This window comes from Salvelinus fontinalis, unplaced genomic scaffold (assembly GCF_029448725.1).
Source record: "Salvelinus fontinalis isolate EN_2023a unplaced genomic scaffold, ASM2944872v1 scaffold_0103, whole genome shotgun sequence".
NCBI classification, from domain to species: Eukaryota; Metazoa; Chordata; class Actinopteri; order Salmoniformes; family Salmonidae; genus Salvelinus; species Salvelinus fontinalis.
The window spans coordinates 45,001-97,500 of NW_026600312.1; the positions used below are offsets into that span (position 1 = coordinate 45,001).

At 42.8% G+C, this 52,500-nt stretch overlaps 2 protein-coding genes across 3 annotated transcripts; both read right to left on the reverse strand.

Moving 5' to 3' along the window:
- Window positions 1-6,925: 6,925 nt before the first annotated feature.
- Window positions 6,926-21,693, reverse strand: LOC129843270 (CD209 antigen-like protein C). 2 transcript variants are annotated; one of them, XM_055911889.1, is made up of 6 exons: window positions 21,083-21,693; window positions 10,210-10,311; window positions 9,651-9,956; window positions 9,333-9,469; window positions 8,817-8,926; window positions 6,926-7,508 (listed from the first exon to the last, which is right to left on the reverse strand). In XM_055911889.1, the coding sequence occupies exons 1-6, from the start codon at window positions 21,162-21,164 to the stop codon at window positions 7,376-7,378; spliced, it is 870 nt and encodes a 289-aa protein (XP_055767864.1). In that variant the 5' UTR covers window positions 21,165-21,693; the 3' UTR covers window positions 6,926-7,375. The 2 variants fall into 2 exon arrangements, with proteins under 2 accessions (XP_055767864.1, XP_055767865.1); XM_055911890.1 differs by lacking the exon at window positions 6,926-7,508 and adding an exon at window positions 7,515-8,722.
- A 15,469-nt stretch (window positions 21,694-37,162) lies between these two features.
- LOC129843269 (C-type lectin domain family 4 member M-like) lies at window positions 37,163-43,717 on the reverse strand. The gene is made up of 6 exons (XM_055911888.1): window positions 43,063-43,717; window positions 40,411-40,512; window positions 38,807-40,162; window positions 38,471-38,607; window positions 38,268-38,377; window positions 37,163-37,740 (listed from the first exon to the last, which is right to left on the reverse strand). Exons 1-6 carry the CDS (start codon window positions 43,208-43,210, stop codon window positions 37,608-37,610), a joined length of 1,986 nt encoding a protein of 661 aa, XP_055767863.1. The 5' UTR covers window positions 43,211-43,717; the 3' UTR covers window positions 37,163-37,607.
- Window positions 43,718-52,500: the final 8,783 nt, after the last annotated feature.

Genomic DNA, 52,500 nt, shown 5'->3' on the forward strand with positions numbered 1-52,500 from the left:
CTGTATAGTGCACTACTTTAGACCAGGGTCCTTAGGCATCATATTCCCTGTATAGTGCACTACTTTAGACCAGAGCCCTATGGCATCATATTCCCTGTATAGTGCACTACTTTAGACCAGGGCCCTTAGGCATCCTATTCCCTGTATAGTGCACTACTTTAGACCAGGGTCCTTAGGCATCATATTCCTTGTATAGTGCACTACTTTAGACCAGAGCTGGCACCCTATTCCCTTACATAGTGCACTACTTTAGACCAGAGCTGGCACCCTATTCCCTTACATAGTGCACTACTTTTGACCAGGGCCCTTAGGCATCATATTCCCTGTATAGTGCACTACTTTAGACCAGGGCCTATGCCATCATATTCACTGTATAGTGCACTACTTTAGACCAGGGCCCTATGGCATCATATTCCCTGTATAGTGCACTACTTTAGACCAGAGCCCTATGGCATCATATTCCCTGTATAGTGCACTACTTTAGACCAGGGCCCTATGGCATCATATTCCCTGTATAGTGCACTACTTTAGACCAGAGCCCTATGGCACCCTATTCCCTTACATAGTGCACTACTTTAGACCAGAGCCCTATGGCACCCTATTCCCTGTATAGTGCACTACTTTAGACCAGGGTCCTTAGGCATCATATTCCCTGTATAGTGCACTACTTTTGACCAGAGCTGGCACAATATTCCCTGTATAGTGCACTACTTTAGACCAGGGCCCTTAGGCATCATATTCCCTGTATAGTGCACTACTTTTGACCAGAGCTGGCACCCTATTCCCTGTATAGTGCACTACTTTTGACCAGGGCCCTATGGCATCATATTCCCTGTATAGTGCACTACTATTGACCAGAGCTAGCACCCTATTTCCTGTATAGTGCACTACTTTAGACCAGGACCCTTAGGCATCCTATTCCCTGTATAGTGCACTACTTTAGACCAGGGCCCTATGGCATCATATTCCCTGTATAGTGCACTACTTTAGACCAGGGTCCTTAGGCATCATATTCCCTGTATAGTGCACTACTTTTGACCAGAGCTGGCACAATATTCCCTGTATAGTGCACTACTTTAGACCAGGGCCCTTAGGCATCATATTCCCTGTATAGTGCACTACTTTTGACCAGAGCTGGCACCCTATTCCCTGTATAGTGCACTACTTTTGACCAGGGCCCTATGGCATCATATTCCCTGTATAGTGCACTACTATTGACCAGAGCTAGCACCCTATTTCCTGTATAGTGCACTACTTTAGACCAGGACCCTTAGGCATCCTATTCCCTGTATAGTGCACTACTTTAGACCAGGGCCCTATGGCATCATATTCCCTGTATAGTGCACTACTTTAGACCAGAGCCCTATGGCACCCTATTCCCTGTATAGTGCACTACTTTTGACCAGGGCCCTATGGCATCATATTCCCTGTATAGTGCACTACTATTGACCAGAGCTAGCACCCTATTCCCTGTATAGTGCACTACTTTAGACCAGGGCCCTTAGGCATCATATTCCCTGTATAGTGCACTACTTTAGACCAGGGCCCTATGGCATCATATTCCCTGTATAGTGCACTACTTTAGACCAGGGCCCTTAGGCATCATATTCCCTGTATAGTGCACTACTTTGGACCAGAGCTGGCACCCTATTCCCTGTATAGTGCACTACTTTAGACCAGGGTCCTTAGGCATCATATTCCCTGTATAGTGCACTACTTTAGACCAGAGCCCTATGGCATCATATTCCCTGTATAGTGCACTACTTTAGACCAGGGCCCTTAGGCATCCTATTCCCTGTATAGTGCACTACTTTAGACCAGGGTCCTTAGGCATCATATTCCCTGTATAGTGCACTACTTTAGACCAGAGCTGGCGCCCTATTCCCTTACATAGTGCACTACTTTAGACCAGAGCTGGCACCCTATTCCCTTACATAGTGCACTACTTTAGACCAGAGCTGGCACCCTATTCCCTTACATAGTGCACTACTTTTGACCAGGGCCCTTAGGCATCATATTCCCTGTATAGTGCACTACTTTAGACCAGGGCCTATGCCATCATATTCACTGTATAGTGCACTACTTTAGACCAGGGCCCTTAGGCATCATATTCCCTGTATAGTGCACTACTTTAGACCAGAGCCCTATGGCATCATATTCCCTGTATAGTGCACTACTTTAGACCAGGGCCCTATGGCATCATATTCCCTGTATAGTGCACTACTTTAGACCAGAGCCCTATGGCACCCTATTCCCTTACATAGTGCACTACTTTAGACCAGAGCCCCTAGGCATCATATTCCCTGTATAGTGCACTACTTTTGACCAGAGCTGGCACAATATTCCCTGTATAGTGCACTACTTTAGACCAGGGCCCTTAGGCATCATATTCCCTGTATAGTGCACTACTTTTGACCAGAGCTGGCACCCTATTCCCTGTATGGTGCACTACTTTTGACCAGGGCCCTATGGCATCATATTCCCTGTATAGTGCACTACTATTGACCAGAGCTGGCACCCTATTTCCTGTATAGTGCACTACTTTTGACCAGGGCCCTATGGCACCCTATTCCCTTACATAGTGCACTACTTTAGACCAGAGCCCCTAGGCATCATATTCCCTGTATAGTGCACTACTTTTGACCAGAGCTGGCACCCTATTCCCTGTATAGTGCACTACTTTAGACCAGGGCCCTTAGGCATCATATTCCCTGTATAGTGCACTACTTTAGACCAGAGCTGGCACCCTATTCCCTGTATAGTGCACTACTTTAGACCAGGGCCCTTAGGCATCATATTCCCTGTATAGTGCACTACTATTGACCAGAGCTGGCACCCTATTCCCTGTATAGTGCACTACTTTTGACCCGGGCCCTTAGGCACCCTATTCCCTTACATAGTGCACTACTTTTGACCAGGGCCCTATGGCATCATATTCCCTGTATAGTGCACTACTTTAGACCAGAGCTGGCACCCTATTCCCTGTATAGTGCACTACTTTAGACCAGGACCCTTAGGCATCCTATTCCCTGTATAGTGCACTACTTTTGACCAGAGCCCTTAGGCATCATATTCCCTGTATAGTGCACTACTTTAGACCAGTATACTCCTATTATATGATACTAGCTACTATACTGTATACTCCTGTTATATGATATTAGCTACTATATTAGATACTCCGGTTATAAGATACTAGCTACTATATTTGATACTCCTGTTATATGATACTAGCTACTATACTGTATACTCCTGTTATATAATACTAGCTACTATATTAGATACTCCGGTTATAAGATACTAGCTACTATATTAGATACTCCGGTTATAAGATACTAGCTACTATACTGTATACTCCTGTTATATGATACTAGCTACTATACTATATGCTCATGTTATATGAAACTAGCTACTATATTAGATACTCCGGTTATATGATACTAGCTACTATATTAGATACTCCTGTTATAAGATACTAGCTACTATACGATATACTCCTGTTATATGATACTAGCTACTATACTGTATACTCCTGTTATATGATACTAGCTACTATACTGTATACTCCGGTTATAAGATACTAGCTACTATACTATATACTCATGTTATATGATACTAGCTACTATACTGTATACTCCGGTTATAAGATACTAGCTACTATACTATATACTCATGTTATATGATACTAGCTACTATACTGTATGCTCCGGTTATAAGATACTAGGTACTATACTAGATACTCCTGTTATATGATACTAGCTACTATACTAGATACTCCTGTTATATGATACTAGCTACTATACTGTATACTCCTGTTATATGAAACTAGCTACTATACTATATACTCCTGTTATATGATACTAGCTACTATACTAGATACTCATTGTTGGGTTGGGTTTGTGTGGGGGGTCTGTGGGTGGCATTTGACCATTTCTTTGGAATCTTCATGTCTTACTCATTCTTTAAAATACAGTTTGGTGCAAATGGGATGTTAGGTATATTTATTAAATATTATATGAATCCTATTAATTCAAATGGGCAATTTTGGTGCAGTCAATTACTTGCTCAGAGATTGAAATTTAACTTTATTTAAAATAATATTACGGGTTTTTTAATCTTCTCTGTTTCTAACTACAGAAACAAGTTCAGAGCCATCTGAGATGGTGGGAGTCATGGCTGGACTGGCCTGGATGGACCCTCCGGACAACATGTCCGACTCCTACATTCAGTACGACTGGGACATGAGCTGCCAGCACTGAGATGGTGGGCGTCATGGCTGAACTGGCCTGGAACGACCCTCCGGACAACATGTCCGACTCCTACATTCAGTACGACTGGGACATGAGCTGCCAGCACTGAGATGGTGGGCGTCATGGCTGAACTGGCCTGGATGGACCCTCCGGACAACATGTCTGACTCCCACATTCAGTACGACTGGGACATGAGCTGCCAGTAGTGACAGTAGGAGTGCCTTGACAGCTAGTCTGTGTTGGAAGCTGACAGTGAGTGTCTCCCTGGCCCCCTCCACACCAAACCCACCACAGCCATATTGTCTGTCCTGACACCATGTGACTGTTTCCAATGAAGGGCAGAAAGTGTATCAATGCATGAAACACTGTCAGCAGTGGGAGGTAATTTATATGAGCGTGGCGGAGCTGCTCTTCCCTCGTGAACACCGCCCCCACCGTGTGAGTGGTGTTGTCACCACCTTCCTTAATGACACTAGGGGAGTTCCTGAAACCAAGATAGAGGGTTAGCTTTAGGGGTTAGGGGGTTAGGGGGTTAGGGGGTTAGGGTTAAGGGTTAGGGTTAAGGGTTAGGGTTAAGGGTTAGGGTTAAGGGTTAAGGGTTAGGGTTAGGTGAACAAAGCAGGCAATTGTCTGTGAGAGAAACTCTCAGCGGTTCTAGAACCACCTTCCCACACTTGAACATACAGGGAGCTAAGGCTAGCACGAAGGGAAAAGCAAGGTATCTTGAAATGTGTATATATATATATTCTTAGGGGGTATTTGTTGGCTGTACCTTGAAAGACAAACCTGAGAAACCTCCCTGTGTGCTGGCAGAATGCTTATGTGAAAATGAGCGTCCTGCAGGTGGACTGAAGTGAACCGGTCACCTCGACGAATAGAAGCGAGACATTGAGTGTAAACATGAGGTGTAGCTGTGGAGGAGCCGTAGGTCCAGACTGGCCCCCCCTCCTTTAGGAATCAGGAAGTCCCAGGAGTAGAAGCCTCAGTGTCTCTCTGCTGCTGGTGTTACTATGAGAGAGAGCAGAGGTCCTTCGTCTCTATTCGTTAATAAAATCAGAACTCCACTGAAAACGGGTGGCAGTGCAGTGCAGTGCAGTGCAGACAAACGGGCAGTGGTAAAACAACAGGACTTGGAGACGGTGCTTGGTGGCGACTGGAAGTAGGTCTTCCTGTCTCAGTTTCTCGTGAAAAGTGCTGAGGGGAGAGCTTTGGCATTGGGGTCCGTGCTCCGTCCGTCTTCCCTAGAGAGTGGATACATTGAAATGAGGGGTCCGTGCTCCATCCGTCTTCCCTAGAGAGTGGATACATTGAAATGAGGGGTCCGTGCTCCATCCGACTTCCCTAGAGAGTGGATACATTGAAATGAGGGGTCCGTGCTCCGTCCGTCTCCCCTAGAGAGGGGGTACATTGAAATGAGGGGTCCGTGCTCCGTCCGTCTTCCCTAGAGAGTGGGTACATTGAAATGAGGGGTCCGTGCTCCGTCCGTCTCCCCTAGAGAGTGGGTACATTGAAATGAGCCACTGCACGAGGGGCAGGGTTTCAGGATCACAGATGTACCTTTCCCCCATAGTGGTTGGGGGGGAAGTCTGTGCTCCACCCGAGAGGATGCAGGCCAGGACACAGTGTGAACTCTACCGATTTCTATGGCCTTGCGAGGACGGAGGGCACTTGTGGCAGGTGTGCCTTCTATATAACTCTATGGCAAGGTATTTATACGGACAGGTTCAAGGGCGCCTCTTTTCAAACCGGTTCCTTCACCCAGACAGAGCTGAGTAGTTGAGCATGTCAAACAACAACCAGTCATTGAAAAGTGAATATAAGCCTTTTCTCTTCTAAAAGACGATGAGAAGAGGATTTACTAACCTTTGTTTGTTTTGTAGTGGCCGTGAAATGGTAATGGCGCAGTCAAAAAGACAGGGAGTCTACTGATCTGTTCTCTTTGGTACTTGTAGTGTTAATGGACACGAATCTGATACATGTTAAATTCACATTTTCAGACTTAAAGTGTCAGAGATTATATTAAATTATACAGTAGAGAGAACAGTGCATCTAGACTCCATGTTAGATCAACTATTATACAGTAGAGAACAGTCCATCATAGACTCCATGTTAGATCAACTATTATACAGTAGAGAACAGTCCATCATAGACTCCATGTTAGATCAACTATTATACAGTAGAGAACAGTCCTTCTAGACTCCATGTTAGATCAACTATTATACAGTAGAGAACAGTCCTTCTAGACTCCATGTTAGATCAACTATTATACAGTAGAGAACAGTCCATCTAGACTCCATGTTAGATCAACTATTATACAGTAGAGAACAGTCCTTCTAGACTCCATGTTAGATCAACTATTATACAGTAGAGAACAGTCCTTCTAGACTCCATGTTAGATCAACTATTATACAGTAGAGTGTGACATTTTCTGTGTGTTTATCCACTCGTATATATAGAATAATGCTGCTTTTCTAATAACCAACTCGGTTGGGTTCATGGGAGTAATCCATACAATCACTGTATAAGCAATTTCCCAGTACTCCCAGAACATTGCTCTGGGAACCAACAGGAGTATCTCAGTTTCAAGGTGAGAAGCCTGGTGTGGTATCAGTCAGTCTCATGCAGGAACCAACCGTGCTTATATGACTTGTTTGTGTCGCAGTATAAAGAGTCTCAAATCAAATCAAATCAAACTTTATTTGTCACATGCTCCGAATACAAGAAGTGTAGACTTTTACAGTGAAATGATGACTTACGAGCCCTTAACTAAAAGTGCAGTTCAAGAAGAGTTAAGAAAAATATTAGTAGACTTAAATAAAAAGTAATAATGTAAAAATTAACATCAATAAACCTCTATGACTGTGATAATAAAGATTGATTCATTTCCTGTGAATTTCAGTCCTTAGTGGTGAATTTCCACGACAACAGAGAGAACAGTCCTTCTGTTATCAATTCATCGTATTGTTATTGCATATGTTCTGTTATTTTTATTATGATCTATTATACATTTGAATTGTTATATATTGTATGTAATTGACAAGGTAAATTGAATGAGCAGAAAATAGTTTACGATTGATAGTAGTTAGCATAATCTTATTTAGCAGTTCAGAGAGTACCGAGGATGAATCCTATTTCTCACAGATCCATCTGTATTTATAGTAACAGTAATAGTCCCACCATGCTCCTGTGTCTGATGACGAGGAGTAGAAATACACACAGTTCTCAGCTCTTCCACCATTAGGCTCTCCACTGTTCCAATACCTGTAGAAGAAACAACACAGAATCAGGCTGTCCACTGTTCCAATACCTGTAGGAGAAACAACACAGAATCAGGCTGTCCACTGATCCAATACCTGTAGAAGAAACAACACATAGAATCAGACTGTCCACTGTTCCAATACCTGTAGGAGAAACAACACAGAATCAGGCTGTCCACTGTTCCAATACCTGTAGGAGAAACAACACATAGAATCAGGCTGTCCACTGTTCCAATACCTGTAGAAGAAACAACACAGAATCAGGCTGTCCACTGTTCCAATACCTGTAGGAGAAACAACACAGAATCAGGCTGTCCACTGTTCCAATACCTGTAGGAGAAACAACACATAGAATCAGGCTGTCCACTGTTCCAATACCTGTAGGAGAAACAACACATAGAATCAGGCTGTCCACTGTTCCAATACCTGTAGAAGAAACAACACAGAATCAGGCTGTCCACTGTTCCAATACCTGTAGAAGAAACAACACATAAAATCAGACTGTCCACTGTTCCAATACCTGTAGGAGAAACAACACACAGAATCAGGCTGTCCACTGTTCCAATACCTGTAGGAGAAACAACACATAGAATCAGGCTGTCCACTGTTCCAATACCTGCAGGAGAAACAACACACAGAATCAGACTGTCCACTGTTCCAATACCTGTAGGAGAAACAAATAGAATCAGGCTGTCCACTGTTCCAATACCTGTAGAAGAAACAACACAGAATCAGGCTGTCCACTGATCCAATACCTGTAGGAGAAACAACACAGAATCAGACTGTCCACTGCTCCAATACCTGTAGGAGAAACACATAGAATCAGGCTGTCCACTGTTCCAATACCTGTAGGAGAAACAACACAGAATCAGACTGTCCGCTGATCCAATACCTGTAGGAGAAACAGCACAGAATCAGGCTGTCCACTGATCCAATACCTGTAGGAGAAACAACACAGAATCAGGCTGTCCACTGTTCCAATACCTGTAGGAGAAACAACACATAGAATCAGGCTGTCCACTGTTCCAATACCTGTAGGAGAAACAACACAGAATCAGACTGTCCGCTGATCCAATACCTGTAGAAGAAACAGCACAGAATCAGGCTGTCCACTGATCCAATACCTGTAGGAGAAACAACACAGAATCAGGCTGTCCACTGTTCCAATACCTGTAGGAGAAACAACACATAGAATCCGACTGTCCACTGTTCCAATACCTGTAGGAGAAACACATAGAATCAGGCTGTCCAATTTGAACCTCCTACTCCACACAGTGATTTCATAGTGACACAGAATTCATTAATGTCTTACGTTGTGGTCAGTGGTGTGTCGTCCACCCATTTCCAGGTCCCCTCAGTAACAGAGTCAGTCAGACCAATCCAGACATAGTCCTTTCGTCCACATAACCAGTTGACTAATGTCTGTAGTTGTGGGAGAGAGACAACATTGTTAATACATAGTTCTCTCTCTCTCTCTCTCTCTCTCTCTCTCTCTCTCTCTCTCTCTCTCTCTCTCTCTCTCTCTCTCTCTCTCTCTCTCTCTCTCTCTCTCTCTCTCTCTCTCTCTCTCTCTCTCTCTCTCTCTCTCTCTCTCTCTCTCTCTCTCTCTCTCTCTCTCTCCTCTCTCTCTCTCTCTCTCTCTCTCTCTCTCTCTCTCTCTCTCTCTCTCTCTCTCTCTCTCTCTCTCTCTCTCTCTCTCTCTCTCTCTCTCTCTCTCTCTCTCTCTTCTCTCCTCTCTCTCTCTCTCCTCTCTCTCTCTCTCTCTCTCTCTCTCTCTCTCTCTCTCTCTCTCTCTCTCTCTCTCTCTCTCTCTCTCTCACTCACACACCTGTTTCTCTTGGCTGTTGATAACCACCAGGTCTGCTCCTCTATTTCTGCAGTCCTGTCTGCTCTCCTCCCAGGATTTGAACTCAGTAGAGACGTAGTAACAACTGCTACCAAGCTTCTTCCATCCTTGAGGACACACTGTAAGTTGAAAATGTCTTGCTTTAGTCTCTTTAATACAACATTGAATTAAGTATCAATCAGACACTCAAGGAAGAAACTAACTAACTATTTAATGTAAGTTGAATTTCCTGTTTGTAAGTGACATGTGAACTGATACAGAGACTGTCAAACAGAACAGTCATGAGACAATTTGACTCACCTTTCTCAACTGTAGATTTTTTCAGACGTACTATCTCTTTCTGTAGCTGGTAGCTCTCTTTGGTCAGGGTGTTGTATCTGGTCTGTAGCTGGTCTCTCTCTGCAGTCAGGTTGTTGTATCGGGTCTGTAGCTGGTCTCTCTCTGCAGTCAGGTTGTTGTATCTGGTCTGTAGCTGGTCTCTCTCTAAGGTCAGGGTGTTGTTGCTAGTCTGTTGCTGGTCTCTCTCTGCAGTCAGGTTGTTGTCGCTTGTCTGTAGCTGGTCCCTCTCTTTGGTCAGGGTGTTGGAGCTGGTCAACTGGTTTCTCTCTGTGAAATAACATGATCATTGAACAAGGTAACAGTGGAAAAGTTAATCAGACATGACCAGGGTTGGGGTCAGTTGCATTTCAATTCCAGTCAATTCAGGAAGTACACTGGAATTCCAATTGATTTCCAATTCCTGGAATTGAAATTTGGTGTACTTTCTGAATGGAATTGACTGGAATGTAAATGTAATTGAACCCCGGTCGTAACACCACTGATGATGAGGAATGTTTGAGTGAGAACAAATCAAACTCACGGTAGAGTAACAGGCCTGTGATCCCAGCCAGTAGGAGAACACACAGCAGCCCCAGACACACTGCAGCTGCTCCAGAGTATCTCTTCCAACACTGACAAGACACTGAAGCACAAACTATTACCACAAGAATTTGCTCCTTAACAGCGTTGTATTAGCGTCTGCTTTTGTGTCCAGTTGCTCTTTGAATCACTGAGGGAAATAGACAAGCTTGACATGGGACAGAACACCAGAACTGAGTTCCAGAACCTCACATATTCTACTGCTTGACTTCCAGAACCTCTAACAGAATATTGGCTTAAACATATTGCAGAGTTCAGGCAGCCAAAATGACTGCCGGCACCTATTTCAATCACAATCAAATCTCATTTGTCATTTGCTTCGTAAACAACAGGTGTATGCTAATAGTGAAATGCTGATTTACGGGTCCTTTTCCAACAATGCTGAGTTGAAGATACAACATTTAAAATAGTGACACAAGAAATAAATACACAGTGAATAACAGAGAAGAATAACAAGTCTAAATTAAATGGCCACAGTGCATTTGGAAAGTTTTCAGACCTCTTGACTTTTTCTACATTTTGTTACGTTACGTATTTGAAATGGATTCAATCGTTTTTTTCCCTCATCCATAAAAATTGTCTTCATCAATCTACACACAGAGCCTTTTTGATACAATGTTCACTATTCGAGCAACAGCCCAACTCTTATGCTCGCGAACGGGTCAACATTTCCTTCCTGACTGGCTTCAGCAACAGCCCAACTCTTATGCTCGCGAACGGGTCAAGATTTCCTTCCTGATTGGCTTCCTCCGTGCAGCTCGGCCGAGCCCGTCTCTCTCTAGAAGAGAGGCAGCGGTGAATCAGCACTAGGAACTGCCTATACGGTGGCCAGGTTGGTCACTTTGTCTCCACTTGTTCCCTGCGTCCAGTAAAAGTGGTGGCTCGGCAGTAGTGGGGGATATACTGTTGAGCCAAATCGCCTGCCCATCTCCCCCCCAGACCCCTGCTTGACGGCGCCCTCGTGTGGCAGAGTCAGGCTTTTCCTCTGCCTGCTATTATCGACTCAGGCGCTGATGAGAGTTTCCTGGACCCTGGTGTCGTTACCCAGTTGGGCTCTGTTCCACTCCATTCACCCCTCGATGCCAACGCTCTCAACGGACAGCTCCTAGCCCGTGTCTGGGAGAGGACCGTCCCTGTCATCCTGCATCTCTCTGGAGACCACCAGGAAAGGACAGCTCCTCGCCCGTGTCTGGGAGAGGTACGTCCCTGTCATCCTGCATCTCTCTGGAGACCACCAGGAAAGGACAGCTCCTCGCCCGTGTCTGGGAGAGGACCGTCCCTGTCATCCTGCATCTCTCTGGAGACCACCAGGAAAGGATCAGTTTCCACATAATCGACTGTCCTCAGTCTCCCCTGGTTCTTGGCCATCCATGGTTAAAGCTGCACAACCCTCAGATCGACTGGACCGCCGGAAGGGTAACCACTTGGAGTTCATTTTGTCACTAGAATTGTCTACATTCTGCCCTTGCCCCTGCCTTGTCTTTGCCCCAGTCCATTCCAGAACCTCCGGACCTGTCATCAGTTCCTCCAGAGTGTCACGATCTAGCTCCTGTGTTCAGGAAGCACCACGCCCTGTCGCTGCCGCCTCATCGGCCGTACGACTGCGCCATCGACCTCCATTCTAGCGCTCCTCTCCCCTGTAGCCGGTTGTATAACCTCTCTCGCCCCGAGCAGCAGGCCATGGAGAGGTACATGATTGGAGAGGTACAGGATTCCCTGATTTCAGGACTTATCAGGCCTTCTTCCTCTCAGGTGGGTGCTGGTGTTTTCTTTGTAAATAAAAAGGATGGGTCACTGAGGCCGTGCATAGACTTCCGTGGGCTGAATAACATCATAGTGAAGAACAAGTTTCCTTTGCCACTCATCAGTTCTGCTTTTGCCCCCCTCCATGGTGTCACAGTGTTCACCAAACTCGACCTCCGGAATGCCTACCACCTTGTCCGCATCAGAGAAGGGTACGAGTGGAAAACTGCGTTTAACTCACCACTTGGCCACTTTGAGTATTTGGTCATGCCTTTTGGTCTTACTAACGCCCCTGCTGTTTTCCAGAACCTGGTCAATGACGTACTGAGGGATGTGATTGGACACTTCGTTATTGTCTATTTCGATGACATTCAGATTTTTTCTAAGGACCCTGAGGCTCACCAGCAACACTTTCTCCAAGTTCTCCAACGAGAATAAGCTTTTTGTCAAAGCTGAGAAATGTGAGTTCCATGCTTCCTCTGTGTCTTTCCTGGGTTATATTATTGGACCCCGCCAAGACATGGCAGTCACAGAGTTGCCTGCGCCCTCTAACCTGAAGCAGCTAAAGCATTTCCTGGGGTTTGCCAATTTTTACAGACGTTTCATCCTCAACTACAACCGTCTGGCAGCACCTCTCACCTCCCCCTCCACTCCGTTCCACTGAACTCCTGAGGCAGAGGCAGCATTCCTGGAACTCAAGCGTCGCTTCACCTCCACTCCGGTCCCTACTCAGCCCGACCCAGAACTCCAGTTCATCATGGAGGTGGACTCCTCTGACACCGGGGTAGGTGCTGTTCTGTCTCAACATTCCCCCTCTGATCAGAAGGTCCACCCATGTGCATTCTTTTCCCGTAAGCTCTCACCTGCAGAGAAGAATTTTGACATCGGTAATCGGGAACTCCTGGCAGTTAAGCTGCCTCTTGAGGCTTGGCGTCTGGGAGTTTGTCTCAGCCTGCTCGGTCTGTGCCCAGAACAAAACCTCCACGAAACCCACTTCCGGTCTGCTTCAACCTCTTCACATACCCAGTCGCCCCTGGTCACACATAGCTCTGGACATAGCTCACTGAGCTCAATCTTGGTTTCATCAGACCAGAGAATCTTGTTTCTCATGGTCTGAGAGTCTTTAGGTGCCTTTTTTGCAAACTCCAAGAGGGCTGACATGTGCCTTTTACTGAGGAGTGGCTTCCGTCTGGCCACTCTACCATAAAGGCCTGATTGGTGGAGTGCTGCAGATATGGTTGTCCTTCTGGAAGGTTCTCCCATCTCCATAGAAGAACTCTAGAGCTCTATCAGAGTGACCATCTGGATCTTGGTCACCTCCCTGACCAAGGACCTTCTACCCTGATTGCTCAGTTTGGCCAGGTGACCAGCACTAGGAAGAGTCTTGGTGGTTCCAAACTTCTTTCACTTAAGAATGATGGAGGCCAATGTGTTCTTCGGGACCTCCAATGCTGAACATTTTTTATGGTACCCTTCCCCAGATCTGTGCCTCGACACAATCCTGTCTCAGGGCACTACGGACAATTCCTTCGACCGCATGGTTTGGTTTTTGCTCTGACATGCACTGTCAACTGTGGGACCTTATATAGACAGTGTGTCTTTTTAAATCATGTTGAATCAATTGAATTTACCACAGGTGGACTCCATTGAAGTTGTAGAAACATCTCAAGGATGATTAATGGAAACAGGATGCACCTGAGCTCAACTTTGAGTCTCATGGTAAAGGGTCTGAATACTTATGTAAATAATGTATTTCTGTTTTTGTTTTTGTAATACATTTGCAAAAATGTCTAAAAACCTGTTCTTGCTTTGTCATTATGGGGTTTTGTGTGTGGATTGATTTTATATGTGGATTTAATACATTTTAGAATAAGGCTGTAAAGTAACAAAATGTGGAAAAGTCAAGGGGTGTGAATACTTTCTGAATGCACTGCATATACAGGGACTACCAGGACCAAGCTGATGTGTAGGGGTACGAGGTAATAGAGGTAGCACCAGGACCAAGCTGATGTGAAAGGGTACGAGGTAATAGAGGTAGCACCAGGACCAAGCTGATGTGAAGGGGTACGAGGTAACAGAGGTAGCTATGTACAGGGAGTATCAGGACCACACTGATGTGAAGGGGTACGAGGTAATAGAGGTAGCACCAGGACCAAGCTGATGTGTAGGGGTACGAGGTAATAGAGGTAGCACCAGGACCACGCTGATGTGAAGGGGTACGAGGTAATTGAGGTAGCACCAGGACCAAGCTGATGTGTAGGGGTACGAGGTAATTGAGGTAGCACCAGGTCCAAGCTGATGTGAAGGGGTACGAGGTAATAGAGGTAGCTATGTACAGGGAGTACCAGGACCAAGCTGATGTGAAGGGGTACGAGGTAATTGAGGTAGCACCAGGACCAAGCTGATGTGTAGGGGTACGAGGTAATTGAGGTAGCACCAGGACCAAGCTGATGTGTATGGGTACGAGGTAATTGAGGTAGCACCAGGACCAAGCTGATGTGAAGGGGTACGAGGTAATTGAGGTAGCACCAGGACCAAGCTGATGTGTAGGGGTACGAGGTAATTGAGGTAGCACCAGGTCCAAGCTGATGTGAAGGGGTACGAGGTAATAGAGGTAGCTATGTACAGGGAGTACCAGGACCAAGCTGATGTGAAGGGGTACGAGGTAATAGAGGTAGCACCAGGACCAAGCTGATGTGAAGGGGTACGAGGTAATTGAGGTAGCTATGTACAGGGAGTACCAGGACCAAGCTGATGTGAAGGGGTACGAGGTAATAGAGGTAGCACCAGGACCAAGCTGATGTGAAGGGGTACGAGGTAATTGAGGTGGCTATGTACAGGGAGTACCAGGACCAAGCTGATGTGAAGGGGTACGAGGTAATAGAGGTAGTACCAGGACCAAGCTGATGTGAAGGGGTACGAGGTAATAGAGGTAGCACCAGGACCAAGCTGATGTGTAGGGGTACGAGGTAATAGAGATAGTACCAGGACCAAGCTGATGTGTAGGGGTACGAGGTAATTGAGATAGTACCAGGACCAAGCTGATGTGTAGGGGTACGAGGTAATTGAGGTAGCACCAGGACCAAGCTGATGTGTAGGGGTACGAGGTAATTGAGGTAGCACCAGGACCAAGCTGATGTGTATGGGTACGAGGTAATTGAGGTAGCACCAGGACCAAGCTGATGTGAAGGGGTACGAGGTAATTGAGGTAGCACCAGGACCAAGCTGATGTGTAGGGGTACGAGGTAATTGAGGTAGCACCAGGTCCAAGCTGATGTGAAGGGGTACGAGGTAATAGAGGTAGTAATGGACCAAGCTGATGTGAAGGGGTACGAGGTAATAGAGGTAGCACCAGGACCAAGCTGATGTGTAGGGGTACGAGGTAATAGAGGTAGTACCAGGACCAAGCTGATGTGTAGGGGTACGAGGTAATAGAGGTAGTACAAGGACCAAGCTGATGTGAAGGGGTACGAGGTAATAGAGGTAGCTATGTACAGGGAGTACCAGGACCAAGCTGATGTGAAGGGGTACGAGGTAATAGAGGTAGCACCAGGACCAAGCTGATGTGAAGGGGTACGACGTAATTGAGGTAGCTATGTACAGGGAGTACCAGGACCAAGCTGATGTGAAGGGGTACGAGGTAATAGAGGTAGTACCAGGACCAAGCTGATGTGAAGGGGTACGAGGTAATAGAGGTAGCACCAGGACCAAGCTGATGTGTAGGGGTACGAGGTAATAGAGATAGTACCAGGACCAAGCTGATGTGTAGGGGTACGAGGTAATTGAGATAGTACCAGGACCAAGCTGATGTGTAGGGGTACGAGGTAATTGAGGTAGCACCAGGACCAAGCTGATGTGTAGGGGTACGAGGTAATTGAGGTAGCACCAGGACCAAGCTGATGTGTATGGGTACGAGGTAATTGAGGTAGCACCAGGACCAAGCTGATGTGAAGGGGTACGAGGTAATTGAGGTAGCACCAGGACCAAGCTGATGTGTAGGGGTACGAGGTAATAGAGGTAGTACCAGGACCAAGCTGATGTGAAGGGGTACGAGGTAATAGAGGTAGCTATGTACAGGGAGTACCAGGACCAAGCTGATGTGAAGGGGTACGAGGCAATAGAGGTAGCACCAGGACCAAGCTGATGTGAAGGGGTACGAGGTAATTGAGGTAGCTATGTACAGGGAGTACCAGGACCAAGCTGATGTGAAGGGGTACGAGGTAATAGAGGTAGTACCAGGACCAAGCTGATGTGAAGGGGTACGAGGTAATAGAGGTAGCACCAGGACCAAGCTGATGTGTAGGGGTACGAAGTAATAGAGATAGTACCAGGACCAAGCTGATGTGTAGGGGTACGAGGTAATTGAGATAGTACCAGGACCAAGCTGATGTGTAGGGGTACGAGGTAATTGAGGTAGCACCAGGACCAAGCAGATGTGTAGGGGTACGAGGTAATTGAGGTAGCTATGTACAGGGAGTACCAGGACCAAGCTGATGTGAAGGGGTACGAGGTAATTGAGGTAGCACCAGGACCAAGCTGATGTGTATGGGTACGAGGTAATTGAGGTAGCACCAGGACCAAGCTGATGTGAAGGGGTACGAGGTAATTGAGGTAGCTATGTACAGTGCCTTCTGAAAACTGCATTTTTCCACATTTTGTTGTTATTGACTGAATTTTAAATTATGTTTTGTCACTGACCTGCACACAATACCCCATATTGTCAAAGATTAATTACGTTTTATATATATATATATATATATATATACAGTTGAAGTCAGAAGTTTAAATACACTTAGGTTGGAGTCATTAAAACTCGTTTTTCAACCACTCCACAAATGTCTTGTTAATTAACAAACTATAGTTTTGGCAAGTCGGTTAGGATATCTACTTTGTGCATGACACAAGTAATTTTTCCAACAAATGTTTACAGACAGATTATTTCACTTATAATTCACTGTATCACACTGTATCACAATTCCAGTGGGTCAGAAGTTTACATACACTAAGTTGACTGTGCCTTTAAACAGCTTGGAAAATTCCCGAAAATGACGTCATGGCTTTAGAAGCTTCTTATAGGCTGATTGACATCATTTGAGTCAATTAGAGGTGTACTTGTGGATGTATTTCAAGGCCTACCTTCAAACTCAGTGCCTCTTTGCTTGACATCATAGGAAAATCCAAAGAAATCAGCCAAGAACTCCGAAAAAAAAATTGTAGACCTCCACAAGTCTGGTTCATCCTTGGGAGCAATTTCCAAACGCCTGAAGGTACCACATTCATCTGTACAAACAATAGTACGCAACTATAAACACCATTGGACCACGCAGCCGTCATACCGCTCAGGAAGGAGATGCATTCTGTCTCCTAGAGATGAACATACTTTGGTGCGAAAAGTGCAAATCAATCCCAGAACAACAGCAAAGGACCTTGTGAAGATGCTGGAGGATTCAGGTACAAAAGTATCTATATCCACAGTAAAACGAGTCCTATATCGACATAACCTGAAAGGCCACTCAGCAAGGAAGAAGCCACTGCTCCAAATCCGCCCCAAAAAAAGCCAGACTACGGTTTGCAACTGCACATGGGGACAAAGATTGTACTTTTTGGAGAAATGTCCTCTGGTCTGATGAAACAAAAATAGAACTGTTTGGCCATAATGACCATTGTTATGTTTGGAGGGAAAAGGGGGAAGCTTGCAAGCTGAAGAACACCATCCCAACCGTGAAGCACGGGGGTGGCAGCATTATGTTGTGGGGGGTGCTTTGCTGCAGGAGGGACTGGTGCACTTCACAAAATAGATGGCATCATGAGGAAGGGAAAATCATTTGGATATTTTGAAGCAACATCTCAAGGAAGTGTCACGCCCTGACCGTAGAGAGCTTTTTATGTCTCTATTTTGGTTTGGTCAGAGTGTGATTTGGGTGGGCATTCTATGTTCTTTTTTCTATGTTTTGTATTTCTTTGTGTTTGGCCGGGTGTGGTTCTCAATCAGAGGCAGCTGTCTATCGTTGTCTCTGATTGAGAATCATACTTAGGCAGCTTTTCCCCACCTGTGTTTTGTGGGTAGTTGTTTTCTGTTTTGTGTCTGCACCAGCCAGAACTGTTTCGTGTTGTTCTATTTTGTTATTTTGTCTCAGTGTAAATAAATAATCATGAACACTTACCACGCTGCGCTTTGGTCCGATCCTTCTTCATCCGACGACCGTTACAGGAAGTTACAGCTTGGTCGCAAATGGGTCTTCTAAATGGACAATGTCCCCAAGCATACTTCCAAAGTTGTGGCAAATTGACTTAAGGACAACAAAGTCAAGATATTGGAGTGGCCATCACAAAGCCATGACCTCATTCCTATAGAAAATTTGTGGGCAGAACTGAAAAAGCGTGTGCGATTTAAAGGCAATGCTACCAAATACTAATTGAGTGTATGTCAACTTCTGACCCACTGGGAATGTGATGAAAGAAATAAAAGCTGAAATAAATCATTCTCTCTACTATTAATCTGACATTTCACGTTCTTAAAATGAAGTGGTGATCCTAACTGACCTAAGACAGGGAATTTTTACAAGGATTAAATGTCAGGAATTGTGAAAAACTGAGTTTAAATGTATTTGGATAAGGTGTATGTAAACTTCCGACTTCAAACTGTGTACATGTTTGTGAACTGAAATGTCTTGATTCAATAAGTATTCAACCACTTCAACCTAAATAAGCTCATGAATCATTTACTTAACAAGTCACATAATAAGTTGCAATGGATCACTCTGGGTAAATTATAGTGTTTAACCCTCTAGAGTCTAAGCCCTGTCTAAACCGGGGGAGGGTCTGAGCCAACATATGGAATTGTTTTAAGATTATTTAACTATTTGATTTACAATTTTAAGACCCATTAAAAGTATAAAAAAATATGTGAAAAAAAGTATTGCATGAAGCATTGAATTTGGCATTTCCGCTATTAGCCAATAGAAACACATTGAATAACAGATGGTCATTAATGCTATTAGCCAATAGAAACACATTGAATAACAGATTCACTACATGGAACAACAGATAGTCATTACTGCTATTAGCCAATAGAAACACATTGAATAACAGATAGTCATTACTGCTATTAGCCAATAGAAACACATTGAATAACAGATAGTCATTACTGCTATTAGCCAATAGAAACACATTGAATAACAGATAGTCATTACTGCTATTAGCCAATAGAAACACATTGAATAACAGATAGTCATTACTGCTATTAGCCAATAGAAACACATTGAATAACAGATAGTCATTACTGCTATTAGCCAATAGAAACACATTGAATAACAGATAGTCATTACTGCTATTAGCCAATAGAAACACATTGAATAACAGATTCACCTCATGGAACAACAGATAGTCATTACTGCTATTAGCCAATAGAAACACATTGAATAACAGATTCACCTCAGGGAACAACAGATAGTCATTACTGATATTAGCCAATAGAAACACATGGATCAACAGATTCACCTAATGGAACAACAGATAGTCATTACTGCTATTAGCCAATAGAAACACATTGAATAACAGATTCACCTCATGGAACAACAGATAGTCATTACTGCTATTAGCCAATAGAAACACATTGAATAACAGATTCACCACATGGAACAACAGATAGTCATTACTGCTATTAGCCAATAGAAACACATTGAATAACAGATTCACCTCAGGGAACAACAGATAGTCATTACTGCTATTAGCCAATAGAAACACATGGAACAACAGATAGTCATTACTGCTATTAGCCAATAGAAACACATTGAATCACAGATTCACCTCAGGGAACAACAGATAGTCATTACTGCTATTAGCCAATAGAAACACATTGAATAACAGATTCACTACATGGAGCAACAGAAAGTCCCCAGAAATATCAAAAGGAAGTTCTGAAGTGTCTGTCCTCTATCTGAGAGTTGTTAAAGATCAGGAGACATGTATTTTTTTAACATGTATTTATCCCCTTATTTTAGGCACTAAACTATCTCCATATATAACAAAAAATAATGTGGCAAAGCAATTCACTTTATGTACTGAATACAGAGGGGCAATCCAACACAACACATTACTGAGTACTTCTCTCAATATGTTAGATCCTAGTGGTGGCTGCATCATGTTATCGTTATGCTTGTAATTGTTAAGGACTGGGTAGTTTTTCAGGATAAAAAAAAATCATAGAATGGAGATAAGCACAGGACAAATCCTAGAAGAAAACCTGGTTCAGTCTGCTTTCCACCAGACAACCTACAACACAAGGCCAAATCTACACTGGAGTTTGCAGAGTTACAGTTGTGATTTAAATCTGCTTGAACGTCTATGGTAAGACTTCAAAATGGTTGCCAAGCAATGATCAACAACCAATTTGACAGAGCTTGAAGAATTTTGAAAAGAATAATGGGCAAATATTGTACAATCCAGGTGTACAACGCTCTTACAGACTTACCCAGAGACTCACAGCTGTAATCACTCTTAGAGACTTACCCAGAGACTCACAGCTGTAATGACTCTTAGAGACTTATCCAGAGCCTCACCGCTGTAATGACTCTTAGAGACTTACCCAGAGACTCACCACTGTAATGACTCTTAGAGACTTACCCAGAGACTCACAGCTGTAATGACTCTTAGAGACTTACCCAGAGACTCACAGCTGTAATGACTCATAGAGACTTACCCAGAGACTCACCGCTGTAATGGCTGCCAAAGGTTATTCTAACATGTATTGACTGAGGGGTGTGAATATTTATGTAAATGAAAAATGTCTGTATTTATGTGTGTGTGGGCACATGTCGTGTGTGGTGTCAGTGTCTGTATTTGTTGAGCGTGTTTGTAGAGTTAGTGTAGGAAAGTTACAGTAGTGCATAAAAGTTTTGCTTGTTGGGGGGGGGGTGTGTGTGTGTGTGTGTGTGTGTGTGTGTGTGTGTGTGTGTGTGTGTGTGTGTGTGTGTGTGTGTGTGTGTGTGTGTGTGTGTGTGTGTGTGTGTGTGTGTGTCAAGATGTGAGTGTGTGTCAGCGTCAAGCATTATAACAGGATAAACTGTTACCTGAATGTTGATCACCCGCTCCATCCTTCTTGCGGGGCATGATGGGTATTTGGTTGGCATATATACTATCATCAAAATCCATGGTATTTATTTAATTAGGTTCTTTGTCTTCAAATCGTAACTTCTACTGTTGTATCTTCTGCTGTTGTAACTTCTGCTGTTGTAACTTCTACTGTTGTAACTTCTACTGTTGTAACTTCTACTGTTGTAACTTCTACTGTTGTAACTTCTAATGTTGTAACTTCTACTGCTGTAACTTCTACTGTTGTATCTTCTACTGTTGTAACTTCTACTGTTGTATCTTCTACTGTTGTATCTTCTACTGTTGTAACTTCTACTGTTGTAACTTCTACTGCTGTAACTTCTACTGTTGTAACTTCTACTGTTGTATCTTCTACTGTTGTAACTTCTACTGTTGTAACTTCTACTGTTGTATCTTCTACTGTTGTAACTTCTACTGTTGTATCTTCTACTGTTGTATCTTCTACTGTTGTATCTTCTACTGTTGTAACGTCTAATGTTGTAGCTTCTAATGCTGTAACTTCTACTGTTGTAACGTCTGCTGTTATCTCAGTTGTAGGTTTGTGTCTGTTCGCTGCACAGCTGGAGTCTCTGTGTGACTCAGTCTAATGTCAGAGACAGTTTTAACTGTCAACCTCATTAAAGGGGAAACTGTCTAACCAATAGGACGACACTAACCACCACCATGTGACTCCAGACTTGTTTTCTGAGAACCATGTTTGTTTAAAACAGTGTAGATTAGTTAGTATATTTAGTTTATAGTAGTTTAGTTTACAACAGTGGATAGACATTTTAACATGTGATTAAAACATTAGTTTGAAAGAGATGTCTCTATCTTCCTCAGAGAGGGCCTGAGGTCTATATTTACTGTATCCTGTGTGACATTGACACCAGAGAAAATAGTGCAGAGACGTTCATTCACACTTCTCCTTTTCTCTTCTGTGGATGGGAGGAGGGGGGAGGACTAAATGTGTAAGGTTCTTACAAATATTTTCTGTCCCTCTCCATATCTGTCTCACTGTGTATGTCCCTCTCTCTCCTTCCATATCTGTCTCACTGTGTCTCACTCTGTATCTCCTTCTCTCTCCCCTACACTCTGTCTATCTGTCCTGTGAAACATTAACACCAGAGATAATAGTCATTCAGAGATGTCTCTATCTTTCTCAGAGAGGGCCTAAGGTCCACATGTACTGTCTCCTCCATTCTCTATCTACATCAAAAGAAGCTGTCGGACAATAACTGCACTGCACACTAACATCTCCCTGTTTATCAGAGACGGTATGGTGTCAGGAAGTACAGAAGTATTAATGGGTATAAGAGCAGCTCTCTGTCACATGTTTCTTACTGGAAAAAAGGCAAACGACTTACTGTAAATTGCATGTTGATCATTTGCATAAGACCTGGCTCGGATTAGAGCATTACACTTCTCAAGGGGTGTGTCTGAGGAGTCCTGTGTGTAAATCCCCTGTTCCTTTTACAGTAATAAGGGGTGTGTCTGAGGAGTCCTGTGTTTGCATTGACCTCAGGACACCGGTTCACCACCTGTGATGATGGGGGACAGTTAGTTATTGATCCTGTCATCAGATAGTTATTCATCCTGTCATCAGATAGTGGACAGTTAGTTATTTTTCCAACCTTGATGACCTCTCAATGTGTATGTGTGTGTGTGCGCGTGCGTGCGTGCGTGCGTGTGTGTGTGTGTGTGTGTCCTGTTCCTTTTACAGTAATAAGGGTGTGTGTGAGAGAGAGAGAGAGAATAGGAGAAAGAGGAAGTGAGAGGTTGAAAATGTGTGTGTGTTCTTAGCTACAATCCATGTCTCGGTCATTGTCCCCTGACTAGCTGTTATCAGTCATATCCTTAGACTAGCTGTTATCTTCTTTTGGCTCAAGTCCCGTTAACGGGATCGAGTTGACAACAGCCAGTGAAAGTGCAGGGCGCCAAATTCAAACAACAGAAATCTCATAATTAAAATTCCTCAAACATACAAGTATTATATACCATTTTAAAGATAAACTTGTTGTTAATCCCACCACAGTGTCCGATTTCAAAAAGGCTTTACAACGAAAGCATACCATGCGATTATGTTAGGTCAGTACCTAGTCACAAAAAATACAGCCATTTTTCCAGCCAAAGAGAGGAGTCACAAAAAGCAGAAATAGAGATAAGATGAATCACTAACCTTTGATCTTCATCAGATGACACTCATATGACTTCATGTTACACAATACATGTGTGTTTTGTTCGATAAAGTTCATATTTATATCCAAACATCTCAGTTTACATTGGCGTGTTATGTTCAGTAATGTTTTGCTTCCAAAACATCCGGTGATTTTGCAGAGAGCCACATCAATTTACAGAAATACTCATCAGAAATGTTGATGAAAATACAAGTGTTATGCATGGAATTAAAGATATACTTCTCCTTAATAATGCAACCGCTGTGTCAGATTTCGAAAAAGCTTTACAGCGAAAGCACACCATGGAATAATCTGAGTACAGCGCTCAGAGACCAAAACAAGCAATTCAGATACCCGCCATGATGTGGAGTCAACAGAAGTCAGAAATAGCATTATAAATATTCACTTACCTTTGATGACCTTCATCGGAATGCACTCCCAGGAATCCCAGTTCCACAATAAATGTTAGTTTTGTTCGATAAAGTCCATCATTTATTTCCAAATACCTCCTTGTTGTTCACGCGTTTAGTGCAGTAATCCAAATGCGCAGGCACAAGGTCCAGACAAAGTCAAAAAAGTTATATTGCAGTTCGTAGAAACATGTCAAACGATGTATTGTCACGATCGTGTGGCGGATTGATGGACCAAAACGCAGCTTTTGGAAAGTAAGCCATCTTCTTTTATTTAAAAGATGACGAAAAACACGACACGAAACACTTTAACAAAACGAACAAAAAACAACAAACGACCGTGAAGCTAAATAACGTTGTGCACTTACACACACAGGCTACAAACGTTCTACATAGACAATTACCCACAACCAATGAGAGCCTATGGCTACCCTAAATAAGGCTCCCAATCAGAGACAACCGAAATCAGCTGTCTCTAATTGGGAACTCATTCAGGTAACCATAGACTCTCCTAGACAACTAAACATACATAGACAACGCTAGACACCTGAACTCCACACAAACCCATATACTACACAACAACCCCTTTACCATAAAAACCACCCAAAACCAACAAAACACAAACATTCCCCATGTCACACCCTGACCTAACTAAAATAATAAAGAAAACAAAGAATACTAAGGCCAGGGCGTGACATAACCCCCCCCTTAAGGTGCGAACTCCGGGCGCACCATTACACAGTCTAGGGGAGGGTCTGGGTGGGCTTCCATCCACGGTGGAGGCTCCGGCTCTGGTCGTGGTCCCCACGTCACCACAGTCCCTAACCACCTCCTTAGCTTCTTCAAAATGACCCCTCTCCACATTAACCCCATTGCATTAAGGGGCAGTTCCGGACTAAGGGGCAGCTCCGGACTAAGGGCCAGTACCAGGGTAAGGGGCAGTACCAGGGTCAGGGGCAGTACCAGGGTCAGGGGCAGTACCAGGGTCAGGGGCAGCACCAGGGTAAGGGGCAGCACCAGGGTAAGGGGCAGCTCCGGACTGAGGAATGGCAGCTCCGGACTGAGGAATGGCAGCTCCGGACTGAGGAATGGCAGCTCCGGACTGAGGAATGGCAGCTCCGGACTGAGGGACTGCAGCTCCGGACTGAGGGACTGCAGCTCCGGACTGAGGGACTGCAGCTCCGGACTGAGGGACGGCCCATGGCTGGCTGACAGATCTGGCTGCTCATGGCTGGCTAACGGATCTGGCTGCTCATGGCTGGCTGACTGATCTGGCTGCTCATGGCTGGCTGACTGATCTGACTGCTCATGGCTGGCTGACTGATCTGGCTGCTCATGGCTGGCTGACGGATCTGGCTGCTCATGGCTAGCTGACGGATCTGGCTGCTCATGGCTAGCTGACGGATCTGGCTGCTCATGGCTAGCTGACGGATCTGGCTGCTCATGGCTAGCTGACGGATCTGGCTGCTCATGGCTAGCTGACGGATCTGGCTGCTCATGGCTAGCTGACGGATCTGGCTGCTCATGGCTAGCTGACGGATCTGGCTGCTCATGGCTAGCTGACGGATCTGGCTGCTCATGGCTAGCTGACGGATCTGGCTGCTCATGGCTAGCTGACGGATCTGGCTGCTCATGGCTGGCTGACGGATCTGGCTGCTCATGGCTGGCTGACGGATCTGGCAGATCCTGTCTGGTTGGCGGCTCTGGCAGATCCTGTCTGGTTGGCGGCTCTGGCAGATCCTGTCTGGTTGGCGGCTCTGGCAGATCCTGTCTGGTTGGCGGCTCTGGCAGATCCTGTCTGGTTGGCGGCTCTGGCAGATCCTGTCTGGTTGGCGGCTCTGGCAGATCCTGTCTGACGGACGGCTCTAACGGCTCCTGTCTGGCTGGCGGCTCTAGCGGCTCCTGTCTGGCGGACGGCTCAGTGGGCTCATGGCAGACGGGCGGCTTTGCAGGCTCATGGCAGACGGGCGGCTTTGCAGGCTCATGGCAGACGGATGGCTCAGATGGCGCTGGGGAGACGGATGGCTCAGATGGCGCTGGGGAGACGGATGGCTCAGATGGCGCTTGGCAGACGGGCAGTTCAGTCATCGCTGTGCAGACGGCAGACTCCTGCCGGCTGAGGCGCACTGTAGGCCTGGTGCGTGGTGCCGGGACTGGTGGCACCGGGCTGGGGACACGCATCTCAGGGCTAGTGCGGGGAGCAGCAACAGGACGCACAGGACTCTGGGGACACACAGGAGGCTTGGTGCGTGGTTTAGACACTGGTGGTAAAGGGCTGGAGACACGCACCATATAGCTAGTGCGTGGAGGAGGCACTGGTGGTACTGGGTTGGGGCGGGGAGGTGGCGCCGGAAATACCGGACCGTGCAGGCGTACTGGCTCCCTTGAACGCCGAGCCTGCCCAACCTTACCTGGTTGTATGCTCCCCGTCGCCTGACCAGTGCGGGGAGGTGGAATAACCCGCACCGGCCTATGTAGGCGAACCGGGGACACCATGCGTAAGGCTGGTGCCATGTACGCCGGCCCGAGGAGACGCACTGGTGACCAGATGCGTTGGGCCGGCTTCATGACATACGGCTCAACGCTCAGTCTAGCCCGGCCGATACGTGGAGCTGAAATGTACCGAACCGGGCTATGCACGCGTACAGGAGACACCGTGCGCTCTACTGCGTAACACGGTGTCTGCCCGGACTCCCGCTCTCCACGGTAAGTACAGGGAGTAGGCGCAGGTTTCCTACCTGACTTCGCCACACTCCCTTTAAGGCCCCCCCCAAGAAATTTTTGGGTTGTACTCACGGGTCTCCAGCCTTGTCTCCGTGCTGCCTCCTCATATCGCCTCCTCTCGGCTTTAGCTGCCTCCAGCTCTTCACGAGGAAGGCGATATTCTCCCGGTTGAGCCCACGGCCCCTTACCATCCAGTATCTCCTCCCATGTCCATGAATCCTGTGTAGGTAGGTCCTGTTGCCGCTTTCCATGCCGCTTGGTCCTATGGTGGGTAATTCTGTCACGATCGTGTGGCGGATTGATGGACCAAAACGCAGCTTTTGGAAAGTAAGCCATCTTCTTTTATTTAAAAGATGACGAAAAACACGACACGAAACACTTTAACAAAACGAACAAAAAACAACAAACGACCGTGAAGCTAAATAACGTTGTGCACTTACACACACAGGCTACAAACGTTCTACATAGACAATTACCCACAACCAATGAGAGCCTATGGCTACCCTAAATAAGGCTCCCAATCAGAGACAACCGAAATCAGCTGTCTCTAATTGGGAACTCATTCAGGTAACCATAGACTCTCCTAGACAACTAAACATACATAGACAACGCTAGACACCTGAACTCCACACAAACCCATATACTACACAACAACCCCTTTACCATAAAAACCACCCAAAACCAACAAAACACAAACATTCCCCATGTCACACCCTGACCTAACTAAAATAATAAAGAAAACAAAGAATACTAAGGCCAGGGCGTGACATGTATAGAATCAATCTTTAGGATGTTTTTATCATAAATCTTCAAAAATGTTTCAACCGGACAATTCCTTTGTCTTTAGAAATGAAAGGGAACTCAGTGAGCTCTCACGGGCGAACGCCTGACTGAGCTCATGGCATTCTGCCAGACCTCTTAGTCAAACAGCTCTTATTCTCTCCCCCTTCACAGTAGAAGCCTGAAACAAGGTTCTAAAGACTGTTGACAACTAGTGGAAACCTTAGGAAGTGCAATATGACCCCATAGACACTGTATATTGGATAGGCAAAGACTTGAAAACCTACAAACCTCAGATTTCTCACTTCCTGGTTGGATTTTTTCTCAGATTTTTGCATCCCAAATGAGTTCTGTTTAATAACTCACAGACATCATTCAAACACTTTTAGAAACTTCAGAGTGATTTCTATCCAAATCTACTAATTATATGCATATTCTAACTTTTGGGCCTGAGTAGCAGGTAGTTTACTCTGGGCACCTTTTCATCCAAGCTACTCAATACTGCCCCTTAGTCCCAAAGACGTTATCAGTCATATCCTTAGACTAGCTGTTATCAGTCATATTCCCAGACTAGCTGTTACCAGTCATATCCTTGGACTAGCTGTTATCAGTCATATCCCCAGACTAGCTGTTATCAGTCATATCCCCAGACTAGCTGTTACCAGTCATATCCTTAGACTAGCTGTTATCAGTCATATCCCCAGACTAGCTGTTATCAGTTATATCCCCAGACTAGCTGTTATCAGTCATATCCTTAGACTAGCTGTTATCAGTCATATCCCCAGACTAGCTGTTATCAGTCATAGCCCCAGACTAGCTGTTATCAGTCATATCCCCAGACTAGCTGTTATCAGTCATATCCCCAAACTAGCTGTTGTCAGTCATTTCCCCAGACTAACTGTTGTCAGTCATTTCCCCAGACTAACTGTTATCAGTCATATCCCCAGACTAGCTGTTATCAGTCATATCCTTAGACTAGCTGTTATCAGTCATATCCTTAGACTAGCTCTTATCAGTCATATCCCCAGACTAGCTGTTATCAGTCATATCCCCAGACTAGCTGTAATCAGTCATATCCCCAGACTAGCTGTAATCAGTCATATCCCCAGACTAGATGTTACCAGTCATATCCCCAGACTAGCTGTTATCAGTCATGTCACCAGACTAGATGTTATCAGTCATGTCCCCAGACTAGATGTTATCAGTCATGTCCCCAGACTAGATGTTATCAGTCATATCCCCAGACTAGCTGTTATCAGTCATATCCCCAGACTAGCTGTTATCGGTCATATCCCCAGACTAGCTGTTATCAGTCATATCCCCAGACTAGCTGTTATCAGTCATATCCCCAGACTAGCTGTTATCAGTCATATCCTCAGACTAGCTGTTATTAGTCATATCCTCAGACTAGCTGTAATCAGTCATATCCCCAGACTAGCTGTAATCAGTCATATCCCCAGACTAGCTCTTATCAGTCATATCCCCAGACTAGCTGTTATCAGTCATATCCCCAGACTAGCTCTTATCAGTCATATCCCCAGACTAGCTCTTATCAGTCATATCCCCAGACTAGCTCTTATCAGTCATATCCCCAGACTAGCTTTTATCAGTCATATCCCCAGACTAGCTGTTATCAGTCATTTCCCCAGACTAACTGTTACCAGTCATATCCCCAGACTAGATGTTATCAGTCATATCCCCAGACTAGCTCTTATCAGTCATATCCCCAGACTAGCTGTTATTAGTCATATCCTCAGACTAGCTGTAATCAGTCATATCCCCAGACTAGCTGTAATCAGTCATATCCCCAGACTAGCTGTTATCAGTCATTTCCCCAGACTAGCTGTAATCAGTCATATCCCCAGACTAGCTGTTATCAGTCATATCCCCAGACTAGCTGTTATCAGTCATATCCTTAGACTAGCTGTAATCAGTCATATCCCCAGACTAGCTGTTATCAGTCATATCCCCAGACTAGCTCTTATCAGTCATATCCCCAGACTAGCTGTTATCAGTCATTTCCCCAGACTAGCTGTAATCAGTCATATCCCCAGACTAGCTGTAATCAGTCATATCCCCAGACTAGCTGTTATCAGTCATATCCTTAGACTAGCTGTTATCAGTCATATCAGGGAAGGAGGGATGGTTAGAGGGATACACACACACACACACAAACACGCACACGCACACGCATATAGACACAGATAGAAGATTAGAGCCTCCAAAGCCTGGCTAAGGGGAACATTTTCTACAGCAACGGTCATTTAAATTACTTTAAGGTTTTAAAACAATTCTAATAAATTAACTAGCTGTTTTATTTTCATATTCCATCAATTATTTACTGAGTTATAGAACATGACAAAGTTTAGGAATTGAAGTAGGAATTACAGGTATTGTCAGATGTCACAACAAACGTTATGTACTCATATATAAATGTATCCTCCTGCACATCTCCTCCTGCAACGCCCTCTAGTGCTCATCCTGTGTCTCCTTGACCTGCCGCCACTCCCCCAGTACTCTCTCCCTCTCCCTCTCTCTCTCCCTCTCCCTCTCTCTCTCTCTGTGTGTGATTGTGTGGGCGGAGACAGGTGTGCTGGAGTCAGAGCAGATCCCCACCAGCTGCAACCCGTTCCATAATCAAGACCTCTACAAATACTCAGCCCTGCGCTTTCCACACTGCCAGATCGTAATCTCTGCTCAGTCAGTCTATGCATCTAGCTATGTGTTAATATTCAGATCCTGTTACCCTGCTGGGCCTGTTTTCCTGCCTGACGCTGTTTTCCTCGCCGCTAAAGTTCTGCCTGCTCTGACTCTGGTCCCTGTCTCCAGTTCCACATCTCGTCATCCTGCTACTCTGTCCTGGATTCCCCACTCTACTACTCCCTTGGATTCCCCTCTGGATCTGCTTACCCTGTCTCAACCCCTCTCGCTCCAGCTTCAGCCTCCGCACCTGGTCTCTAGCAACCCGCCCGAGCTTCCCCTGGCCTGCACTCCAATCCGCCCTGTGTTTCAAGAAATACCTTGGTTACAACAGGTCTAGGTAAATCTTACATTGAAATGCTTTCTTTCAAGATTTTAACCAACAACTCAGTTTTAGGACAAATACAACTTAAGTTAAAAAAAAAGATAAATAAAAAATAAGAAATAAAAGTAACAAATAATTAAAGAGCAAGAGTAAAATAACAATAGCGAGGCTACAGTGGTTGCTCAACTAATAGTTTTGAGATTATGCCGCGGGACTTAGAGGTAATTTGTGGTTTAGTACGTTACCCTGCGTCACTGTGTCAATGCTCCAGACGACCATAAGGGGGAGTTAGAGCACTGATTATGCTTACTGGAAAATACTCTTTCAAAATGAATTGAAGAGGCAAGCGGACGGGGGAAAAGACAGCATTTAGAGGTCAAGACAGCGCTGCTCTGACACAAGCATGGGGACTGGTCTTGATAAATCAATGAGATATTATTTTCACTAAATCTCCGTTTGGGTATTGGTTAGACTACAATTAGGGTGTGGAAATGTTAGGATTATTTTGCTCTTACTGTAGTACTGTAGCCTACTTCCTACCGGTCACGTTGTACAGCACCATTATGGGCTCTTAGCAGGACAATAAGATATTTTGTGCATGGCAATTGATCAGCATTTTAAACTTTGAGGATGGAACCTCCCTAGTGGTGCATCGCAGTGCAAACTGCCTTGCTACAGATGCTGGTTCGATACCCGTCCGTGCATCGACCGGGAGACCCATGAGGCGACGGTGGGCTTTAAGTTTCTCTCCCTATTAAAAACATAAAGAATTCTAAATAACAAACTGGCTTTCTTTTTCAAATTAATAAGAATGTCTCACCCCATGTTCAAGAATGGCCTTTTTTCTCACTCACTTTCGGTTATTTGAAAACTGAATAATCTCCAAAATATAGTTATTTTTTAAACAAGGACTTGAAAATGAGATCGTGAACTCTGCAAGTTCGGGGCCTCACCTGTTTAGATAAAAATATATTTATGTAAAAATAATTTATAATATTTTTTTTGCCTGTTTTGCATGTTATTTTTGCAATAAATAAAGTCACGTAGTTTGCAAACAATGTTAAAAAAAAAATATTGAGTTAATAAAGCCGAATACAAACATGGTCTCTGTCTTGAGTAAGGCAGCTCCAAAATGCCGGTGTTTCAGCCTAGCTCAGTGCTTTCTGTGGTACAGAAGAGAGAACAGTCCTCCTAGACTCCATGTTAGATCAACTATTATACAGTAGAGAACAGTCCTCCTAGACTCCATGTTAGATCAACTATTATACAGTAGAGAACAGTCCTTCTAGACTCCATGTTAGATCAACTATTATACAGTAGAGAACAGTCCTTCTAGACTCCATGTTAGATCAACTATTATACAGTAGAGAACAGTCCTCCTAGACTCCATGTTAGATCAACTATTATACAGTAGAGAACAGTCCTTCTAGACTCCATGTTAGATCAACTATTATACAGTAGAGAACAGTCCTTCTAGACTCCATGTTAGATTAACTAGTATACAGTAGAGAGAACAGTCCTTCTAGACTCCATGTTGGATCAACTATTATACAGTAGAGAACAGTCCTTCTAGACTCCATGTTAGATCAACTATTATACAGTAGAGAACAGTCCTTCTAGACTCCATGTTAGATCAACTATTATACAGTAGAGAACAGTCCTTCTAGACTCCACGTTAGATCAACTATTATACAGTAGAGAACAGTCCTTCTAGACTCCACGTTAGATCAACTATTATACAGTAGAGAACAGTCCTTCTAGACTCCATGTTAGATCAACTATTATACAGTAGAGAGAACAGTCCTTCTAGACTCCATGTTAGATCAACTATTATACAGTAGAGAACAGTCCTTCAAGACTCCATGTTAGATCAACTATTATACAGTAGAGAACAGTCCTTCTAGACTCCATGTTAGATCAACTATTATACAGTAGAGAACAGTCCTCATAGACTCCATGTTAGATCAACTATTATACAGTAGAGAACAGTCCTTCTAGACTCCATGTTAGATCAACTATTATACAGTAGAGAACAGTCCTTCTAGACTCCATGTTAGATCAACTATTATACAGTAGAGAACAGTCCTTCTAGACTCCATGTTAGATCAACTATTATACAGTAGAGAACAGTCCTTCTAGACTCCATGTTAGATCAACTATTATACAGTAGAGAACAGTCATCATAGACTCCATGTTAGATCAACTATTATACAGTAGAGAGAACAGTCCTTCTAGACTCCATGTTAGATCAACTATTATACAGTAGAGAACAGTCCTTCTAGACTCCATGTTAGATCAACTATTATACAGTAGAGAACAGTCCTTCTAGACTCCATGTTAGATCAACTATTATACAGTAGAGAACAGTCCTTCTAGACTCCATGTTAGATCAACTATTATACAGTAGAGAACAGTCCTTCTAGACTCCATGTTAGATCAACTATTATACAGTAGAGAACAGTCCTTCTAGACTCCATGTTAGATCAACTATTATACAGTAGAGAACAGTCCTTCTAGACTCCATGTTAGATCAACATTTATACAGTAGAGAACAGTCCTTCTAGACTCCATGTTAAATCAACTATTATACAGTAGAGAACAGTCCTTCTAGACTCCATGTTAGATCAACTATTATACAGTAGAGAACAGTCCTTCTAGACTCCATGTTAGATCAACTATTATACAGTAGAGAACAGTCCTTCTAGACTCCATGTTAGATCAACTATTATACAGTAGAGAACAGTCCTCATAGACTCCATGTTAGATCAACTAGTAAACAGTAGAGAACAGTCCTTCTAGACTCCATGTTAGATCAACTATTATACAGTAGAGAACAGTCCTTCTAGACTCCATGTTAGATCAACTATTATACAGTAGAGAGAACAGTCCTTCTAGACTCCATGTTAGATCAACTATTATACAGTAGAGAACAGTCCTTCTAGACTCCATGTTAGATCAACTATTATACAGTAGAGAACAGTCCATCTAGACTCCATGTTAGATCAACATTTATACAGTAGAGAACAGTCCTTCTAGACTCCATGTTAAATCAACTATTATACAGTAGAGAACAGTCCTTCTAGACTCCACGTTAGATCAACTATTATACAGTAGAGAACAGTCCTTCTAGACTCCATGTTAGATCAACTATTATACAGTAGAGAACAGTCCTTCTAGACTCCATGTTAGATCAACTATTATACAGTAGAGAACAGTCCTTCTAGACTCCATGTTAGATCAACTATTAGACAGTAGAGAACAGTCCATCTAGACTCCATGTTAGATCAACTATTATACAGTAGAGAACAGTCCTTCTAGACTCCATGTTAGATCAACTATTATACAGTAGAGAACAGTCCGTCTAGACTCCATGTTAGATCAACTATTATACAGTAGAGAGAACAGTCCTTCTAGACTCCATGTTAGATCAACTATTATACAGTAGAGAACAGTCCTTCAAGACTCCATGTTAGATCAACTATTATACAGTAGAGAACAGTCCTTCTAGACTCCATGTTAGATCAACTATTATACAGTAGAGAACAGTCCTTCTAGACTCCATGTTAGATCAATTATTATACAGTAGAGAACAGTCCTTCTAGACTCCATGTTAGATCAACTATTATACAGTAGAGAGAACAGTCCTTCTAGACTCCATGTTAGATCAACTATTATACAGTAGAGAACAGTCCTTCTAGACTCCATGTTAGATCAACTATTATACAGTAGAGAACAGTCCTTCTAGACTCCATGTTAGATCAACTATTATACAGTAGAGAACATTCCTTCTAGACTCCATGTTAGATCAACTATTATACAGTAGAGAACATTCCTTCTAGACTCCATGTTAGATCAACTATTATACAGTAGAGAGAACAGTCCTTCTAGACTCCACGTTAGATCAACTATTATACAGTAGAGAACAGTCCTTCTAGACTCCATGTTAGATCAACTATTATACAGTAGAGAACAGTCCTTCTAGACTCCATGTTAGATCAACTATTATACAGTAGAGAACAGTCCTTCTAGACTCCATGTTAGATCAACTATTATACAGTAGAGAACAGTCCTTCTAGACTCCATGTTAGATCAACTATTATACAGTAGAGAACAGTCCTTCTAGACTCCATGTTAAATCAACTATTATACAGTAGAGAACAGTCCTTCTAGACTCCATGTTAGATCAACTATTATACAGTAGAGAACAGTCCTTCTAGACTCCATGTTAGATCAACTATTATACAGTAGAGAACAGTCCTTCTAGACTCCATGTTAGATCAACTATTATACAGTAGAGAACAGTCCTTCTAGACTCCATGTTAGATCAACTATTATACAGTAGAGAACAGTCCTTCTAGACTCCATGTTAGATCAACTATTATACAGTAGAGAACAGTCCTTCTAGACTCCATGTTAGATCAACTATTATACAGTAGAGAACAGTCCTTCTAGACTCCATGTTAGATCAACTATTATACAGTAGAGAACAGTCCTTCTAGACTCCATGTTAGATCAACTATTATACAGTAGAGAACAGTCCTTCTAGACTCCATGTTAGATCAACTATTATACAGTAGAGAACAGTCCTTCTAGACTCCATGTTAGATCAACTATTATACAGTAGAGAGAACAGTCCTTCTAGACTCCATGTTAGATCAACTATTATACAGTAGAGAACAGTCCTTCAAGACTCCATGTTAGATCAACTATTATACAGTAGAGAACAGTCCTTCTAGACTCCATGTTAGATCAACTATTATACAGTAGAGAACAGTCCTTCTAGACTCCATGTTAGATCAATTATTATACAGTAGAGAACAGTCCTTCTAGACTCCATGTTAGATCAACTATTATACAGTAGAGAGAACAGTCCTTCTAGACTCCATGTTAGATCAACTATTATACAGTAGAGAACAGTCCTTCAAGACTCCATGTTAGATCAACTATTATACAGTAGAGAACAGTCCTTCTAGACTCCATGTTAGATCAACTATTATACAGTAGAGAACAGTCCTTCTAGACTCCATGTTAGATCAACTATTATACAGTAGAGAACAGTCCTTCTAGACTCCATGTTAGATCAACTATTATACAGTAGAGAACAGTCCTTCTAGACTTCATGTTAGATCAACTATTATACAGTAGAGAACATTCCTTCTAGACTCCATGTTAGATCAACTATTATACAGTAGAGAACAGTCCTTCTAGACTCCATGTTAGATCAACTATTATACAGTAGAGAACATTCCTTCTAGACTCCATGTTAGATCAACTATTATACAGTAGAGAGAACAGTCCTTCTAGACTCCACGTTAGATCAACTATTATACAGTAGAGAACAGTCCTTCTAGACTCCATGTTAGATCAACTATTATACAGTAGAGAACAGTCCTTCTAGACTCCATGTTAGATCAACTATTATACAGTAGAGAACAGTCCTTCTAGACTCCATGTTAGATCAACTATTATACAGTAGAGAACAGTCCTTCTAGACTCCATGTTAGATCAACTATTATACAGTAGAGAACAGTCCTTCTAGACTCCATGTTAGATCAACTATTATACAGTAGAGAACAGTCCTTCTAGACTCCATGTTAAATCAACTATTATACAGTAGAGAACAGTCCTTCTAGACTCCATGTTAGATCAACTATTATACAGTAGAGAACAGTCCTTCTAGACTCCATGTTAGATCAACTATTATACAGTAGAGAACAGTCCTTCTAGACTCCATGTTAGATCAACTATTATACAGTAGAGAACAGTCCTTCTAGACTCCATGTTAGATCAACTATTATACAGTAGAGAACAGTCCTTCTAGACTCCATGTTAGATCAACTATTAGACAGTAGAGAACAGTCCTTCTAGACTCCATGTTAGATCAGCTATTATACAGTAGAGAACAGTCCTTCTAGACTCCATGTTAGATCAACTATTATACAGTAGAGAACAGTCCTTCTAGACTCCATGTTAGATCAACTATTATACAGTAGAGAACAGTCCTCATAGACTCCATGTTAGATCAACTAGTAAACAGTAGAGAACAGTCCTTCTAGACTCCATGTTAGATCAACTATTATACAGTAGAGAACAGTCCTTCTAGACTCCATGTTAGATCAACTATTATACAGTAGAGAGAACAGTCCTTCTAGACTCCATGTTAGATCAACTATTATACAGTAGAGAACAGTCCTTCTAGACTCCATGTTAGATCAACTATTATACAGTAGAGAACAGTCCATCTAGACTCCATGTTAGATCAACTATTATACAGTAGAGAACAGTCCTTCTAGACTCCATGTTAGATCAACTATTATACAGTAGAGAGAACAGTCCTTCTAGACTCCATGTTAGATCAACTATTATACAGTAGAGAACAGTCCTTCAAGACTCCATGTTAGATCAACTATTAGACAGTAGAGAACAGTCCTTCTAGACTCCATGTTAGATCAACTATTATACAGTAGAGAACAGTCCTTCTAGACTCCATGTTAGATCAACTATTATAAATTAGAGAACAGTCCTTCTAGACTCCATGTTAGATCAACTATTATACAGTCGAGAACAGTCCTTCTAGACTCCATGTTAGATCAACTATTATACAGTAGAGAACAGTCCTTCTAGACTGCATGTTAGATCAACTATTATATAATATAGTGTGATATTTTCTCTCTGTTTATCCACTCGTATGTTTAGAATAATGCTGTTTTTCTAATATCCAACTTGGTTGGATTTGTGCGAGTAACTGATTGACTGTACATGGGAGGAATCAACACTCTCACTGTGTAGGGATTTTCACAGTACTCCCAGAACATTGCTCTGGGAACCAAAAGGAGTATCTCAGTTTCAAGGAAAGAAGCCTGGTGTGGTATCAGTCAGTCTCATGCAGGAACCAACCGTGCTGAGATGACTTGTTTTTGTCGCAGAATAAAGAGTCTCAAATCAAATCAAACTTTATTTGTAAAATGCGCCGAATACAACAAGTGTAGACTTTACCGTGAAATGAGGACTTACAAGCCCTTAACAGTGCAGTTCAAGAAGAGTTAAGAAACAATATTTACCATGTAAACTAAACTAAAAAGTAATAAAAATGAAAATGAACATCAGTGAACCTCTACGACTGTGATAATAAAGATTGATTAATTTCCTTTCAATTTAAATCCTTAGTGGTGAATTTCCACGACAACAGAGAGAACAGTTTTTCTGTTATCAATTCATTGTATTGTTATTGCATATGTTTTGTTATTTTATTATAATGTATTATACATTTGCATTGTTATATATTGTGTGTACTTGACAAGGTATATTGATAAGCAGAAAATAGTTTCTCATTGATAGTACTTAGCATAAACTTATTTAGCAGTTCAGAGAGTACAGAGGATGAATCCTATTTCTCACAGATCCATCTGTATTTATAGGAACATTCATAGTCCCACCATTCTCCTGTGTCTGATGACCAGGAGTAGAAATATGCACAGTTCTCAGCTCTCCAACCATTAGGCTCTTTACTGTTCCAATACCTGTAGAAGAAACAACACATAGAATCAGACTGTCCACTGAACCAATACCTGTAGGAGAAACAACACATAGAATCAGGCTGTCCACTGTTACAATACCTGTAGGAGAAACAACACATAGAATCAGACTGTCCACTGTTCCAATACCTGTAGAAGAAACAACACATAGAATCAGACTGTCCACTGTTCCAATACCTGTAGGAGAAACAACACATAGAATCAGACTGTCCACTGTTCCAATACCTGTAGGAGAAACAACACATAGAATCAGGCTGTCCACTGTTCCAATACCTGTAGAAGAAACAACACAGAATCAGGCTGTCCACTGTTCCAATACTTGCAGGAGAAACAACACATAGAATCAGGCTATCCACTGTTCCAATACCTGTAGGAGAAACAACACATAGAATCAGGCTGTCCACTGTTCCAATACCTGTCGGAGAAACAACACATAGAATCAGGCTGTCCAATTTGAACCTCCTACTCCAGACAGTGGCATCATAGTGACATATAATTCATTAATGTCTTACGTTGTGGTCAGTGGTGTGTCGTCCACCCATTTCCAGGTCCCCTCAGTAACAGAGTCAGTCAGACCAATCCAGACATAGTTCTTTACTCCACATAACCAATTGACAAAAGTCTGTAGTTGTGGGAGAGAGACAACATTGTTAAAACATAGCCATTACTGCTCGTTCTCTCTCTCTCTCTCTTTTTCTCTCTACACCACACACACCTGATCGTCTTCGCTGTTGATAACCACCAGGTCTGCTCCTCTATCTCTGCAGTCCTGTCTGCTCTCCTTCCAGGATTTGTACTCAGTAGAGACGTAGTAACAACTGCTACCAAGCTTCTTCCATCCTTGAGGACACACTGTAAGTTGAAAATGTCTTGCTTTAGTCACTTTAATACAACATTGAATTAAGTATCAATGAGACACTCAAGGAAGACACTAACTAATGGACGGTTTGGAAGTCAGTTTTTTTCTCACATATTTCCTTTAATGTAGGTTGAATTTCCGTACATGGCATGTGAACTGATAGCTGAACAGTCATTAGCCAATTTCACTCACCTTTCTGAACTAACGATTGTTTCAGACATTCTGTGTCTTTTTGTAGCTGGTCGCTTTCTTTGGTCAGGGTGTTGTTACTGGTCTGTAGCTGGTCTCTCTCTTTGATCAGGGTGTTGTAACTGGTCTGTAGCTGGTCTCTCTCTTTGGTCAGGGTGTTGTTACTGGTCTGTAGCTGGTAGCTCTCTTTGGTCAGGGTGTTGTTACTGCTCTGTAGCTGGTCTCTCTCTTTGATCAGGGTGTTGTAACTGGTCTGTAGCTGGTCTCTTTCTGCAGTCAGGGTGTTGTTACTGGTCTGTAGCTGGTCTCTCTCTTTGGTCAAGGTGGTGTAACTGGTCTGTAGCTGGTCTGTCTCTTTGGTCAGGGTGTTGTAGCTGGTCTGTAGCTGGTCTCTTTCTTCGGTCAGGGTGTTGTTACTGCTCTGTAGCTGGTCTCTCTCTTTGATCAGGGTGTTGTAGCTGGTCTGTAGCTGGTCTCTTTCTGCAGTCAGGGTGTTGTTACTGGTCTGTAGCTGGTCTCTCTCTTTGGTCAAGGTGGTGTAACTGGTCTGTAGCTGGTCTCTCTCTTTGGTCAGGGTGTTGTAGCTGGTCTGTAGCTGGTCTCTTTCTTCGGTCAGGGTGTTGTTACTGCTCTGTAGCTGGTCTCTCTCTTTGATCAGGGTGTTGTAGCTGGTCTGTAGCTGGTCTCTTTCTGCAGTCAGGGTGTTGTTACTGGTCTGTAGCTGGTCTCTCTCTTTGGTCAAGGTGGTGTAACTGGTCTGTAGCTGGTCTCTCTCTTTGGTCAGGGTGTTGTAGCTGGTCTGTAGCTGCTCTCTCTCTTTGATCAGGGTGTTGTAGCTGGTCTGTAGCTGGTCTTTCTCTTTGGTCAGGTTGTTGTAGCTGGTCTGTAGCTGGTCTTTCTCTTTTGTCAAGGTGTTGTATCTGGTCTGTAGCTGGTCTCTCTCTTTGGCCAGGGTGTTGTATCTGGTCTGTAACTGGTCTCTCTCTTTAGTCATAGTGTTGTTGCTGGTCTGTACCTGGTCTCTCTCTTTGGTCAGGGTGTTAGAACTGGTCTGTAGCTGGTCTCTCTCTTTGGTCAGGGTGTTGTAGCTGGTCTGTAGCTGGTCTTTCTCTTTTGTCAAGGTGTTGTATCTGGTCTGTAGCTGGTCTCTCTCTTTGGCCAGGGTGTTGTAACTGGTCTGTAGCTGGTCTCTCTCTTTGGTCAGGGTGTTGTAACTGGTCTGTAGCTGGTCTCTCTTTTTGGTCAGTGTGTTGGAACTGGTCTGTAGCTGTCCTTTCTCTTTGGTCAGGGGGTTGTAACTGGTCTGTAGCTGGTCTCTCTCTTTGGTCAGGGTGTCGGAACTGGTGAATTGGTTTCTCTCTGTGAAATAATACAATCAACAACCAAGATAAAAGTGGAAAAGTTAATCAGACATGACCCGGATTGAGGTCAATTTCAATTCCAGTCAATTCAGGAAGTACACTGTAATTATTTTAAATTTGAAACATGTGAAATTGGAATTTGATGTATTTTCTTAATTATATTGAATAGAATTTAAATGGAATTTAACCCTGGTCATTAGACCACTGATGATGAAGAATGTTTGAGTGAGAACATATAAAACTCACGGTAGAGTAACAGGCCTATGATCCAAGCCAGCAGGAGAACACACAGCAGCCCCAGACACACTGCAGCAGTTGGGAAATGTCTCTTCCACCTCCAAAGATACACTGAAGCACATATTATTATCATAAGAACTTGATCAGTGTATATACACATGTTTTTCTTTCCAGTTGCTCTTTGAATCACGGAGGGAAATACACCAGAACTGAGTTCCAGCACCTCACATTGTCTACTGCTTGAGTTCCAGAACTTCTAACAGAATATTGGCTTAAACATATTGCAGAGTTCAGGCACCCAAAATGACTGGCGGCACCTATTTCAATCACAATCAAATTCCATTTGTTAATTGCTTCATTAAAACAACAGGTGTATGCTAATAGTGAAATGCTGACCTATGGGTCATTTTCCAACAATACAGAGAGAAATAAATATAAATACTGACAAGGATTAAATAACGAATAACATTAACAAGTAAAAATAACATGGGCTATATACAGGAAGTACCAGGTAATAACATGTCTATATACAGGGAGTATCAATATGGTGTCGATGTGCAGGGGTACAAGGTAACCAGAAAATGAATGTTTTTAGAAATGTTTATAAATTAATAAAAAATGAAAAGCTGGAGTATTGTGGGTCAAAAACTATTGAAGACAGTATCCCGGAGAGGGTCTCATGGGGGATACAGCAAGACCCGGAGCCCAGAAGACGGGATCCCGGAGAGGGTCTCATGGGGGATACAGCAAGACCCGGAGCCCAGAAGACGGTATCCCGGAGAGGGTCTCATGGGGGATACAGCAAGACCCGGAGCCCAGAAGACGGGATCCCGGAGAGGGTCTCATGGGGGATACAGCAAGACCCGGAGCCCAGAAGACGGGATCCAGGAAAGGGTCTCATGGGGGATACAGCAAGACCCGGAGCCCAGAAGACGGGATCCCGGAGAGGGTCTCATGGGGGATACAGCAAGACCCGGAGCCCAGAAGACGGTATCCCGGAGAGGGTCTCATGGGGGATACAGCAAGACCCGGAGCCCAGAAGACGGGATCCCGGAGAGGGTCTCATGGGGGATACAGCAAGACCCGGAGCCCAGAAGACGGGATCCAGGAAAGGGTCTCATGGGGGATACAGCAAGTCCCGGAGCCCAGAAGACGGGATCCCGGAGAGGGTCTCATGGGGGATACAGCAAGACCCGGAGCCCAGAAGACGGTATCCCGGAGAGGGTCTCATGGGGGATACAGCAAGACCCGGAGCCCAAAAGACGGGATCCCGGAGAGGGTCTCATGGGGGATACAGCAAGACCCAGAGCCCAGAAGACGGTATCCCGGAGAGGGTCTCATGGGGGATACAGCAAGACCCGGAGCCCAGAAGACGGGATCCAGGAGAGGGTCTCATGGGGGATACAGCAAGACCCGGAGCCCAGAAGACGGGATCCCGGAGAGGGTCTCATGGGGGCTACAGCAAGACCCGGAGCCCAGAAGACGGTATCCCGGAGAGGGTCTCATGGGGGCTACAGCAAGACCCGGAGCCCAGAAGACGGGATCCCGGAGAGGGTCTCATGGGGGATACTGCAAGACCCGGAGCCCAGAAGATCCCGTCTTCTGGGCTCCGGGTCTTGCAGTATCCCCCATGAGACCCTCTCCGAATCCCTGGACGTGCGTGCGAAATCGAATTTTCTCTCCCTCCGTCGTGGAGAAAATGAACAAGACCCTGCGCCTGGGCATTGACTAACGGGGACTCAATGGCATTGCTGTTAAGAACCGTTACCTGCTACCACTCATTTCCTCTGCCTTCGAGCCACTCCAGGGAGCCACTGTGTTTTCGAAGTTGGATATACGGAATGCCTACCACCTGGTGCGGATACAAGAGGGGGACGAGTGGAAGACCGCATTCAACACGGCCAGCAGCCACTACGAGTATCTGGTCATGCCTTTTGGTCTCACCAACGCCCCTGCTGTGTTCCAGGCTCTGGTAAATTATGTTCTCCACGACATGTTGAACCCGGTTTGTCTTCGTCTACATTGATGACATCCTCGTCTTCTCCCGCTCCACCCCAAGAACACGTGCTCCTCGTCCGGCAGGTTCTTCAACACCTTCTGGAGAATCAGCTATTTGTGAAGGCAGAGAAGTGCGAGTTCCATCTCTCCACCATCCCCTTTCTGGGCTACATCATCTCCGCTGGGAGAGCCCACCCCCCCCCTCGCTCACCCACCTCCCGGTCTCGACTCGGTCTCGCCCCCACCCCCACCCAGTCTCAGTCTTGACTCTGTCTTGCTTTAGATGTTCTCGAACAAAACACTGATGAATACTTTCTGAAAGCACTGTACATAGAGGTATAGTAGTATACCTACATATAGGAAAAGTAGTATAGCTACATATAGTAGGGGTAAAGGATATAATATAGGAATGGGTAAAGTGACTAGGCAACAGGATAGTAGACAGGAGCAGCTGTGTGTGTGTGTGTGTGTGTGTGTGTGTGTGTGTGTGTGTGTGTGTGTGTGTGTGTGTGTGTGTGTGTGTGTGTGTGTGTGTGTGTGTGTGTGTGTGTGTGTGTGTGTGTGTGTGTGTGTGTGTGTGTGTGTGTGTGTGTGTGTGTGTGTGTGTGTGTGTGTGTGTGTCGGGGTTTCAGTGCCAAGCACTATAACAGCGTTAAATGTTACCTGAATGTTGATCACCAGCTACATCCTTCTTGCGGGGCATGATGGGTATTTGGTTGTTGTAAATATCATCATCAATGTCAATGGTCTTTATTTCATTAGGTTTTTTGTCTTCAAATCCGTTTGTGTATTCATAGATTCCCTTTGACATCTTTATACGCTTATGGTCAAATGCAGTAACAGCAGACTCTTGTAACTTCTACTGTTGTATCTTCTACTGTTGTAACTTCTACTGTTGTAACTTCTACTGTTGTAGCTTCTACTGCTGTATCTTCTACTGTTGTAATGTCTGCTGTTATCTCAGTTGTAGGTTTGTGTCTGTTCGCTGCACAGCTGGAGCCTCTGTGTGACTCAGTCTAATGTCAGAGACAGTTTTAACTGTCAACCTCATTAAAGGGGAAACTGTCTAACCAATAGGACGACACTAACCACCACCACCACGTGACTCCAGACTTGTTTCTCACAGTGTAGATTCGTTTGTATATTTAGATTAGATTGGTTTAGTTAACCACAGTGTAGATTAGTTTGTAAAATCCACATCTACATGTAACAAGAGGGACCACTCCACATCTATATTTAACAAGAGGGACCACATCTATATTTAACAAGAGGGACCACATCTATATGTAACAAGAGGGACCACTCCACATCTATATTTAACAAGAGGGACCACATCTATATTTAACAAGAGGGACCACATCTATATTTAACAAGAGGGACCACATCTATATTTAACAAGAGGGACCACTCCACATCTATATTTAACAAGAGGGACCACATCTATATTTAACAAGAGGGACCACATCTATATTTAACAAGAGGGACCACATCTATATTTAACAAAAGGGACCACTCCACATCTATATTTAACAAGAGGGACCACTCATCATCTATATTTAACAAGAGGGACCACATCTATATTTAACAAGAGGGACCACATCTATATTTAACAAGAGGGACCACATCTATATTTAACAAGAGGGACCACTCCACATCTACATTTAACAAGAGGGACCACTCCACATCTATATTTAACAAGAGGGACCACATCTATATTTAACAAGAGGGACCACTCCACATCTATATTTAACAAGAGGGACCACATCTATATGTAACAAGAGGGACCACTCCACATCTATATGTAACAAGAGGGACCACTCCACATCTATATTTAACAAGAGGGACCACTCCACATCTATATTTAACAAGAGGGACCACATCTATATTTAACAAGAGGGACCACATCTATATTTAACAAGAGGGACCACTCCACATCTATATGTAACAAGAGGGACCACATCTATATTTAACAAGAGGGACCACTCCACATCTATATTTAACAAGAGGGACCACATCTATATTAAACAAGAGGGACCACTCCACATCTATATTTAACAAGAGGGACCACATCTATATTTAACAAGAGGGACCACATCTATATTTAACAAGAGGGACCACATCTATATTTAACAAGAGGGACCACATCTATATTTAACAAGAGGGACCACATCTATATTTAACAAGAGGGACCACATCTATATTTAACAAGAGGGACCACATCTATATTTAACAAGAGGGACCACATCTATATTTAACAAGAGGGACCACATCTATATTTAACAAGAGGGACCACTCCACATCTATATTTAACAAGAGGGACCACATCTATATTTAACAAGAGGGACCACATCTATATTTAACAAGAGGGACCACTCCACATCTACATGTAACAAGAGGGACCACATCTATATTTAACAAGAGGGACCACATCTATATTTAACAAGAGGGACCACATCTATATTTAACAAGAGGGACCACTTCTATATTTAACAAGAGGGACCACATCTATATTTAACAAGAGGGACGACATCTATATTTAACAAGAGGGACCACATCTATATTTAACAAGAGGGACCACATCTATATTTAACAAGAGGGACCACATCTATATTTAACAAGAGGGACCACATCTATATTTAACAAGAGGGACCACTCCACATCTACATGTAACAAGAGGGACCACATCTATATTTAACAAGAGGGACCACATCTATATTTAACAAGAGGGACCACATCTATATTTAACAAGAGGGACCACTCCACATCTATATTTAACAAGAGGGACCACTCCACATCTATATTTAACAAGAGGGACCACATCTATATTTAACAAGAGGGACCACATCTATATTTAACAAGAGGGACCACATCTATATTTAACAAGAGGGACCACTCCACATCTATATTTAACAAGAGGGACCACTCCACATCTATATTTAACAAGAGGGACCACTCCACATCTATATTTAACAAGAGGGACCACATCTATATTTAACAAGAGGGACCACATCTATATTTAACAAGAGGGACCACATCTATATGTAACAAGAGGGACCACTCCATATCTATATTTAACAAGAGGGCCCACATCTATATTTAACAAGAGGGACCACATCTATATTTAACAAGAGAGACCACATCTATATTTAACAAGAGGGACCACATCTATATTTAACAAGAGAGACCACATCTATATTTAACAAGAGGGACCACATCTATATTTAACAAGAGGGACCACATCTATATTTAACAAGAGGGACCACATCTATATTTAACAAGAGGGACCACATCTATATTTAACAAGAGGGACCACATCTATATTTAACAAGAGGGACCACTCCACATCTACATTTAACAAGAGGGACCACATCTATATTTAACAAGAGGGACCACATCTATATTTAACAAGAGGGACCACATCTATATTTAACAAGAGGGACCACATCTATATTTAACAAGAGGGACCACTCCACATCTATATTTAACAAGAGGGACCACATCTATATTTAACAAGAGGGACCACTCCACATCTATATTTAACAAGAGGGACCACATCTATATTTAACAAGAGGGACCACATCTATATTTAACAAGAGGGACCACATCTATATTTAACAAGAGGGACCACATCTATATTTAACAAGAGGGACCACTCCACATCTACATGTAACAAGAGGGACCACATCTATATTTAACAAGAGGGACCACATCTATATTTAACAAGAGGGACCACATCTATATTTAACAAGAGGGACCACATCTATATTTAACAAGAGGGACCACATCTATATTTAACAAGAGGGACCACATCTATATTTAACAAGAGGGACCACTCCACATCTATATTTAACAAGAGGGACCACTCCACATCTATATTTAACAAGAGGGACCACATCTATATTTAACAAGAGGGACCACATCTATATTTAACAAGAGGGACCACATCTATATTTAACAAGAGGGACCACATCTATATTTAACAAGAGGGACCACATCTATATTTAACAAGAGGGACCACATCTATATTTAACAAGAGGGACCACATCTATATTTAACAAGAGGGACCACATCTATATTTAACAAGAGGGACCACTCCTCCTCTATATTTAACAAGAGGGACAACATCTATATTTAACAAGAGGGACCACATCTATATTTAACAAGAGGGACCACATCTATATTTAACAAGAGGGACCACTCCACATCTATATTTAACAAGAGGGACCACATCTATATTTAACAAGAGAGACCACATCTATATTTAACAAGAGGGACCACATCTATATTTAACAAGAGAGACCACATCTATATTTAACAAGAGGGACCACTCCACATCTATATTTAACAAGAGGGACCACATCTATATTTAACAAGAGGGACCACATCTATATTTAACAAGAGGGACCACATCTATATTTAACAAGAGGGACCACATCTATATTTAACAAGAGGGACCACATCTATATTTAACAAGAGGGACCACATCTATATTTAACAAGAGGGACCACATCTATATTTAACAAGAGGGACCACATCTATATTTAACAAGAGGGACCACTCCACGTCTATATTTAACAAGAGGAACCACTCCACATCTATATTTAACAAGAGGGACCACTCCACATCTATATTTAACAAGAGGGACCACATCTATATTTAACAAGAGGGACCACATCTATATTTAACAAGAGGGACCACATCTATATTTAACAAGAGGGACCACATCTATATTTAACAAGAGGGACCACATCTATATTTAACAAGAGGGACCACATCTATATTTAACAAGAGGGACCACTCCACATCTATATTTAACAAGAGGGACCACTCCACATCTATATTTAACAAGAGGGACCACATCTATATTTAACAAGAGGGACCACATCTATATTTAACAAGAGGGACCACTCCTCGTCTATATTTAACAAGAGGGACCACATCTATATTTAACAAGACGGACCACATCTATATTTAACAAGAGGGACCACTCCTCGTCTATATTTAACAAGAGGGACCACATCTATATTTAACAAGAGGGACCACATCTATATTTAACAAGAGGGACCACTCCACATCTATATTTAACAAGAGGGACCACTCCACATCTATATTTAACAAGAGGGACCACTCCACATCTATATTTAACAAGAGGGACCACATCTATATTTAACAAGAGGGGCAACATCTACATTTAACAAGAGGGACCACATCTATATTTAACAAGAGGGACCACATCTATATTTAACAAGAGGGACCACATCTATATTTAACAAGAGGGACCACATCTATATTTAACAAGAGGGACCACATCTATATTTAACAAGAGGGACCACTCCACGTCTATATTTAACAAGAGGGACCACTCCTCATCTATATTTAACAAGAGGGACCACATCTATATTTAACAAGAGGGACCACATCTATATTTAACAAGAGGGACCACTCCACATCTACATGTAACAAGAGGGACCACATCTATATTTAACAAGAGGGACCACATCTATATTTAACAAGAGGGACCACATCTATATTTAACAAGAGGGACCACATCTATATTTAACAAGAGGGACCACTCCACATCTACATGTAACAAGAGGGACCACATCTATATTTAACAAGAGGGACCACATCTATATTTAACAAGAGGGACCACATCTATATTTAACAAGAGGGACCACTTCTATATTTAACAAGAGGGACCACATCTATATTTAACAAGAGGGACGACATCTATATTTAACAAGAGGGACCACATCTATATTTAACAAGAGGGACCACATCTATATTTAACAAGAGGGACCACATCTATATTTAACAAGAGGGACCACTCCACATCTACATGTAACAAGAGAGACCACATCTATATTTAACAAGAGGGACCACATCTATATTTAACAAGAGGGACCACTCCACATCTATATTTAACAAGAGGGACCACTCCACATCTATATTTAACAAGAGGGACCACATCTATATTTAACAAGAGGGACCACATCTATATTTAACAAGAGGGACCACATCTATATTTAACAAGAGGGACCACTCCACATCTATATTTAACAAGAGGGACCACATCTATATTTAACAAGAGGGACCACATCTATATGTAACAAGAGGGACCACTCCATATCTATATTTAACAAGAGGGCCCACATCTATATTTAACAAGAGGGACCACATCTATATTTAACAAGAGAGACCACATCTATATTTAACAAGAGGGACCACATCTATATTTAACAAGAGAGACCACATCTATATTTAACAAGAGGGACCACATCTATATTTAACAAGAGGGACCACATCTATATTTAACAAGAGGGACCACATCTATATTTAACAAGAGGGACCACATCTATATTTAACAAGAGGGACCACATCTATATGTAACAAGAGGGACCACTCCATATCTATATTTAACAAGAGGGCCCACATCTATATTTAACAAGAGGGACCACATCTATATTTAACAAGAGAGACCACATCTATATTTAACAAGAGGGACCACATCTATATTTAACAAGAGAGACCACATCTATATTTAACAAGAGGGACCACATCTATATTTAACAAGAGGGACCACATCTATATTTAACAAGAGGGACCACATCTATATTTAACAAGAGGGACCACATCTATATTTAACAAGAGGGACCACATCTATATTTAACAAGAGGGACCACATCTATATTTAACAAGAGGGACCACATCTATATTTAACAAGAGGGACCACTCCACATCTACATTTAACAAGAGGGACCACTCCACATCTATATTTAACAAGAGGGACCACATCTATATTTAACAAGAGGGACCACTCCACATCTATATTTAACAAGAGGGACCACATCTATATTTAACAAGAGGGACCACATCTATATTTAACAAGAGGGACCACATCTATATTTAACAAGAGGGACCACTCCACATCTATATGTAACAAGAGGGACCACATCTATATTTAACAAGAGGGACCACATCTATATTTAACAAGAGGGACCACATCTATATTTAACAAGAGGGACCACATCTATATTTAACAAGAGGGACCACTCCACATCTATATTTAACAAGAGGGACCACTCCACATCTATATTTAACAAGAGGGACCACTCCACATCTATATTTAACAAGAGGGACCACATCTATATTTAACAAGAGGGACCACATCTATATTTAACAAGAGGGACCACTCCACATCTATATTTAACAAGAGGGACCACATCTATATTTAACAAGAGGGACCACATCTATATTTAACAAGAGGGACCACTCCACATCTATATTTAACAAGAGGGACCACATCTATATTTAACAAGAGGGACCACATCTATATTTAACAAGAGGGACCACATCTATATTTAACAAGAGGGACCACTCCACATCTATATTTAACAAGAGGGACCACATCTATATTTAACAAGAGGGACCACATCTATATTTAACAAGAGGGACCACTCCATATCTATATTTAACAAGAGGGACCACATCTATATTTAACAAGAGGGACCACATCTATATTTAACAAGAGAGACCACATCTATATTTAACAAGAGGGACCACATCTATATTTAACAAGAGGGACCACTCCTCATCTATATTTAACAAGAGGGACCACATCTATATTTAACAAGAGGGACCACATCTATATTTAACAAGAGGGACCACTCCACATCTATATTTAACAAGAGGGACCACATCTATATTTAACAAGAGGGACCACATCTATATTTAACAAGAGGGACCACATCTATATTTAACAAGAGGGACCACATCTATATTTAACAAGAGGGACCACATCTATATTTAACAAGAGGGACCACTCCACATCTATATTTAACAAGAGGGACCACTCCACATCTATATTTAACAAGAGGGACCACATCTATATTTAACAAGAGGGACCACATCTATATTTAACAAGAGGGACCACATCTATATTTAACAAGAGGGACCACTCCACATCTACATGTATCAAGAGGGACCACATCTATATTAAACAAGAGGGACCACTCCACATCTATATTTAACAAGAGGGACCACATCTATATTTAACAAGAGGGACCACATCTATATTTAACAAGAGGGACCACATCTATATTTAACAAGAGGGACCACATCTATATTTAACAAGAGGGACCACATCTATATTTAACAAGAGGGACCACATCTATATTTAACAAGAGGGACCACATCTATATTTAACAAGAGGGACCACATCTATATTTAACAAGAGGGACCACATCTATATTTAACAAGAGGGACCACTCCACATCTATATTTAACAAGAGGGACCACATCTATATTTAACAAGAGGGACCACATCTATATTTAACAAGAGGGACCACTCCACATCTACATGTAACAAGAGGGACCACATCTATATTTAACAAGAGGGACCACATCTATATTTAACAAGAGGGACCACATCTATATTTAACAAGAGGGACCACTTCTATATTTAACAAGAGGGACCACATCTATATTTAACAAGAGGGACGACATCTATATTTAACAAGAGGGACCACATCTATATTTAACAAGAGGGACCACATCTATATTTAACAAGAGGGACCACATCTATATTTAACAAGAGGGACCACATCTATATTTAACAAGAGGGACCACTCCACATCTATATTTAACAAGAGGGACCACATCTATATTTAACAAGAGGGACCACATCTATATTTAACAAGAGGGACCACATCTATATTTAACAAGAGGGACCACTCCACATCTATATTTAACAAGAGGGACCACATCTATATTTAACAAGAGGGACGACATCTATATGTAACAAGAGGGACGACATCTATATTTAACAAGAGGGACCACATCTATATTTAACAAGAGGGACCACATCTATATTTAACAAGAGGGACCACTCCACATCTATATTTAACAAGAGGGACCACATCTATATTTAACAAGAGGGACGACATCTATATTTAACAAGAGGGACCACATCTATATTTAACAAGAGGGACCACATCTATATTTAACAAGAGGGACCACATCTATATTTAACAAGAGGGACCACATCTATATGTAACAAGAGGGACCACTCCATATCTATATTTAACAAGAGGGCCCACATCTATATTTAACAAGAGGGACCACATCTATATTTAACAAGAGAGACCACATCTATATTTAACAAGAGGGACCACATCTATATTTAACAAGAGAGACCACATCTATATTTAACAAGAGGGACCACATCTATATTTAACAAGAGGGACCACATCTATATTTAACAAGAGGGACCACATCTATATTTAACAAGAGGGACCACATCTATATTTAACAAGAGGGACCACATCTATATTTAACAAGAGGGACCACTCCACATCTACATGTAACAAGAGGGACCACATCTATATTTAACAAGAGGGACCACATCTATATTTAACAAGAGGGACCACATCTATATTTAACAAGAGGGACCACATCTATATTTAACAAGAGGGACCACTCCACATCTACATTTAACAAGAGGGACCACTCCACATCTATATTTAACAAGAGGGACCACATCTATATTTAACAAGAGGGACCACTCCACATCTATATTTAACAAGAGGGACCACATCTATATTTAACAAGAGGGACCACATCTATATTTAACAAGAGGGACCACATCTATATTTAACAAGAGGGACCACTCCACATCTATATGTAACAAGAGGGACCACATCTATATTTAACAAGAGGGACCACTCCACATCTACATGTAACAAGAGGGACCACATCTATATTTAACAAGAGGGACCACATCTATATTTAACAAGAGGGACCACTCCACATCTATATTTAACAAGAGGGACCACATCTATATGTAACAAGAGGGACCACATCTACATTTAACAAGAGGGACCACATCTATATTTAACAAGAGGGACCACATCTATATTTAACAAGAGGGACCACATCTATATTTAACAAGAGGGACCACTCCACATCTATATTTAACAAGAGGGACCACATCTATATTTAACAAGAGGGACCACATCTATATTTAACAAGAGGGACCACATCTATATTTAACAAGAGGGACCACTCCACATCTATATTTAACAAGAGGGACCACATCTATAT

What these genes read in the sequence shown, in the direction of transcription:
- LOC129843269 (XM_055911888.1), bottom strand. Translation starts at nt 43,210, where the DNA reads ATGTCAAAGGGAATCTATGAATACACAAACGGATTTGAAGACAAAAAA. An exon ending in ACAATCGTTAGTTCAGAAAG is followed by an intron (nt 38,608 to 38,806) that starts GTGAGTGAAATT and finishes TTCAACTTACAG; the next exon opens with TGTGTCCTCAAGGATGGAAG. An exon ending in TCAACAGCGAAGACGATCAG is followed by an intron (nt 38,378 to 38,470) that starts GTGTGTGTGGTG and finishes CCACAACTACAG; the next exon opens with ACTTTTGTCAATTGGTTATG.
- LOC129843270 (XM_055911889.1), bottom strand. Translation starts at nt 21,164, where the DNA reads ATGGATTTTGATGATAGTATATATGCCAACCAAATACCCATCATGCCC. An exon ending in TCAACAGCCAAGAGAAACAG is followed by an intron (nt 8,927 to 9,332) that starts GTGTGTGAGTGA and finishes CCACAACTACAG; the next exon opens with ACATTAGTCAACTGGTTATG. An exon ending in GACACACCACTGACCACAAC is followed by an intron (nt 7,509 to 8,816) that starts GTAAGACATTAA and finishes TTTCTTCTACAG; the next exon opens with GTATTGGAACAGTGGAGAGC.